Source organism: Haliotis cracherodii, unplaced genomic scaffold, assembly GCF_022045235.1.
Source record: "Haliotis cracherodii isolate W230 unplaced genomic scaffold, xgHalCrac1.p SCAF_18, whole genome shotgun sequence".
NCBI lineage: Eukaryota > Metazoa > Mollusca > Gastropoda > Lepetellida > Haliotidae > Haliotis > Haliotis cracherodii.
In genome coordinates this window covers 7,186,028-7,258,116 of record NW_027266273.1, presented here as the reverse complement: position 1 = coordinate 7,258,116, position 72,089 = coordinate 7,186,028, and the positions used below count along the sequence as shown (strand labels likewise).

At 42.0% G+C, this 72,089-nt stretch overlaps 2 protein-coding genes across 3 annotated transcripts in view; both read left to right on the top strand.

Moving 5' to 3' along the window:
• Positions 1–23,233, top strand: part of LOC139465731 (uncharacterized) — a 31,252-nt gene extending 8,019 nt beyond the window's left edge. Inside the window, exons 2-12 of the mRNA XM_071247557.1 lie at positions 4,303–4,373; positions 4,838–6,883; positions 9,362–9,477; positions 10,408–10,466; positions 11,280–11,455; positions 13,178–13,340; positions 14,515–14,697; positions 15,645–15,723; positions 16,161–16,235; positions 17,173–18,276; positions 19,596–23,233. Coding sequence (XP_071103658.1) covers positions 4,313–4,373; positions 4,838–6,883; positions 9,362–9,477; positions 10,408–10,466; positions 11,280–11,455; positions 13,178–13,340; positions 14,515–14,697; positions 15,645–15,723; positions 16,161–16,235; positions 17,173–18,276; positions 19,596–19,613 — 4,080 coding nt within the window. The 5' untranslated portion in view covers positions 4,303–4,312 and the 3' untranslated portion in view covers positions 19,614–23,233. The remainder of the gene's footprint in view (positions 1–4,302; positions 4,374–4,837; positions 6,884–9,361; positions 9,478–10,407; positions 10,467–11,279; positions 11,456–13,177; positions 13,341–14,514; positions 14,698–15,644; positions 15,724–16,160; positions 16,236–17,172; positions 18,277–19,595) is intronic.
• A 9,970-nt stretch (positions 23,234–33,203) lies between these two features.
• LOC139465729 (mucin-17-like) lies at positions 33,204–66,821 on the top strand. 2 transcript variants are annotated; one of them, XM_071247556.1, is made up of 14 exons: positions 33,204–33,262; positions 41,213–41,282; positions 47,101–47,619; positions 49,828–49,866; positions 50,750–50,865; positions 52,746–52,804; positions 53,225–53,388; positions 54,752–54,917; positions 56,584–56,775; positions 58,539–58,692; positions 59,805–59,961; positions 60,953–61,197; positions 62,039–62,093; positions 62,332–66,821. In XM_071247556.1, exons 2-13 carry the CDS (start codon positions 41,225–41,227, stop codon positions 62,066–62,068), a joined length of 1,899 nt encoding a protein of 632 aa, XP_071103657.1. In that variant the 5' UTR covers positions 33,204–33,262; positions 41,213–41,224; the 3' UTR covers positions 62,069–62,093; positions 62,332–66,821. The 2 variants fall into 2 exon arrangements, with proteins under 2 accessions (XP_071103657.1, XP_071103656.1); XM_071247555.1 differs by having other exon boundaries at positions 47,041–47,619.
• The last annotated feature ends 5,268 nt before the right edge of the window (positions 66,822–72,089 follow it).

Below are 72,089 nucleotides of genomic sequence, written 5' to 3'. Positions count from 1 at the left end.
CATCTAATCGGGGCGAATCGGGATTCAAACCCACAATCATAGGTTTCTGGCGTGCCAAAGGGACGCAACTCTGCACAGCGAATCGCGGCGCCTTAGACGACTGGGCCACCCGTGCCCCCGATTGAGAGAGAGAGCCGTAGGAATGCTCCAACAGGGAGCTACGTACCGCGACGTCGCCAGAAGATTGGGATGCGCGCGCATAACCGCCACCAGGTTAATGCAGAGGTTGCGTCGAACAGGTCGGAGAGCAGACAGGACGAGAACCAGGAGACCACAGGTGACCACGCCTATTGAAGACCGCCACATCCGGTTACTTCACCTTCGGAACCGCTTCGTAACGGCGACTTTAACAGCACGGACGGCACTGGGACACGTGATAAGTCGACAACCGTGTACAGGAGACTGCGGGCACATGGTATCCGAGCACGTCGCCCCTACCGCGGAGCGTTCCTGACACCTCAACACCGACTCAACAGACGGATATGGGCCAGGCGACTTCGACGGTGGCAACGGTGGAACTGGGCACGTGTCATGTTTTCTGACAAAAGCAGATTTTGCATCTTCAGGAACGACGGCCGGCAGCGTGTGTACCGAAGAGTAGGTGAACGTTTGGCACCGAACTGCATCCATCAAGTCAGGCGGAGGTATAATGGTTTGGGGTGGAATCTGCGGTGACGTCAAAACGAGACTCGTCGTTATTCGAGGAAACCTGAATGCGCAGCGTTATCGTGATGACGTCTTACAACCAGTTGTGGTGCCATTCATCCAAAAACAGCCAAATGGTATCATTTTCCAGCACGATAATGCTAGGCCTCACACGGCAAGGCTGACCCAGAACTTCCTAGCAAACGCCAACATTCACGTTTTACCATGGCCGGCATGTTCACCAGACAAGAACCCAATCGAACACATGTGGGACATTCTCGGCCGCAAAGTCAGGAATCGCCCTGTGCCTCTAGTTAACCACCAGTAATTGGAACAATGCCTCCTCCATGAATGGCAACGCATCCCCCCCCCCCCCCCCCCCCCCCCCCCAACGTCATCGGACGTCTGATGTCATCAGCCCGTAGACGTGTACTAGCGTGTATTGACGCTCACGGTGGACATACCCGGTACTAACGTGACTTTGAGACGTGTGTTGTGACATTTTCCACACTTGACTCATCAATTGTGGTCAAATGAAATTTTCATTTTGGACCCCCCGCGTCTTTACATGTCTGTCTTCATGATTGTAAAGGATTGATTAAAGTGAATTTTTGTACACATACTGAGAAATATTACTCACAGGTCATATACCAATTTGAAATGTCTGTATCGTTTAGTTTTTTTGTAATGTCCTTTCAAACACGTGTTATCGTTTCTTTTGGAAATAAGTTTATGATTCTGAATTTTAAAGTAAAACACCTTGAAACAATGTAGATTTTGTTGAATATTAAATGGTCGGTCCCTTATCGGGCGCATATTGAACGTATCGAATAAAATCCAAGGCAGTGGTCTCGAGGTCACGCTTGCCAAATTTCTAGATTGGTACCGGAGTAGAAAGATCCTCGCCTTCTGTAATAATCTGGTCTGTGAACTCCTAGGTATCCGAATAGGTTCGTGAGTGCGGGACCTTGTTCTGAAACCGGTCTTCATAGCCTGAGATTTCTTTAGAATAGAGAGGTGGAGCTCTGAGCCAAGTTGATTGTTTGTTTATTTGCTTGTTGTTTAACGCCGCACTCGGCAATATTCCAGCTATATGACGGCGGTCTGGACCAGACAATCCAGTGATTGACATAATGAGAATCGATCTAGGCAAATGGGAATCGATGACATGCATTAACCAAGCGTACTTGACCACCCTATCCCGTTAGTCGCCTCTTACGACAAGAGTTAGTTGCATCTAACGGCAAGCATGGGTTGCTGAAGACCTAATCTCTACCCGGATCTTCAAGGGTCAAGTTGATAGAAGATTGAAGAAAATGGTGTGTTATGTCCCAGCGTACCTCCTCCAAACCTTCCCAGGAGAGTCCTTAAACAATTGAGGCGCAGCAATGGTCTGGCTCATCACCATCCTTTGGTCTGCTCTTAGATCGCCCTTGTTCTTCTAACTTACGACCGTGGGACTTGCAGCAATGTTAGTTGATGTCGTCCACAATTGGTCGAAAAGTAATTCCTCCTGCACTTCGTCGGTGCGATCGAGCAAACCATGCATAACTTGTCCAACCTGGTCCACCCAGATGGGAACTGGAACACCAGCCATGCACCAACGTTTATGGCATGACCATTTTTTTCGAATCAAAGTCCAACCTAGTCAAGGGAACCAGCATGTACATATTTAGTCATCTGACGAGTGTGTAGAGATAACGAGTTGGGTTTGTAACGCCGCTTTGAACGGTATCCCAGTTATATCAGGAGAGCCAGGAGTGTATGGGGCTGATAAAGCTAGAAACATAATCGGGGCGAACTAGGATTCAAAGGGACGCAACTCTGCACAGAAAGATGCGGCGCTTTAGACGACTTGACTACCCATGACCCCGAAGAGCTTGCGACTCGTAAAATAGGTGAATCCGACAAGGGGCACTCATGAATGATAAAACGTGATCCATAACTTGGCCACGGGAGAGATTGATGTTCCCATACAGCGGTGGTGAGTCCAAAGTCCTCCGCAGGTTTGTGTCTCGCCTGAGATAATATTGTTCCTCAATAGTTTCCCTTCTAGCTGTAATACTGCGGTGAGATCTAAACCAGCAGAAGGTAGAATTCTATTATTTGGATCCGATACTTCCATCACATGTGCCCATGGTCAATGACCATCCGTACGCGTGTACTGAACAAATGGTGATATCCAGTGGCCAAATGGTCCTGGGCCCTATCCAGTGGTGTTCTTAGTACTGACTAATATAATTTGAGAACTTTATCCACTGGTCCGATGGCCGATGGCCGTCCACGACCTAGTCCAGTGGTGACATGTAGTGATCCAAAGGGTTCATCTACGTTAACGTTACCGTCCCTACCGTGACCGTGGTAAACACCGTTATTCGAGAGAGGACAAACCCACAGTCCGAATAATGCCTCTTTTTCAATCTTCTTTGTGGCAAACATTTTCTGTTCTTTTCAACAGTTTGAAGCATAGATATATTTTTCAATCATTTTCGGGGTCAATTTTTCTTTTTCGTTAAAATCCCAGGAATTTATTTTTTTCTCTTTGCTTTTCAAACTGTGGACAAGAGCACACAGTGAAGTGAGTTTTTTTCCGCCTGTCGCATGCACAAAGAGCTTGGAAGGGAGATAATGTTAGTGGCACGGCTAACTATGGATAGTTGACAGCGAAGAGGACTTGTTGACAAGATAAATGGCACTAAATCTAGCATGATGATGTCCACAATGTATTTAAAATATTGCGAAACGCAGAACATAAATGTTTATGCTGATCTCCACTACTAACTAAACAATGTCATATTTTTAACATTGAGTCGGTGCGTGAGTGTGTTGGGGTTTTACGCTGCTTTGAACAGTATTCCAGTTATATCAAGGCGTGTCAGTTTGATGTGGGAGGAAAGGCCGACCTGATGAATGTCTGAGACCTGCATCACTTTGGGCTTTCCTCCCACATCAAGCTGACACGCCGTGATATAACTGGAATACTGTTAAAAGCGGCGTTAAACCCAACTCACTCACTCACCTTCATCAGTCCAATAATTTCTGAGGAGATGTTTTTGCAGTAGTTTGATGCCGCACACAGCAATATTCCAGCTGCTATATGAATGATGGCTGCCCACGAAGATCCGGGGTAGAATAGGTCTTCAGCAACCCATGCTTGCCGTAAAAGGCGACTATGCTTGTCGTAAGAGGCAACTAACGGGATCGCCGCACTCAGCAATATTCCAGCTATATGACAGCGGTCTGTAAGTAATCGAGTCTGGACCAGACAATCTATTGATTGACATAATGAGCATCGATCCACGCAATTGGGATTCGATGATATGCATCAACAAAGTCAGCGAGCCTGAGAGAGACAGATGGAGATGGAGGTTGCGAGAGAACATACTACTCATTTGCATCACCAGTGAGTGAATCAGGCGTTATACATATAACATATCACGACAAGAACACATTTGTCGTTATGTTTGAAACAACACATTAACTTTTATATTTTAATACTACTGATTTTGTTTTCATTGATACTATGATAAAAAAAAAAGCATTGGAGTTATTGTTTACAGTGAGTGCGCGTGTTTTGACCAGCGCCAATGAACTGTAACTGTAATTTCGCCAATACCGGATCTTCTATCTGTTTGAATCCTGTTTGTTGTATTTTAGGAATTCAGGGATGATGGATCTCAAAGTTGTTGGCATTTTACTGCTGGCGTGTACAGTTTCGATTGAATCAGGTATGATACTCAATAGTTACTACGAAAACAAGTGCAAAGAAAAAATATCGCCATATCATTCATACGTTTTACATTCAATTGTCATAGCAACGTGTATGAATTACTTATGTTATGTTATGTTACGTTTAAATACATTCACAATTCACAAGAACCAATGTAAAGTATGCGCATTGTTGCACTGGGTAAACAATGTTTGCATATTAAACATGGTATGTTTCAAGCCACAAAAAACAGTCACATATTCCTTTTAGCGGAGTTATGTATTGTGCTTTTGCATGTGTTTGTGACGGGTGCAATCGATGGGACATGATACGGTCACCTTTTCTGGTATCCTCACTATTTATGGAGTCTGATTTTTATGGATGTGGAAAATGGGTTTTGTGGCTTTTATTGCACAGCGCATTTTGTACCCACTTACTTTTATTGAATACTGCTATCTGACCGTAGTCTATTTCAAATGTCAGCAAATTCTGCGCCTGGCTCCGGAACAAAGTCACCAACTCATGCGCCTGGCTCCGGAACAAAGGCACCAACTCCTGCGCCTGGCTCCGGATCAAAGTCACACACTAATGCACCTGGCCCCGGATCAAAGTCACACACTAATGCACCTGGCTCCGGAACAAAGTCACCAACTCATATGCCTGGCTCCGGATCAAAGTCACCAACTCATGCGCCTGGCTCCGGATCAAAGTCACACACTAATGCACCTGGCCCCGGATCAAAGTCACCAACTCCTGCGCCTGCCTCCGGATCAAAGTCACACACTAATGCACCTGGCCCCGGATCAAAGTCACCAACTCATGCGCCTGGCTCCGGAACAAAGTCACCAACTTCTGCGCCTGGCTCCGGAACAAAGTCACCAACTTCTGCGCCTGGCTCTGGAACAATGTCACCAACTCATGCGCCTGGCTCCGGAACAAAGTCACCAACTCATGCGCCTGGCTCCGGAACAAAGTCACCAACTCCTGCGCCTGGCTCCGGATCAAAGTCACACACTAATGCACCTGGCTCTGGAACAAAGTCACCAACTCTTGCGCCTGGCTCCGGAACAAAGTCACCAACTTCTGCGCCTGGCTCCGGAACAAAGTCACCAACTTCTGCGCCTGGCTCTGGAACAAAGTCACCAACTCATGCGCCTGGCTCCGGAACAAAGTCACCAACTCATGCGCCTGGCTCCGGAACAAAGTCACCAACTCCTGCGCCTGGCTCCGGATCAAAGTCACACACTAATGCACCTGGCTCTGGAACAAAGTCACCAACTCTTGCGCCTGGCTCCGGAACAAAGTCACCAACTTCTGCGCCTGGCTCCGGAACAAAGTCACCAACTTCTGCGCCTGGCTCTGGAACAAAGTCACCAACTCCTGCGCCTGGCTCCGGAACAAAGTCACCAACTCCTGCGCCTGGCTCCGGAACAAAGTCACCAACTCCTGCGCCTGGCTCCGGATCAAAGTCACACACTAATGCACCTGGCCCCGGATCAAAGTCACACACTAATGCACCTGGCTCCGGAACAAAGTCACCAACTCATACGCCTGGCTCCGGATCAAAGTCACCAACTCATGCGCATGGCTCCGGATCAAAGTCACACACTAATGCAGCTGGCCCCGGATCAAAGTCACCAACTCCTGCGCCTGGCTCCGGATCAAAGTCACACACTAATGCACCTGGCCCCGGATCAAAGTCACCAACTCATGCGCCTGGCTCCGGATCAAAGTCACACACTAATGCACCTGGCCCCGGATCAAAGTCACACACTAATGCACCTGGCTCCGGATCAAAGTCACACACTAATGCACCTGGCCCCGGATCAAAGTCACCAACTCATGCGCCTGGCTCCGGATCAAAGTCACCAACTCATGCGCCTGGCTCCGGATCAAAGTCACACACTAATGCACCTGGCCCCGGATCAAAGTCACCAACTCCTGCGCCTGGCTTCGGATCAAAGTCACACACTAATGCACCTGGCCCCGGATCAAAGTCACACACTAATGCACCTGGCTCCGGATCAAAGTCACCAACTCCTGCGCCTGGCTCCGGATCAAAGTCACCAACTCCTGCGCCTGGCTCCGGATCAAAGTCACACACTAATGCACCTGGCCCCGGATCAAAGTCACCAACTCATGCGCCTGGCTCCGGAACAAAGTCACCAACTTCTGCGCCTGGCTCCGGAACAAAGTCACACACAAATGCACCTGGCTCTGGAACAAAGTCAGCAACTCTTGCGCCTGGCTCCGGAACAAAGTCACCAACTCCTGCGCCTGGCTCCGGAACAAAGTCACCAACTTCTGCGCCTGGCTCCAGATCAAAGTCACCAACTCATGCGCCTGGCTCCGGAACAAAGTCACACACTAATGCACCTGGCTCCGGATCAAAGTCGCCAACTCATGCACCTGGCTCCGGATCAAAGTCACCAACTCATGCGCCTGGCTCCGGAACAAAGTCACCAACTTCTGCGCCTGGCTCTGGAACAAAGTCACCAACTCCAGTGCCTTGGATGTCACCCAATAAAGGTACGAAATAGAGTCGAGAGATGTCTCAATACATGTCTCAATGAGGACACTCGCCCTATGTGTTCACAGAGCTTGCCACTGTGCTGTTTTAACTGATACTAAAAAAATCGCAAAGCCATTGTAAGGCTCTATCTTACTTCTGAGATACAATATATCTGTCCATTTTGAAAACGGGGCTCTCCCTAACATTGTAGGATGTAACATTGATTATTTTGCGCCATGTTATTTATGGAGTAGGAATGGAGGTGGGGGTGAAAGGGGTGAGGGGGGTGGGGTGTGTGGTAGTGGTGTGTGGGTGGGGGGTAGGGGTAGGCACAAGCGTCATCTCTGCTTTGTTCCATCTCTGTGGTCCACCATTTGCGCACCGTCTATCTTCAAGTACACACGTGTTTCGCTGAATCTAATCGCTTTCGCTTTGTTTGTTTTCTTTGTCAGCAATCGCGTTCGTTTTGCCGATTTACGCTTCGAATACCATCCATTCTAGCACGCGTTGTACCGGATCTATTTCGCTCCACGCCCTAAGTTCACCCTGGGGACATTTACTACCTGTGGATTACCGCCTCACCACCTCGACTTTCCATGATGCCTCCCAAGAGAAGAGCAGCCATCAACCACAAACTCGTGATTGGAGCCATACAGGCAAGGACAACAGGGAGACAAACCCCAGGAGTACGCACAGTACAGGAGGCAACAGCCGATGGTGAGTCTTCGAATTACGAGCGTCATCCCTCCTTTGTTCCTTCCTTCCACCATTCACGCACCATCTCTCTTCAAGTACCCCACCCCCACCCACCACAGTTTGCCACTCTTTCCTTTTTCAGCCTGTTTTTGTCAATTTCACCTTGAATTCTAATCCCTTCTTTTCTTCAGCGAGCATCTATTTCAAGTACCAGCAGAGCAGATCGTATATATATGTAAATAAACCTATACATATGTAAATAAAATACATATATTGTAAATATATGTTTTTCAGGGTGCTTGTATATAAGTAAATGATTATGTTTAAAGTGTATACATGTGAATACCTTTTACAACAATAAACAATGTCGAGGTGTATGGGGTTCCCGTGGGCTACCCTGCTGGTAACTAATTAACTTACTTCCAAATTAATACTCCTACTTAAGGCTTCCTGCTTCTCATCGGGAACACTGCCTTTCCCGACTTTTCAGCCGTGGAATCGTAAAATAGCTTACGCTGGGCAACCAATTGCCACGTATATTGGCCTTGCGGCGGTAGTCGTCATGTCAGGGGTAGCTGATATTTGGCGGTAGTCCCAACAATGGTTTTACTAGTTACTACTTGGGGCTGGGCAGCGGTAGCTGACTTAAGCCAGCAGCGGTTGCTGCTTTTGGCAGCGTGGTAGTTGCCAAGCAATGGCAGCAGCCTTTAGATATGCTACCGGGGCCGTGCAGCGGTAGCCGCTAATCGCCGTTTGCAACGGTAGCTTTTTCGTATACCCAACTAGCAGTTTAGTAGCCCACTGGTACCTGCACACCCTCGGCCATTTAATCAACTATTATGTTGCGTTTTTATTATAGGCACGGCGGAAATGTTCATTTGTTGAGTTGTGGGACCCATTATTTGTCATGTATACTTCATGGATATTAACGACATGTTTCATGAATACGATTTCCAGCTTATCATATTGTTGTTGATTATCTAAAGAATTAGGTCGTCTTCTAGCAGACCGCCTCAGTTGTCGAGTGGTAAAGCGCCTGCTCGGAGAGCGTTAAGTCGGGGGTTCGATCAACAGCCGCGTCATACCAAAATACGTTGAAAAGACTTTTTGTTACCATGCCTGGCGCTTGGCATTAATGAGATAAAAACAAGGACGGGTCGGCTCGAAGTTGGTATATTGTGACTCATGTGGTATACAGTGGTACCCCTGTTAAACTGTACCTCAGTGGGCGAGTACTATAATATTGGCTTTTGTCGGAACTAATACACACTCACACACACACTTATCTGATCAGACCCGTGAAGATCCTGGGTAGAATCGGTCTTCAGCGGCCCGTGCTTGCCGTAAAAGGCGACTATGTTTGTCGTAAGAGGCGACTAACGGGATCGGGTGGTCAGGATCGCTGACTTGGTTGTCGTATCACAATTTCGTGGATTGATGCTCATGATCTCAATCACTGGATTGTCTGGTCCAGACTCGATTATTTACAGACCGCCGTCATATAGCTGGAATATTGCTGAGTGTGGTGTTAAACAAACAGACAAACAACTAATCTGATAATGATAGAAAGGTGTTCATACGTAATAGTGAGTGAGTGAGTATGGTTTTATGCCGCTTTTAGCAATATTCCAGCAATATCACGGCGGGGGACACCAGAAATGGGTCATAAGTAATAAAGTGTAACGGAACAACATACTGTTTGAAGATTTTATTTTGATTGCCAAATGTGGCTGTTCTTAATGTTTTTCATTGACCACTCAGTTATGTACATGACGCTTTGTCCGATCTTGTTGTTTTAGCACATGCATATTTTGAAGTTGACTTTTCGGTGCGGGTCACGGCTTCTTTCCCTCCGGCTCTGTACAACGAGGATTCACCACAATACAAAAACTTCTCACTAACATACAGAAATAAGGTAAGCCCACCATAACGTATTTATGGGAATAGTAAAAAATAAATCAGATTTTAAATAATTTAACAATACACTCAGGGAAAGGTATCAAAGTAACCTATTTGAGAATTCACATTAACATTATTTTTAATTAAATATATTCACGTATAGGAAGAACCGTTATGTTCCGTCCAATCACTGTCGTTATCAACATGTAAGTCTGATATATAGGTCCCCTGCCACCACTGCTGGGTCGTTCGAGGCGTCTGTAGTGAGTGAGTGAGTTGGGTTTAACGCCACTTTTAACAGTATTCCAGTTATATCGCGGCGTGTCAGCTTAATGAGGGAGGAAAGCCCGAAGTGATGCAGGTCTCAGACGTTAACCACTTCGATGAAACCCACGAGCACGGGTATGGTACTGACAAACCTAGAAACATAATCGGGGTGAACCGGGATTCGAACCCACAATCATAGGTATCTGGCGTGCCAAAGGGACGCAACTCTGCACAGCGAATCGCGGCGCCTTAGACGACTGGGCCACCCGTGCCCCCGAGGCGTCTGTAAATAGTCGAGTCTGGAACAAACAACTTAGTGATTGACATCATGAGCATCGATATACGCAATTGGAATACGATGACATGCATCAGCCAGATCAGAGAGCCTGAACCCCCGAACACTGTGAGCTGAAGACAAATTCTAACCTGGATCTTCACGGGGTGGTTTTGCCGAATGACCATGCATGTGATCATAAAAATACGTTGTTAGTCGAAGCATTACGAATGGCAAATTGAAACGTCCTTATTGGGCTGTGTATGTGGATATGTGTGAAGTGTACCTCTTAACGACTACTGTTTTAAAAAAAATTAGTTTCAAGAGTTATATAACACTAGTTATGTCGATGCCTGCTCTCGCCTGGCTCATTCTCGCCTGGTTAGCCTCCTGTTCATGCTTCAGATAGTGGATGCCTATGTTGGTATACCTGCCTTCAGCCATGTCATCATTAATGGATTTACGTGAGTAATACAAATACATAATCTGGTTTAACGCCGCTTTGAACAGTATTCCAGTTAATATCACGGCGTGTCAGTTTCTTTAGGGAAGAAAGCCCGATGTGATACAAATCTCAGACGTAAACCGTTTTTGTGAAACCAACGAGCACGGGTATGGTGCTGACAAACCTGGAAATACAATCATGGCGAATGGTGAATTCGAAGCCACAACCATAGGTTTCTGACACGTCTGATGGAAACTAAGCTGCATAGCGAACTGCCGAACCTAAACCAAGTGGGTCACCCGTACCCCCTCAATAGTGCACCACAAAAATCCATGACAGTATCAATAACTAAAATGTGATTGTGATGTAAAAGTCGCTTTATTCATACTGGAGTTTGCGGTCATGTGCCTCTTATTACCTCATTTTGTCACGTCATCTGTTTTCTCCGAATGAGTGGGTGAGTTGGGTTTATCGCCGCTTTTAACAGTATTCCAGTTATATCGCGGCATGTCAGCTTAATGTGGGAGGAAAGCCCGAAGTGATGCAGGTCTCAGACGTTTACCACTTCGGTGAAACCCACGAGCATGGGTATGGTGCTGACAAACCTAGAAACATAATTGGGGCGAATCGGGATTCGAACCCACAATCATAGGTTTCTGGCGTGCCCAAGGGACGCAACTCTGCACAACGAATTGCGGCGCTTTAGACGTCTGGGCCACTCGTGCCCCCTGTTTTCTCCGAAGTTTACGTGATTGTATGTATGCATGTTTGATGATTGTTATTTCTTTGTACCGTATTTATGTATGTTTTTTATACACGTTCTGTGATACAGGAATGGATCGATTATCTGCAAGTACACGACTGTTTTCGTCGCCACTGCCAATGTGACGTCCGTCATCGACGGTATCAGTAAAATCTCAAAACCCAAACTCAAACAGACTTCTTTCTTTGGTAATCTCAGCGATAGTAACTACCTAGACAAAACGATGGATGAAGAGTTACAAACAGGTATGAACACAGACGCATTAAATATTCACACCCAAATATGTTTTGTATTTTGGAACGTCTTCGAAATACCTTGTTCATCATTTAGTCAAGTAATGTTTGAAGTTGACTAGTATAATTCAAATTTACTCTCACATCGGTGAAGTTAACAAAATTAAGTCATTTTAAGTTTGTAAACTCTTTGGTTTGCTGTATCTAAGAGGATCTGTGAAGGTAACGTCAAGAATATGAGTTAGGAGTTCCAAACTGTGAACGAATCGTTCCTTGCGCTGTCGACGAATGATATCTACCCCTGAGTGATTTTCCCTGTTGGTCAGCAAAAATGCACTGCAGGAGAGTTTCTGGTCCATTACATGTTACAGTCATCATAATGACAAATTGTTTCGGTGGAAAATTTTCCAAACAGTCCTTTTTTAACAACGAGATTGAGTCCAGTCGTCTTAATGAGCCGATTTAGGCCCCGTGCTAGAATGTGAAGTATCATAAATTGTTGAAGTTGCTGCTAAATATCAGTAAGCGTATGTTGTTTAACGCCACAGCTAGTACTATCCAAACATCACGGCGATCTGGAAATGTTATGTTTGTTGTTTAATGCCACACTCAGAAATATTCCAGCTGTATGACTTCGCTCTGTACATAATCAAATCTGGACCAGACAATCCAGTGATGTACAGCATAAACATCGATCTATGCAATTGGGATACGATGGCATGCATCAACCAGGCCAGCGAGCCTGATCTCGTTAGTCGCCTCCTCTGACCCGGATCTTCACGGGCAGGAACTATAATGAGTCAGAGTAAGACAACAAATGACTAAAAAAAGAGCAACGTCACAAAACCTGGGCACCCGATCAAATCTACACGCCTCTTCGATTACCAATCGGTATCGGGGGCTGGAATCATCTTGTTACTCGTGTCGTAACGGGGTTTCAGGATGTAGATATATGATAGAAGACATTCTTTAGAAATGTTAGTCAGTTAGTTCTTGTCAATACGGAATGAGGGAGTTAATGTTTTCAACCACCTTCAGTCCGCAATGGTACAATCATTTCAAAGTATACTGAAATTAGATCTCGGATAGGTTGAGCAAGAAGTTCATATCAACAGCACCATTCCATGCAGTCGGGGTACGATGACATGCAATCAGCTGAGTTACCCAACCTGACCACCAATCAGTTTTAGTCGCTAAGCTTATGGGGATTACATTTTGTATTCAGTCCCCGAATCCCCGTCGAAATGTTGTCGATATCATATATTAGCATTGTCAGGACATATTTTTGAGTGGTTTAGCTGGGCTTTACGCCGCTTTGAACAGTATTCCAGCATTCACTGTGTCTCAGCCTAATGTTGAAGGAAAACCAGTAGTGATGCAGGTCTCAGACGTTTACCACTTAGGTGAAACAAACGAGAACGGGTATGGTACTGACAAACCCAGAAAGATAATCAGGGCGAACCAGTATTCGAATACCACAATCAAAGGACGCAACTCTGCGCAGCGAATTGCGGCGCCTTACATGACGAGGCCACCCGTGCATCCACATTTTCACTGAACCCATCCAAGAGTTTACGCAGTTTTATGATTCACTGATGAAGGAAAGGTTCTTATACCCACCAGTTCGACCAGTATTTTATTCACAACAGGGGCATGTTTCTATCCAGAAATACTTTACACTTTGTATACAGAAACGTTCTTGTCTTACGCTGAGTAGTATGCATGTTGTTCCAGCTAACGCCACCATGCAAGACATATGTCAAGCTAGACCGTCTGTGTGTAGTGTTGGCTACAACTGCAGTAATGGAGTTTGTATCAGCAGATGCAAAGCCCCACAAATGGATTGTGGAGTCCATGGCGTTTGTCATCTGCAAGCAAGTGGAGATCCAATGTGCAAGTGAGTCGGTGGATGTGCAACTTTCCCGTAACTAAAATTTACTTCGGCCTTAATGTTTTGTTATTCAAAAGAACTATCAAATATTACCACCCAATATCTCCAGGGGTCGCTTTTCGGTAAACCTACACTAACCCCTGGATCACTTCCCGTGGTTCTCGCGATCTCCGCTTTCCTGCCCTTGATTTTCTTTAGCCAATTTGATTTGCTACGCCAATCAGTCTAACGGACCAATCAGAAGACGAGTTATAAACTTGCCTTAATGTTGTGTTAGCGATACCAATGATATGCCGGCCAGTTCCATTGATTGAGTTTGCCGTGGCCTCCCTTATTTAACTGACCTTCATTTTAACAAAACATAGGACATATACGCACCTACGCATACATCTTTTATATTGGACATACCCGTTCTAGTAAAAATTGTTGCCATTCGCGGATCAGGAATACGGAAAGATATACGTATTGTATACTAGCCATAACCAACACAAATGACAATACGATCGATCCGTGAAGATCCGGGTTAGAATAGGTCTTCAGCAACCCATGCTTGTCGCAAGAGGCGACTAACGGGATTGAGTTGTCAGACTCGCTGACTTGGTCGATGCGTGTCATCGGTCCCAATTGCGTGGATCGATGCTCATGTTATCAATCACTAGGTCGTCTGGTCCAGACTCGATTATTTACAGACCGCCGTCATATAGCTGGAATATTGCTGAGTGCGGCGTAAAACAACAACCAACCAACAAAAGAATACAATACGATCACAAACTTGCCTTAAACAAAATGGCTGAAAAGTTGCTGGGGATCGACTGTTCCTTATTTGGGGGATTTCCATTTAGTTGTTAAAAATTAAATGTTCTGAAACAATAATGTCTTTCCAAAACAACCCACTTCCCAAGCCTATAGCCCTCAGTTCCCAGCCCAATTCGTAAATCATATCGGAAAAACACTCTCATGGAATAACTTCCATGGCAGTCGCAATATTGGAATTTGTGTAAATGCTTTAACGAACATTAGTCTACACTGGTATACCGATTTATGCCACAAAGGTAAATCATATTTCTGTTGCGACTAATTACAGTTAAATTGTCCAATTCAAGAAAATTGTTAACATACATATGTAAAAAGAATAATCAAAATATCGATTAGGACATACTATTTCCTTGTTCGAATCCAGGTGCAAGAAACATCCTAAGTTCGTGTACAGTGGAGACAAGTGTGAGGTCAAAGGGGAACAACTGCTCCTGAAGTCTGAATACATTGCAGCCATAGCGGGAGGAGCGGGCGGTGGCCTCGTTCTCCTTCTAGTAATAGCTCTCATCTGCACATGCGTCAGAAAAAAGAAAGCTAAGGACAAAGGGTAAAATGCTTAATCGTAATTGTACACTTACTCGACGCAGCAGCTTAGGACCTAATAGATACATTGTAGTTGATAATTCTACACGTGTATGCAGATTTCATTACATATTTGTCAGATTCCATGAATACACTTCCTGCAGAAAAAGGTAAGACGTAACGTTAAACGGCCTATAATCTGGTATAGTGTTACGTATATCCTGAAAACTTAATGCCCTTTTCGTCATCTGACATCTTGGAAACTACAAGAACTGTGTTGCTAAACCGCTGTGTGAATTATCCCAGGTATGGCGTCTCGAAAAACTGCTCACCGAATTCCCACTCTTGAGCTGAGCTTATCACGATTTTAACACAATAATTCATTTCATAAAAGCTTTATTCTTTAAACAAAACCTACCTACGTTTACACTTCAGCAGAGGATCTGTTTTTCAGTTTTCTGTTTCAGTTTCTGTTTTTCTGACTTTCGACAAGCTCACTGTCGTTTCAGGGAGCCTGATTTGGACCACAGTTCTCTCAATAACTGTATTACATATTAGAGGGGGCACGGGTGGCCCAGTCGTCTAAGGCGCCGCGATTCGCTGTGCAGAGTTGCGTCCCTTGGACACGCCAGAAACCTATGATTGTGGGTTCGAATCCCGGTTCGCCCCGATTATGTTTCTAGGTTTGTCAGCACCATACCCGTGCTCGTGGGTTTCACCGAAGTGGTAAACGTCTGAGACCTGCATCACTTGGGGCTTTCCTCCCACATTAAGCTGACACGCCGTGATATAACTGGAATAATGTTAAAAGCGGCGTTAAACCCAACTCACTCACTCACTCACTCACTCACATATTAGATTATGTATTACAACCAGGATTTGACAATAATCTTTCGTTGTTCCCATATTCAAATTTCCATTTCATGCTTTATATGAACACGCTGTATGTTCGGCAACGTTTTGCTTTTAAAGTGATGGTCCACTGGCTGCTTATGACGAGAGTCCCGGACAGCATTGGCCCTCCAGGATTGGCGACCCTCATCGTCATGGCGTAAACATGGGATTTCATACTTTTCATAAAATAACTGCGGTTATGTCTATATTTTTGTAATCAGTAGGGCATATTAAGTGGTATCCCAATTACACAACAGAGGAACTAGATCATATATACGACTATGATTGACCATGTAAGAAATTCGTAACGCATGAGTGAATTTGGTTTAAGGCCGCTAATAACCCTATTTCAGTTATATCGCGGCGTGTCAGCTTAATGTGGGAGGAATGGCCTGTGATGCATGCCTCAGACGTTTACCACTTCGGTGAAACCCACGAGTATGGGTGTGGCGCTGACAAACCTTGAAACATAATCGGGGCGAACCGGGAATGGAACCCACAATAAAAATTAAGGTTTCTGGCGTGCCCAAAGGACGCAACTCTGCACAACAAATTGCTACTGATATGTTTAATTTCAAAATATTTTCTGTTTAGAATCCATCTTATGAGGAGGTGGAGATGGATAACCTCCCACCTCAACGTGAAAAAAATGGCCGCGACGAGGAACCGGTGAGTCGGCATATTTTGTTGCCGTGGATGACTTATTTCTTAAAAAAATATGAGTCCGTTTTACAGCTTATCCTGGCACGAAACTCTGCGCAGTGACTTGATGCGTCTCAGACCAGTGTAAGACCCGTGTCTTCTAATCCAAGTCATAATGGGAGCGAAACCAATCAGCATCTAATCCAATAAGCCCTATCTCCGTATTGTGATTGAGTTTATTGTCAGAGTGAGTGCGTGAGCATGGTTTTACGCCGCCTCGGCATATACCAGCAATATCACACCAGCAATGGGCTTATCACATTGTTCCCATGTGGGGATCGAACCCGGGCCTTCGGCATGACGAGCTAACATTTTCACCAGAAGACAAGACTGAAGACAAGTGGATTGGACAGAGTAGTGAAATTTACAAGGCCGTCTTATAAAGTCACTTAGCCAGCGCAACGTATTACAACATATATTAATGACAACACGAAATAGTTGAGAGAACAATTCGGGTTGTGTGTCCTTATTGTGTGAGTATACTTATATGCAATGAAACCCTGATAACACTGGGAAAATCTCTACTTAATAGGTTTTCTAGTTAACCATCTACGACTTGCGTTCCAATATTGAATCATCTACCCCACGTTCTGTATACACTGCTACACACACGTACATTAATACGTGTAAAATAAGTAAAATAATAGTCCCGAAGTTAACAATCTTTGCGTCAATCTAATCCTAAATAAACATCAGATAAGTTTCATCATAGCTTCTCCAAAACACACGTTTGTTGTTTATTATCTCGTTACGCTAAGAGCAGCGCATTAGCCAGATGAACTCAATGTCATCTCATTGTGGATTAGGAATTGTGTCACTGTACACTTGTGAATCTCACATCTTTATTTACTTATGTATATATTGGGAGCCAATACCGTTATAAATTGTCTTCAATGTTTTCCAGTACTACGTGTATCAGCCCTCGAACATTACGAAGCCGATGACAAGAGCGAGCGCCGAGTACGCTTCATTCATGGACGAGGGAGGAACTGGTGCAGCTCACGACATCCCCATCAAGAACCGCGCCGATACCAGTTACACCTGTCGTTATGGCCACGATGAGCGCCACAACACAGGTGAAGGCGCAATTCGGGACGCGGGCCACGTTCCAGCTTGTCTTGAGGCCGACATCATTGACGACGTCAGGAGACATGACAGAATGCGACAAGCCCACGGCAGGACCGGTCCTGGAGAGTCACCCGACGCTAATCGAGTATCTGTTGCTGGAATCTATGCTGAGAATACTAAGCATCCACGTGAGAGCATATATATCACCCCAAATACACCCCAAATGCAAATCGAAAATTCGAAACTTGATCGTCGGGAACAAGATGGCTATCCGTCACGTGTCCATCGAGGACAAGATGACGAACAGTCACGTGGTCGGCACCATCACGGGCAAGATGTCCATACTTCGCGTGACCATCTGAGGCGCGTTGACTCTCCGTCACTTGATCGTCGAGAGCAAGAAGGCTTCCAGTCACGTGACCAACGGGGGCAAGACAGCTACATTCCGAGGGACAGAAATCTAGAACGGCTGCATCGTGAAGAGCGATGGCCGGACCGACAACGTGAGAGTCCTGGGAGCTTCAGGGATGACAGACGGAGCCCGAGAGAAGTCGACTATGGACACCAACCGGCACATCCTTCTCCCGTACTTCGGCAGAAGGGGATGGGGGAGATGCGTCATCCCCATAGTTTCATCACGATCCCCGAGCCAGATTACGGCGTCGATCACGGCAGCGTCACGGAACACGACAGACACAGGCCGAGCCAGAGGCGTGACAACGATGCGAGGGAAGGAAGGCAGCTCTACAGAAACGAAAGTCATGGGAACGTCAATGACAGCCCATTTGCCCGAGATTTGCAGCGACGTCGCACAGAGATCAAATCTCAAGGTCAAGGTGTCATGGACAGAATGCATGACACCAGGGACAGACGAGGGCAATGGGAAAACTCGGACCGCCGGAATGAGAACCGCTCCCGTCATCGACGGAGTGACTATGAGGTAGGCCTTTGTTCTGGGCGTAACATGATGTTTATTTATTTATTTTTTATCGTTTAACGCCGCACGCAGTTATATTCCCGCTATTTGACGGCGGTCTGTAAATTATCGAGTCTGGACCAGACAATCCTGTGATTGACATAATTATCATTGGTCTAAGCAATGGGATATGATGACATGCATCAACGTTAACCAAGTCAGCGAGCCTGACCACCCAATCCCGTTCGTCGCCTCTTACGACAAACATAGTCACCTTTTACGGCAAGCATGGGTTGCTGAAGACCAATTACAGGTCGTTATATGTGTGCATGAATATATATACTATTCAAAATAATAAACACACGATATTTTCATTTGACTATAGTTAATCTGCATGGCCATGGCTCTAGTCATATGAAAAAAAACCCAGGTGTTCTTTAACTTCATTTGATTGGTATACATTGGGCATGCTATATTAGGGAAGTCTTTCTGCTGTTTCTTTTTTTTTTTTAAATTTAGAGTAATGTGGGTAAGACTAGTCTGTCTCCCAGACCCAAGAGTGAGTGAGTGAGTGAGTGAGTTGGGTTCAACGCGGCTTTTAACAATTTTCCACTTATATCTCGGCGTGTCAGCTTAATGTGGGAGGAAAGCCCGAAGTCATGCAAGTCTCGGACGTTTACCACTTCGGTGAAACCCACGAGCACGGGTATGGTGCTCACAAACCTAGAAACATAATCGGGGCGAACCGGATTCGAACCCACAATCATAGGTTTCTGGCGTGCCCAAGGGACGCAACTCTGCACAGCGAATCGCGGCGCCTTAGACGACTGGGCCACCCGTGCCCCCGAGGCGTCTGTAAATAGTCGAGTCTGGAACAAACAACTTAGTGATTGACATGAGCATCGAGAGAAAAAAAATCAAGAAATGAACCCCAATCTAAAGAAACACACACTTTTAAGAGATTCCCAAACAGTTAGTCATATAAAGCCGAGGTCTTTCCTTGGAAGAAGTGCAATGTGCTTATGAACCGAAGAGATTGTGAACATCAATTGGCGTTTTCTTGTATCATCCGCAGATTAATTGAGTATTTATACTCCACATACTAGAGGTTAAAGATCTCCTGATTCTTACACATTACTATAGTTAATCTTTTATGGCAAGAAAGATTTACTAAAGTAACCTGAAAGAATGGTCTTTACTTGCTTTGAGAAGTATATATTCATAGCCAATATCATGTCATTCGGGTAATAAAATGATATTTATCTTTCATAGGCTTCATAATTTCTTGTCTTTTACGTGTTGAAATGCAGGAATAATGATATTGTTTTCTTTCTTGTCATCAGATGAACCACCATCTGTAGGACACCAAGTCTGTAACACCACATACCGATGTCATGCATCAGCGACTGTAGTGCTTGAAGGACATGATGGAACGCCCTGATATCACCGGCAAACAACTGTCCTGAGAAACCAAAACACCCTCGTTACCCAGGACAACCACGGCAACCACAACCGGACACCCTGAGCAACCAAAATACCCCGGGCAACCTCGACAAGCCAACCACCTACGACACCGACACCGACACCGACATCCTGTAAGCTCACAACAAAAAACAAAATATATCCTGGACACGTCAACAACAACAACAACAACAACAACAACTCTGACATCCACGACAACAAAACACACTTTAAACACGTCATCCAAGACACCCCGTAATGAACATGAACATGAACATGACACCATGAACACCGAACCCACTGTTGCCCATAACACAGCAATATGTATGTTTGTCTTTTATTGTACGAAAGGTTTTAGACCGTTTGTAAGGTAAAGACAATTTGCCTTCAATGTTTTACACTTAGTCATAATACTCGCCATCATCAGGTACACAATGATGTCTTATGAAGACAAGGGTTAACCTTTTGGAAAGGAAACCTCTATCACTGCATCTCCTATCTTCAAAAGAGTTCGTGTTGTTTGAATATACTCTTGTCTAAAACTACAATTGGGTCAGCTATTTTACGATTTATTTTGTGACATTCGTATATATATATGCCTGAATGATATCATATCTCTGTAGGCCATTGTGAATAGTGAAATGATAGTTTTATAGTTTGCATTGAAATTTATATAATTGTTAAACTGTTTGCAGTGATGAATGTATATGTTGTTTTGTACTTTAATATTTAACCATTAGTATATGGTATGTCAGTTAGTAGTAGGTCGTACGTATTTCATCGTCCTTCTGCAGACACACACAGTTCGTAGCCTTGACAACGCTCTCCGGAGAAATTGTTACTTACAAACCCCGGGTACCCATCCTGTGCCTAACTGGACTCGAACTATATCATGTTTGCAGATAATGCAGTGTATGATTCACAGGAGCGTGAATTTAACCCTGTATTATGAACAGTAATTATAGTTAGTTTTATGTAATGATCAGCAAACAAATGTAATTGAAAATAATCCTTTAGTATTTTCAATTTTCAATTCTAAGACATATTTTCGTAAGTCTCCTAATCTTATTTGCCACATGCATATTCAGCTTCTTATCTGTGTTTTTTCCACAAATATGCACATTGAAACATGTTTTTAACCACTAGTTATAAGTAATGTAAAGTAGCTTGAAAGTGAAAGAGATGTGAAGTCGGCAAGTTGTCAATATAACACACATTGAAACGGCATCACGCCTGCCTTGTCTGTCTGTCACAGCTAATAGAGGGATTCGTGATATACTTACCAACATCATCATCGTCGTCATCGTTATCTTTATCTTCATCATATCTAGTTACTTTAAAGTTGCCTTTGTATATACACGAAACTTTATTTATAGGAAAAATGTTTTCCGATTTAAATTCTGTTTATAAAATATAATGATCATGTCATATGTTTATATACTTATTAACAAAGATTGTTGTGGTTTCAACTGAACGTAATATTCAATGTGTATTGTAGCAAATTCTTTAAGAAGACTTCGAGTGCTTTCATGTTTATTTAGAATTGTATATAGTTGAAGATACCCATGTCAAATATTCAAATACTACTTTACAAACATTAACATTTAATTCAGCTTAACATAATACTCAATTTGATCATCTATATTGCTGAAATACTGTGCTGTGTTGCTGAAATGCTGTACGTTTGAAAAATACTTATGTCAAATATTCAAATACCGTTCTACAACCATTAACATTTAATTCAGCTGAACAAAATACTCAATTTGACAATATGTATTGCTGAAAAGATAACTTCATCTACAAAAGCAGTCGCTTCAATGCTTTTTTTATTTATCAGTGTATACTTTTGAAACTACTTAAGTCAAATATTCAAATACTGTTTTACAAACATTAACATTTAATTCGGCTGAACACAATACTCAATTTGACAGTATATATTGCTGAAAAAATAACTTCATATACAAAAGCAGACGCTTCTATGCTTTTTTATTTAAACTACTTTGAAACTACTTATGTCAAATATTCAATACTGTTTTACAAACATTAACATTTAATTCAGCTTAACATAATACTAAATTTGACAATTTGTCTTGGAGCAAACATCACATCATGTAACATATCATGGTTTTCTTTACTTACGTTAGTATACATTTACGTTAGTATACATAATCATGCCAAATATATACTAAACTCCCCTTTATAGAAACGCAAATGTTGTTTTGGTGACGTTTGATGGATCAACGGAAAGCAGCTGAATTTTCAGATATGACACACGCAACCATAGTTGACACAAGTCGCTAATACGGACATGCCATGTTCCAAGTCAAAGCCATCTGCTGTCAGTATCGTGCGTGCGGGTGGAGAACTGCCTGACGCCTCCTGCCTATGGAGCAATGAGGGTAGGAACCAGCCCTTGGGGAATGGTGGCCCATGTGGCCTCTTGTGCCAGCTTGTGGCAGAGTCTACGGTTTCAGTTGACACTGTCGCTCCCGTCTATCCAGTTCATCCCATAAATGTTCGTCAGGGTTCAAATCTGGTGAAAGAGACAGCATTATCGTTCTGGAAATACGGTGCGGGCGTTCTGCATAATGTGAGTGTCCTGTAGCCACAGACTCTATCCTCGGAGCCGCTGTGTAGTTGAACGTTAACGTGAACCCGGTTCGTCCTGCCATGGTGCAAGATGACCCCACCTCCACCGAATCTGTCGACTGTAGGGAGTTTGGCGCAAAACGTTCACATCGAGAACTATACACCAAACATCTTCCATCTCCACGATAAAGCAAGAAAACGTGACTCGGCGATTAACCCTCTCCTTCACATACGAGGCAGAGTCTTCTCTGCGGACATGACACCACTGACATCCACGACTGATGTTGGACCGCCATAACGACACTTGGAACACACCGTCTGGTTTGCAAACCTGCCTCACGTTGATGGCCTCACCATCTGGGCTGATATCCTTCGCAAAACGGGTATGGCGAGTGCTGTAGAGATCGTTCTGTGATATTGATAACGATTCCAGGGCGTTGTAATGGTCCTTGGTCCTGGACATGCCCTGGCTACGGCGACCGAAGGCGTTGTTTTGTTCTGCACCACACAGCCACGGCATGTGGTTGCTACTGTGCATTCGCCTAGATAAAGAGGACATGTTAACGAAAATTTCTTATGCTCATGTATTATGTTTCTAAAGTGCGTTTTGGCGACTGCAACAATGGCGGTACGTTTGGATATATTTTTCCTGTTTCGCTATGTGTACACGCCTGATATATATGATTTAAATCATTTTGCGTTTCTTTTTTGTGAAGTATAATTTGAAAACATTACTTTTGTTTAAGCTGAACAAAAGACTCAATTTGACAGCTTGCGACAGTATCAGGCATATTGCATATTTACACTTGTATATTCATGTTTATATATTCGGATAACCTGTCTTGTACATGACAGTGATATATAATCAAGGTGCGCCATCACATTAAAATGATTGCAATGACAGTATTTTTTATGAATAAAACGTTTGACTTATTTTATCAGTGCGTTACTTGTCCCTCCGTGGTTCATTTATTCAGTTGGTTTGAAATTGAATGCAATAATCTATACATTTGGCAAAACAATCTACATGACGCAAACCTGTGTTCTTCACGAGTATCTAGTTAAACGCAGATATAACATTACACGCCGATCGACGTATTATACGTGAAAGAACGTGTAATACTTCAAACAACGTATAATACTTCAATCAACGTATAATACTTCAATCAACTTATCACACTTCAATCAACTTATTATACTAAAATCAACGCGTTATACAGTTAACATCAGTCAAGGTATTATACGTCGGTATGTGGTTATCCCCGACCTGATCTGGGTATGTGAACGAGTTTGGCGTAACGTCGCTTTGAACAGTATTCAGTTATATCACGGCGTGTCAGCTTCTTATGGGAGGAAAATCCGAAGTGATACAGGTCTTAGATGTTTACCACAAGCACGAGTATGGTGCTGATATACCATGAATCAAAACGGTGTGATCCCACCATTACATATTTTGGGCACAAGGGACGCAGCTGTGATGCAAGTCGGAGGAAATATAATATAGTAAGCGTTGTTTACCTTCTCTCCAGGTGCATAGTCCGTGCCATGTGCTCTACGGTCTGGCGTCTATGTGCGGTCCAGGTTGATAGTGTAAATAGTGCTTTGCGTGGAAGAGTGAGTGAGTATGGTTTTACGCCGCTTTTAGCAATATTCCAGCAATTTCCAAAAGGTACACGGTCGTGTAAAGATGGGATGTCGCTTTACATTGCTATATGTGGTTATAAACTGAGTGGCAAAACAAAGTATATCGAGTTTGTTTCTTATGTAACTGAAACTTGAAAGAGTGAGTGGGTGAGTATGGTTTTACGCCGCTTTTAGCAATATTCCAGCAATATCACGGCGAGGGACACCACAAATGGGCTTCCCATATTGTATCCATGTCGGGAATCGAACCCGGGTCTTCGGCGTGACGAGCGAACGCTTTAACCACTAGGCCACCATGCCCCTTGCGCGAAAGAGAGCGGAATGTCGGTGATCCGATGCATTGGCCACGTCATACCTAAAGACGTTAAAAGATACTTGTGAATGACGTTCGGCATTAAGGGGCTAAACAAGCACTGGTCTGCTGGAGTCAGTATACTGTGTCTGAGTGGGGGTATTTATTGTACATGTGGCTGCCAACCCCTAATTGGAATTCTGTGAGTATGGTTTAGAGAATGACAAGTTAATGACAAGTTAACGACAGATGAACTGACAGGCGAAGTTGGGTAGCCAAGGGCTCAAGCGTTCCCTCGTCACACCGATGGCCCGGGTGCGAAGTTTATTTCTGGTGCAAAAAGCTTCATTCTGGGCAACAACAAGTACAAGTATCTTTTAACGTCTTTAGTACGACGCGGGCAGGGGATCGAACCACCGACCCCCCGCTCTCTGAGCGGTCTCATAAGCCTGTGAGCTCGGCCCCCTACATAACAGTCATGTATTTATTGACCTGTAGTCTGGTGAGCATGCTCTGTGGGTGGGTGCTGTGTGGAAACTACTCCTTTTCCTTATTCATTTCTGTTCTTTTATTTCGGATCTAATCTGATATTCCATAAAAAATGAGGTGAGATACACAGGCATCTCTAGTTTTTACTTGGGCAATAGCTCTGTATTTAGCTAGCAGTAGTATGGTTGACATTTGTGTGTGCAAACATTTGCACATACTAGAACAAGCAATTGAAATATACTTGGATGTCGGTTTACTATGGAATGTAAATGGGACATCGTCCCACTGTTGTTCATGTCAACGACATTTATTCAGACAGTTTGGATGGGGTTACAATACGACAACGCGACATATGTTGACCTCTGTGTTTTTTGTCTGTTTCTGCGGTGACAATGTGACAACGCGACAATGTCTCTTCTGGGATTCCATACTACAACACTAGAGAGGGGTGTCACCATCTCCTAATACAGTTCTAAACTTCGAATTGAATTTATCCGGAACCCTGCTTAAAGCGTACAACTAACTTAATTCATTTACAGTCCAACTTAAATGATATACGTATAACTGACTGGTGATTTAAAAAAACGTAATTAATTCTCTCGTTCCTTTAGCATAAAGGGACGGTCGGGTAGCCTAGTGGTTCTAAGCGTTCTCTCGTCAGCCGGAAGACCCGAGTTCGATTCCCTACATGGGTACAATGTGTATAGCCGATTCCCGGTGTCCCCCGCCGTGATATTGCTGGCATATTCCTAAATGCTGCGTAAAACCATACCCACTCACTCACTCATTTAGCATAACACAAGAGTGGTTCAAATGAAATATTTGTTAGGATCCATTTTGTGATAAGTTACTTTTAGCAACCGAATGCTGTTGAGTACAAATCTAATCCAGCATGAACATATATCAATGATATGTTTGGTGATCTGAATGATTAACTAAACCATACAAATAACTGATCACCCAGGCTTTGATGGTTACAACAGGTCATTACTAAACCTACGACTTTTTACAAGATAAGCTACTCATTGATATCCAGACCCGTGAAGATCCGGGGTGGAGTAGGTCTTCAGCAACCCATGCTTGCAGTAAAAGGCGACTATGCTTGTCGTAAGGGGCGACTAACGGGATCGGGTAGTCAGGTTCGCCCATGCGTTGATGCATGTCATCGTATCCCAATTGCGTGGATCGATGCTCATGATGTCAATCACTGGATTGTTTGGTACAGACTCGATCATTTACAGACCGCCGTCATATAGCTGGAATATTGCTGAGTGCGGCGTAAAACAAAAGAACCCAACAACATTGATATCCAGTGAAACCTCGTTAATCTGGACGGTATCGGTCCGAGTAATATCTTTGGAATACATCAATATTAGAATTTACAAGTCCTTGCTGGAGAATAAATAATGTTCTTTGTACAAATCACAATGTAGTTGTTTCTGAGAGTATTCTCCGTGGAGTGGGTGGGGGTTCGGCGGGGCGTGGTGAGAGAGTTCCAAGAGTGGCGTGACCTCCAGCAACGTAATATAAGAATCTGGTGACCCCCGCCGTGATATTTCTGGAATGTTGCTAAAAACGGCGTAAAACCATACTCACTCACTCACTAATATCGTCCCGTCGTCTTACCGTTCTTGCAGCTCAACACCAGGATCTTTGTTTTTAAAAAAAAGTGATTAAGTGTGTGAGTCTCGTTTATGACTGCTTTTAACAGTATTCCACTTATATCAACGCGTGTCAGCTTAATGTGGGAGGAAAGCCCAAAGTGATGCAGGTCTCAGACGTTTACCACTTTGGTATGGTGCTGACAAACCTAGAAACATAATCGGGGTGAACTGGGATTCGAACCCACAATCATAGGTTTCTGGCATGCCCAAGGGACGCAACACTGCACAGCGAAACGCAGCACCTCAGACGACTGGGCCACCCGTGCACCCGTTCCAAAAGGACAACGCAATACCTCACACAGCAGATTTTGACCACGTGCAACGTTTTGATTCGCCAGCCATGTTAATCAAATAATCTTGAGATCATCTTGACCAGAACATCCGACACCGTCCCAATCATCCAATGAACGGAATTCAAATGGTTCAAGCACTGAGAGAGGAATGCAGGGCAGTTCCTGATGACGTCATTAGACGCTGAACGAAATCTGCCCGCCGTCGTGTGCACGCCTGTAAGTTTGTGTGTGGAGGACATTCACATTATTGACGCACTGACATTCATTTAGTGACAGTAATGTTCGTGTTGACTCACATCTCGTCCGAAGTGTAATCTGTAAAGTCGCCTTTTTTTACCCCTAGTGACGTGTGGGATCTGTTATAATGACACTGGAGGGTCAAGAGTGTTATCAGAGTTGATATCTCGTACGCGTCAAATGATTATACTTTCGTAATATAACATTTGTATCAACACGTGGTTCATGTTTTTTTCATCATTTTGATAAAGATATGATCGGTATTCTTTCTCGTGAGTTTCAGTTTATAATACCGTCCGTTTCTGTTCTAATTGCAAACACATGATGATCGATATATCTTGCGTGACATAGTTACCCCAACATAGATTTTCGCTCGTTTTAACTATATTTGTGTATTTGTCATGTCAGAAGTCAAAGTGTAAGTGTAAATGTCTGATAATTATAACAATATTATACATTTTCTGCAACTTTTCCATTTCCAGTTGACCAAAAGTGCTCTGTATCATACTCATATTTGTCAAATCTTATAACTGCTGTACTGTTCTCCAATATGACCAACATGTGGATTCAGGGTCAGAATAGACCCCAGCAATCCACTGGTTGTTAAAAGGGATCGTATGATCACAATGGCGTCTCGTTGTGGATAGTCCTTGTATGTGTGATTCAGTAAGGAGACCGCTCTAACTGGTTTCCGACTGCCAGTCATCTATCATTTCCAGACAATCCAGGATCACACTAGGTTTGTCAGAGTCAGTGTGTACATGCCACAGATACGCTGTGAGTTTGCCATCTGTTGTGTTAACCCTCAAGTAACTTACTGACTGACTGACTGACTCGACTCTCTCCCCTTTACCTCGCCCCGCCCCGCCCCGCCCCGCCCCGTTTTATGCTCTCTTTTTCTTTTCAACCTATCTTTTTCTGTCAGTAGGTTAGCCTAGTGGTTCTGGGCTCGATATCCTACGTGAGTAGAAAGTGTGAAGCTCAATTCCGGTTTCCCCTGGGCGCCCTGATATTGCTGGAATATTACTAATTTAATATTAAATATTAAATATTCACTCACTCACTCTCCTTCTTTGGTTTATCTCGTCATTCTTCCCGACTCCCGTGTCTCTTTTTCCACACGCATATACTTACACAGCTCTAGACAAACCGGCTTTACCTGTTTCTACTTGACAATAAGTGCTGATACAACAGGCCACTAAAGTGTGCTGGGTCAACTGTCATCTCAGTCAAGGGTTTCTCCTGGTTTCATGAAGATCCGAGTCTAGTACGCGACAAGGTTTGCTAACGCAAGGAAACACAGAGGTCACAAATAACACACTGACTCTCTACAAATGTTGATATTACAATGTCACAGTTACGTTGAGAGCGGTTATCTTTGTACACGTGCATTCATTTGCGAGTGAATGTTGTTTTACGCCGCAGTAAACACAATTCCAGGCACGCCACGGCGTCCTGTAGCAGCCCAACCAGGGGTTAACAGCATGAGCAACGATACACGCCGACGTGGTAGAGATGACATACACTCGGTCAAATCACATGACCAACAGGACTCGAAGGACATGGGAAATAATGCTCGCGCACATGAATGAGTGAGTGAGTGAGTATGGTTTTACGCCGCTTTAAGCAATATTCCAGCAATATCACGGCGGAGGACTCCAGAAATGAGCTTCACACATTGTACCCATGTCGGGATTCGAACCCGGGTCTTCGGCGTGACGAGCGAACGCTTTAACCACTAGGCTACCCGACCGCCCCTCGCGCACACGAAGTCGCGAGATAGTTCATGTATATAATTGTATCTCAGTGTTTCTGTATTTTGTGTAGTGTCAAGGAACCACTGATCATTGTGTGGTATTGATTGTTTTGTGATGCAACAAGTTTTAATGAAGGGATTTGACATTCAAATGTACAAACAGTAACGGGGGCGGTCGAGTAGCCTAGTTGTTAAAGCGTTCGCTTGTCACGCCGAAGACCCGGGTTCGATTCCCGACATGGGTACAATGTTTGAAGCCCATTTCTGGTGTCCCCCGCCGTGATATTGCTGGAATATTGCTAAAAGCGGCATAAAACCATACTCACTCACTCACAAACCGTAACGTGTGGATTGGTTGATCACTATGTCTTCTCGGTGGGGTATAGTACTTTGATGAGTACCTGGTGGCCTAGAGTTCAATGCATCGTCGTACCGGTTGTAGTTTACACAGTGCTTGTATGATTCTGGGCCCCATTTCACAAAACGATATCTGTCACGTCACGTTAAACACTTACACTTACAGAATAAAAAAGGTTACAGTTATGACACCAGGTGTCCAAATATACAACCTGTGCATCTCATTGCAACCAGAGGAATACTTTCAGTAGTTGGCGTAGCCTAGTGGTTGTACACCCAAGGCCGGGTCTTAGTCCCCACATAAGTACAGACACGTGAAGACCCGGGTTAGAATAGGCCTTCAGCAACCCATGCTTGCGTGGATCGATGCTCATGATATCAATCAGTTGTCTGGTCCAGACTCGAGACTTCGAAAACCTCCTTAACAATGACTGAAACCTACAACCCGGCATAGACCAAGTACTATATTACTGACACACAATGAAAACGCAACTTTAACTGGAAGGATAAGAAAAGTTAACGGTTTTGGCAGTTATTGTAATATTAACTCGCATGACAAGGAATGGTGACTGTGCCATAAAGAATGTTTTTGTTTGATCATCTCATGTCTAAATACAAGAAACATTTACCTTTGTGGCGATTTTGTCAAATATTACAAAAAGTAGAATATGCGTGTTCAAAGTGATGCAGTACATAAACAAATTCTCAAATTGACACAGTTAATACAACGTGTCGGTCAGCAACTAAAAACACACCAATCGGTGTTGCTCTTGACGTACATGTAGTGGTATATTTTTATAAGAACCACTTTATTTCAAAATCACTGTGGTTGATTTTGTGTATTTAATAAACGGGTATTTAAAATGATATCCATTTATATGATCATCAGGTATATCTCATATATTCCAGTGTTTGAACCAGATATGAACACAGCCTCACCCGACTGTCGTCCAACTGCCCAATGAATCACAACCCCGTGTTGCATTATATACTGGTCTAAGAATAGATAGCAAACCTTATCTAAATCGCAGTGTTGAGTTATCACTTACCTTGCCCCACTACAGTGGCAACACCCAGTATTTATCGATTAGTATGTATGCTCGAACTCCCGTTATCTCTTCTCTAAAAAACGCAAAGTAAACAGTCACACGGATAGGATTGTCAATAACATGTTCGGTAAGGCTTATCTCTGACCATACAGCTAGCTGATGTGATTTCTCTTGACAGAAGTTTACTCCGCAATAGATTATTTGTAACTATGGGTTTATATATCAAATCTATATTGATTTTGAATTTAATAATCGAAAATGTTATCGATGCAATCAATCCGCCAGATAAACTTGGCATCAGCTCTAGCCAATTTAAACCATGGCAAGTTTCAAAGAACCTTAATAAACATCTAGAATGATAAAACAACAATGTTTTGATACCCGTATTTCAAAGGATATTTGAACACATCCGAGGTCTAGTGGTAGACCGGAGAGCGGAAGTTTGGGGGTTCGATCCCCGGCCGTGTCATTCCAAAATACGTTTAGAAATGGTATTTGTTGTTAGCCTGCCTGGCGCTCGGCATATCTGTGTCTGAGTGGGGTATTCATGTTAAACTGCGGCATGGTATCTCAGGGGGCTAACACTATAAAATCGGCATCAGTCCGAACCAGCACAAACAGCCCCACACGCACGCACGCACGCACGCACGCACGCACGCACGCACGTGATGCACTAAGTACATATTTTTAGTTTGGCTGCAATTGTGGTCTAATGTTCTGGTGTCAGTTTGAACAAATCTGTTGGGGTCAATTGTCCTTCTCCCATGCATAACGTTTCATCACATACTAATGTATATCGGATACACCGTGAAGATCCGGGTGGAGAATAGGTCTTCAGTAACTCAAGCTTAACATCACAGGTAAGTTTGCTTGTCGTGAGAGGCGACTGACGGGATCGGGTGGTCAGGCTCGCTGATTTGGTTGAAGCATGTCATCGATCCCAATTGCGTAGATCGATGCTCATGATGTCTATAACTGGATTGTCTGGTCTGATATTGTGGAACTAGTATAATCCCGGGGTATTACTCAACATAAAGGAAAAAGACGTTAAAAGATGGTACTTGTTGTTACCCTGTCTGGCACTCGGCATTAAGGGGCTAAATCAAGGATTGGTCGGCTCGGAGTCAGTATACTGTGTCTGAGTGGGGTATTCATGTTAAACCGTGGCACGGTATCTGAGTGAGCTAGCACTATAAATCGGCTTCAGTCCGAACTAGTACAAGCAGCCACACAAACACACACACACGTACATGCACGTCGCTATATAAGTGCAATAATCTTGGACGCGACGTTAAACCCTATTTCACCTCACCTCACCTCACCATAAAGGAATAATGAGTGAGTGAGTATGGTTTTACGCCGCTTTTAGCAATTTCGCAGCAATATCACGGCGGGGGGCACCAGAAATGGGCTACACACATTGTACCCACTTCGGGACGCGAACCCGGGTCTTCGGCGTGACAAGCGAACACTTTAACCACTAGGCTAAAGGAAATGGGGGAACGCATGTGCATTTCAATTTGCACGGAACTCAAGTGGCCGTTGCCGTGATGCGTTTGGGCGATCGGTTTTATTGTCATCTGCTTTGTTTTTTATCATCAAATTACATTTTTCCGGACAATTTTAGAAACTTTGACAAAAATTACCCAGATATTTAGATGACAACTTTTCAAGCAATGTTACATGGGGTGACGTTTCTTTTGCGGTTCAATATATAAGTGTGTTTCAGTTAACCGATGTTCACAATTTTGCTCTGAGAATCGTAGTGTCATTGAAGCAGATTGAAAGCATTCCCGGTATTAAATTGGTATTTCAAGGAGTTGATGATGACAGTAGTGTAACCACCCGAAATGAAATTTGTCAGCTTTGGGCTAAAAACTATGCGGATCAAATGACTCTGATCAATTCAAATAGAATATAAACTTCGTTATGACTATGAAATCGAGTTTCTACCAAAGGAACTAACTAGTGTGTTGACGGTGTACTGTGTGCTGAAACATCCGTTCAAGAAATTACTAGATATGTACAGAAACAGTAGAGGAACAAACGGCCTGGCCCTTACAATACTAATATTGAACATGTTATGTTTGTGGGTGAGCTTCTGGTAAAGAAGTCATCCTTGTTATGTAATGCTATTCTGAGACACGCCTGCAGCTAATAGACACGGGGTAATTATATCTATTTTTAAGGTACTATGTTAGTTATCACTAAGTTAATTTGGGATTAAAAAAATCTCAGAAAATGCTTGTAAAAATAATTATGCTTCTGCCGACACTGGAAATATTAGAGAACCTGCCACTCTACCTGTGCTAAAGGACGTGAACGCTAGATCCATTCGTTCTCGTTCTGCAAGGACACGCTAAATTGACACTTTGCCTTGCCCCGCTATGAGTCAAGATTAAAATCCATTTGAACATGTTTGAGACATTCATGGACGTCGACTTTAGGCAATGGACCCACCAGTACAGAATGCAACAGCATGAGAGGTTGCCTAACATCGGGAGTGGCAGCTGTTACCTCTTGATGGTATCAGAAGACTCACTGGAGGAATGAGAGGGGTAGAATCTGTCACCCAGGCACACGGCGGTTACACTCGTTACTGATTTTCGGGATTGTGATTATCTTTGTTAGATGAACGATTTGGACTATAAGGGTCGTTTGTACCTGATCATGGGTTTTCGCAGATACATATTCTCGTGGTTATTAATTTTGCTCAATTACAGTACTATCGCAACTGTTTTATTCATACATTTAAACTATTGAACATTTGAATCATTTTCTGTGTTTTCATTGGTCAAGAGTATCATCCTACACAAGACATGTAATTCTCCACCATAGCTAAGGCTTGCCGCGAATGATACCTTGTTGTTGATCAGATATGGTCCAAAACCAGGGATGCTTAATTAATTTCTAGGTGTATATATACCACATTCATCCTTGCACAGTCACCATTTATCAGATCAAAACTGTAGAGGAATACCAGCGTTGCTTACATCGAGGTAAATTTCATGTCGATATCTTGCACAAACAAGGAAGTATGTCAAACGTAAAGCACCCGTTTGAGCTTTGTGTTTAATCTAACCGCCACATGACATAGTGTCTTTCAATACCGGTGTCAGAGTGTTTGGTAATCGTAATCTCACAGATCATTCTGGGACCACAGCGTGCACAGGCTCCAGGTAAGAACGTCATGGTATATTGGTGTGTTAATGAAACTAACAACATTGAATGTATATATTTATTCATAATAATGAGATGAAAGAAATCAGAAAACATGTTATGTCTTTCTATATATAAGACTCAATCTCTGAAACAAATGCAGTAAGCGATGACACAGATAATACTGTTGCGTCAATCGTAAGGAGTGAGTGATTGAGTTGTGTTTAACGCCGCTTTTAACAGTATTCCAGTTATATCGCGACATGTCCGCTTAATGAGGGAGGAAAGCCCGAAGTCATGCAGGCCTCAGACGTATACCACTTCGGTGAAACCCACGAGTACGGGTATGGTGCTGACAAACCTAGAAACATAATCGTGGCGAACCGGGATTCGAACCCACAATCATAGGTAAATCGTAAGGAGACCCGTTAAGAATTTCATGTACATATATGTATCAATGATAGAAAATGCAGGTCCAAAATCGTTAAAAAAACATAAGTTTGATCAAAAAATTTAAAATGTCATACGTTTAACTTGGAGAAAGGTGCAGCGCGATTGCTAGATTGTTCCATAGAAAATATCCATTTTTCAAATCGTATCCTGTATGAATTAATGTTTTGACGAAACATGTTTATTTTTGTTCATAAACTGACTCGTATTAAAATACGGAAACCGAAAGCCATTTAGAAGATTAAAGTTATATGTTTTCAGATTTATTTTATTGTAAAACACAAACGCTCTCAGTAATTTTACATGTGAACTCTCACAGTTTAGGGACAGTCATAATACAATGGATGACATTGTAACAACCGAACCAACCTGGTTTGCATAAAATGGGGAATAAACGCCTAACCCGAGGTTGTTTTGATAAATATTTATCAAACTTAATACATAATTAATGCCGCTCCCTTTAAGACAATCCGAATATCACGTTTTCCTAGCATGAGACTGAGATAATACATATAAGGAAAACATAACCATGCGCAGTAGGAATTTTCCCGGGTTATAATCTAATTTAACAACGTTTTTCAACCAATCAGATTGCTTCACACTCTCCCATTCATTTTACATGGACTTGTGTGTAACTTATCAAAATGTTTGTTTATTATCTTTTATTTGTTTCCTCTGCATCTTTACACCCTATTATATTTATATACTACTTGCGGCAACCTGGAGAAACATACAGTGTCTCGGGTAGGTTTAGCTGGTATCGGTGTTTTCACTGACATTGGTCAAAATGACATCAATGTAAAATGTAGACATGTCCCAAAGATAAGAGTATCACGATATCGCTGAAATATTGCCGATGTGACGTTTAACTTTAACTCACTCACAAAGATAAGCGTGAGGTAAGCTTATATAGTACTCTGACGGGCAAAAGCAAGTATGCACTTGAAAATTGGATTTAACCCCAAAAATACAAACGTCATCAAAACGTTACAAGGCTGAAAACGTCCATACACACACCTGTGTCACCCGTGTCATATACATCACCATCGAATAACCATGTCTTGTTTATTTCATATTTAGCCAACACTAAACATGGGTGAACATTTTCTTTTGCGCGGCAGTTAACTTCAGTATTCGAGGGCGATCTTTTTTAATTGATCTTCCCTTCATTAACCCGCCGGGTAAGCTGACCCGGCCCGTCCAAGCATTCACTGATAAGAAATGTGTTGCGCGCGATACAAGCGGTACGGGTTACTATCACACCTATAGACAGTTAACCAGTATAGGTTTCAACTTTATCAGTAACTTTCAAGTTTGTGTATGGGCAGTTTATCCTTTGACTTAAACAATGATATATATCTACTGACATGTATTGTAATAGATGTCCCATGGATGACCACGTCACTTCTTTTATAGTTGTTCACGCAGGTCACCGTGTCCCATTTGTGTATATCGATGCTTTTGATGTCACACACTAGGTTGCAAAATTAGTATGTGATGAAACGTTATGCATGGGATGAGGACAATTGACTCCAACAGATTTGTTCAAACAGATTTGTTCAAACTGACACCAGAACATTAGATCACAAAGCGACAAACCCCTTTCCATAATTATAAGAGTCCATTGTACGATTCTGACTATATCCTCACCATGTGTTTTGGAATCAGTATTAAATAGTGATGATAGCAGATGTTCACGAAAAGGTGCGCGTATCCTGCCCCATCGGTTCAATCGTCACAAACGCATGCAAAGGAAAGTCAACTGTTCACCTGAAAAAATCACGGGAACAAGTCAAGATAGAGAATTGTTGCGGACATCATATCTGTCACTGATGTGTCAAATTTGGAAATCCTCAACATGTTTACCATAAAACTTTGACAGCTTCAGCAAGGCCTTGAAGAATACAATATTTACAGAGACGTTGTACTGGTGAAAACTATGAACAGTTCAAGAAAACTACTGATAGACCTGAATTGAATGTTTTATTTCTAGCAAAAACGTATACTCAAAGAAACGTAACAACCGCCGATTTTATGTAACATATGCAGATTGATCTCTCGTACTGTACTATGAACCGATTGTCTTTCAATTGAATAAATACGACTGTCTGCCTGAATGAATACCTGCTGAGTGCTTTCACAAAACCATAATCCCAGCGGTAACAAAACTAAACATATCTTTAACTCCTAAACACAAAACAGCCGTGCGGCCACTCGGGTCGCTATAAGACAGGGTGCCCTCTACTCGCCGATACCAGGTAGACAGGGAGCCCATAGCAACCAATCCACGCCAACACTGCCACTCCGACCCCACATCTATAACTTACCAGCTATCTCAGCGCTGATAAATGCTCCTACTCGAAAGACAGTTGGCAACTTCAAGCTTGTTACGGGTTACACTGGTTGTCCGACTTGTCATCAGTTACCACACACGTGCATGTCTTCAATTTATCAGCTCATGACATGTAAACGACCAGCTACCAAAAACGGTGGAAGATTTATTGGGAACAATTATTTTTATTATTCTTTTCTTCATTTAGTTGAAGAATATCATTTTTACCTCTTACTTTTGTGTGAGTGAGTTCAGTGAGTGTGGTTTTACGCCGCGTTTAGTAATATTCCAGACTGGGAGATTTGTTAAATGTAGTTAATGATGTGTAATGCCCATAACTAACTCAATTCTGTTATGAAACAAATAATCCAATCACAGTCAGAAGGGTCTTCTACCTTTCAATTGAGTGAAAATTTTTATTTTTTTCTAAGACTTAAGACCGCCTCCGTGGTCTTGTGGTAGCGCGTCTGCCCGGAGAGCGGAAGGTCCGGGGTTCGATCCCCGGCCGCGTCATACCAAAAGACATTAAAAGATTACTTGTTGTTACCCTGTTACCCTGTCTGGCGCTCGGCATTAAGGGGCCAAAACAATGACTGGTCGGCTCGGAGTCAGTATACTGTGTCTGAGTGGGGTATTCATGTTAAACTGCGGCATGGTATCGGTATCGGCATATAAATCGGCATCAGTCACTATATAAGTGCAATAATCCTGGACGCGATGTTAAACCCAATTTCACCTCACCTCACCTCACATCTAAGACTTAAGAAATTTTTCATCTGCATGTTGCGGGCAGTGAGATTCAGTTAACCCAAAGATTTTGGTCAAATAAAAGCGACAAATCCCTATCCATATTTATAAGAAATCTCTCCTAAAATGAAAGTCGATTGTACGATTCCGACTATATCTTGAGCATTTGACAAATCTTAATTATGTGCTTGATTTGCTTTTGATTACTAAAGATGATGATATGAACACATAGATAGCTTGATTTCACGAGACAGATGTTTACATGACATGCAAACACGGAAGCAGCCTGCCTCATCCATACCATGCATTTCATGAATGTCCCCAAAACATTCCCACCTGAAACATGTATCCTAAGCCATTGCGACTTATTGTTGTGTCATGCAATAAAACTAAAAGTCCATGCTCCTAACAAAGTTTAAATCAAAAAGCGACAAACCATTTCAATAATCATAAATCATGAATCACTATCAATTTGTGATGATACCAGGTGTTTGCGAAAAGGTTTTACCAATCCCAAGGCAAGTCAAGTGTTCATTTCAACAAATAAGGGAACATACTGTACAAGAAAATATAGGGAATTTCATCCGACATCATTGTGGCCATTGATGCGTCAAATTTGGAAATGTCCTCCACGGGTCTATAAGCACATTCCATCTATAGGCTCATTCGGCTTCATGGGAAGACATGTACTCAGTGCTGTACAATGCTGAAATAGAAGATCGTATGCCACCAGCCAACTTTATAAGGGTCCTGATGGGTTTTAATGCTTTACTTAAAACACACTTCAAACACTATCGTAAACGTAAAATTCATCTTTTTTATCGTAAATGCTTATCGTAAAATACCACAAAATAACTGCTTAACGTAAATAAATTATTGACTGCTTATCGTAAAATGATTAAAATGGTCAAAAACAGTCTGTCTTCAAGACCCTAATGTTTTGCCACAGTAAGCAGGCTGTGCAACTGACGCAGGTGACCAGTCTAGAATGTTTAGCGATTTGAGATTTTACCTGGTATTAAAAATATGAATTGTCAGGATGAAACGAAAGCAGAATTAAAAGTCCCATGTCACCCCATGGCCGATTTAGGAATGTTTCGCGACGATTTTATTGAAGAAGAAGAAAAATTACTGCTTAATGAAAAAGTACCCTAAATTTTACTGCTTACTGCTTATGGGACCCACCCATCAGGACCTTACTATAACGTATACACCCTCTTCCGGTCTCATGACCTTGAGCTTCAATATCACTCCGAGTCACCGCAGCGTACTGTAAATACAGTCTGAATCATACCAGAAACATATGCGTCAATGCATTTAATGACCTTGACATATGGTAAGTGTAGAAGAAAGCGTTTGTGTATCATTGAGAGCTTGAAAAATGTGTCGTTTTCTCTTGAATCAAAATCAAGTATTCATTTAAGAACTATATAAAGTTTGCTCTACCCCCAGGTGTTGCGTAATAAAGTGCATAAAACAAATATATGTATTATATACTGAACAACAAAAGTTCCTGTGACATTGAATAAGATTTAATGCAAAGTTATGTTTTTTACCAAATCTGAAACAATTTCGGTTTGCAACAGATACAAGACTACCGTAAGTGTTCAAATGGTTTAATTTGACATACTGACTTCAGAAAATGCGTGATTTCATAAAAAAACACGAACATGCCAAAATGTCAATTTACAATTGAAATCAATAGCAAGCAACACATCTTCTTCTCGTGGAATGGAGCAGGTGTCGCACAAAGTCCTGTGGGATATCGGTCCATATCTGCTGGAGCATGTTTCGGAGTTCCTGGAGTGTCTGTGAAACACGTGGTTGACGTCGAAGGCGCAGATCCATGTCATCCCACATGTGCTCGATTGGTGAGAGATCAGGGGAGCGAGCCGGCCAGGGGATGACATTCACGTTGTTTTGTTGAAGAGAATCTTGAACAAGCCGAGCAATAAGAGGCCGAGCGTTATCATATTGAAAGGTAATGCCTGGGCCATGACGACACAAAAACGGTAGAACAACAGGGCCGATGATCTCGTCGCGGTAGCGCTGTCCATTGAGATTTCCCTCTACCACTATCAAACGGGTCCTCTGTCTTGTTGTAATCCCACCTCATACCATAACGCTGCCGCTCCCGAACCGATCTTCTTCCATGACACAATGATTGACGTAAAGTTCACCTCGACGTCTGTACACTCGATTCCGTCCATAGTTGTGGCTGAGGTGAAAACGAACACGTCAGTGAATAGAACTTGTCCCCACCGCATGGCCGTCCAGCGTAGAGGCTGTCTGCACCACTGTAGATGTGCTTGATGGTGGTTTCCTGTCAAAATGGGACGTCTGGCGGGTTTTCTGGCGACAATCCCTGCACATCGGAGGCGACGACGTACGGTTTGTGAAGATATTCGTCGAAGGCCAGGGATGCTTCATGTAGTCACTGTTGCTGGCTAGAATCGATTTCGTAGGTGTGTTGTTCGTATCCAGCTGTCTTGTCGATTATTGGTTACGCGTGGCTTGCCACTCCGAGGATGGTCTCTGACTGCATTCGTCTGTTGCAAACGTTGCCATAAACACCAAATGGTGTTTCTGCGGACATTAAATTGTCTTGCAACATCACCTTGACTCGATCCTGCTTCAAGCATACCAATGGCTCGCAGACGCTCATTTTTGTACAGGCGTGGCATTTCATAATTTTGAAAAATTGCGTAATTTTGTTGTTTTTCTGATTGGTTGTTGTCAGCACGATGCTGAACAATGCATATGGAATCCCGTGGACTAACGCACATGTTTTTATACCCATTTTTGGGTGAAATGCATGGGGCTTGCATTAAAGTCAACTTTTGCATGGAATGCATGCTTTTCTGTAGCAGTTGCGTTTTTGTGACTTGATTCCATACATGTACTAAAATATTGAAAACCAAACTTCACTTGTTTGAAAAATACACTAAAATAGTGGTGTCACAGGAACTTTTGTTGTTGAGTATAGTTAAAGCAAGAGCACGCTGCAATGGGATAAAGCAAACGTTATTGCTTGTCTGTGTGTCATTTAATACAAATGTTTTAATGGATATGCGTTTAATATCCAATCAGTAATAAGCATCCAATCAAAATCCTCCCAAATGGCTAACTGACGAGCTGTTCGATCTAACTGCACCATTATTTCAAGGGATAAAATAATTTTAGATTTTATAAAATAGATGTACAGCTAAAATTGTTCAGGGTTAAGTAAGTCACATTGGATTATCTGTACAGGGTGTGACTATTCGAAATCCCATGCAGCAATAAGTAGAATTCAATTTTTATATTATTATAATCTGGATATTTCAATGACATGACACTAAACATTCCAGAAGTGCATTATCGGACCGAGCTAACCCATGTATGCATAGCCGGAGTTCTGTGTCCCTTGTTCCTGAAAGTTGAGGCGTAATCTGTCGTAAAAGTTGCAAATAACGTTTCCACCACAAATGTTGACACATTGCCGCAACTGCAAGCCATGAAATAGAGTGTCTAGTGGTTGTATTGGGGGATACCGTTCCCGTCAATTGCAGTTAACGTGAATCAACGGTTTGTTGGGAGGTGACCTTACATAGCATTGCCGTGGGACGAATATGGCGGGGGAAGAGCAACAGCCGTTTTGTAGTTTAACTGCAGTACATCGCTAAATAATTTCATACTTTGAAGTTTACACTGTTTCTTTCATGCTGATTGGCTGAATGGGCAGTCACGTGATCTGATATTTGGAGTTCACACACCTGTGAAGTGACAAAAAAGAGTTTCCAGAAGGCCGGTTGCGCCTATATAAGCGCAGGACGAGGGAGATTCGAGGCCTTGTACGATCAGACTTGTTACGTATCTACTTGCCCAGTGCGGGTAGGATACCAACCTGAAAAAGTCGACTCCCTGCCACAGCCTCCAATACTTGGATGCAAGAACTGCACAAACTGACTGCACATTTGATAAGAACAGATCTTACGTAAAATGTTGTAGACCTTTGTTATTGATTATCAACCGAAACAAATTCCGTTGAGAGTAGGGGGTAAAAAAAGTGAAGAACGTTATATGAATGGATCACTGAAAATCTATGGTGACACCAGGTGTTCGCGGAAAGGGTACGTGTGTCCTGCTCTAGCGACAGCAGTCGCAAAATTCTCTGGGGACATTTATTTGCAATTCCCGCAGCTCGTTGGTGATAGTTATTGATGCAAAGATAACCGTCTAAACATTATATTGATACAATGAAATGAACATATACGCCTCCAACACTTGGATTCAAGAAAACCAAGGAACACCAAGGAATTAACTGTGGAAAACGACGATTATACGTGTAGCGTTCTGACCGGCTAATGCATACAACACAAACTGACTGCACATTTGATAAGAACAGATCTTACGTAAAATGTGGTAGACCTTTGTTACACTGCTGTTTGTTGTATTTCAGGAATTCAGGATAATGAAGCTCAAATGTGTTGGCGTTTTACTGCTGGCGTTTACTCTTTTGGTTGAAAAAGGTATGATATTCGCTAGATACTAAGAAAATAAATAGAAAAAGGTAATTGTCATTACAGCCTATATGAATTAGGTATGCATCTAGTTATATCTAAACATGTTTGTAAGAATTACCGGAAAATGTTGGAATTATAAAAATTATGAGACATGATAAAATTGTTGCCAATTTTCATATTTCTTTTTACATTTGCAAATGTTGGACTTCTGACAGGATTGCTAACAGATGTATAGGTAAAATTGGTGAAAAAGGTTGATTTTGTCGAACTTATGAGCAAGTCCCAGACCCAAGATGAGTTTTCACCCTGTGTTTGTACTTGTCTTATCTAGCTACATCATAATATCAGCTTCAGTGAAAGGGTTGCTTATTTTCAACCATTAGAAAAAGGCTTCATGTAAACCTCTAAAATCAGTCTTTTTGGAAACGTTTTGCATTACCTGTGTATTTATTAGTCCCAAGAGTCCAATTGTTAAAATCTCATAACTTTTTTTTATGATTTGTAAAGGTTTTCATACTATCTTAAATTTGGGTTCAGTGTAAATTCAAAAGCCAGACAATAATCAGTCTCGATTATCAACTGAAACAAATTCCGTTGAGAGTAAAGGTCAAAATTGTGAAGAACGTTATATGAATGGATCACTGAAAATCTATGGTGACACCAGGTGTTCGCGGAAAGGGTACGTGTGTCCTGCTCTAGCGACAGCAGCCGCAAAATTCCCTGGGGACATTAATTCCCCGCAGCTGGTTGGTTATAGTTATTGATGTAAATATAACCGTCTAAACATTATATTGATACAACGAAATGAACATATCATCTGTCCGGTGCAGCGTCGTGTCGAAATTCATACAGCTTCTTGCGATTGTCAGATCAGCAGTATTTAACCAAAGACATGTTATTGTGTTTTCATTATGATAATACCTAGGCATGACTCACTTGATAATAATCATATAGATAAAGCAACAAAACCTTTTCGATATCCAGTAGAAATCTCAGCATGAGGAAGAGTCGATTGTACGACTCCGACTATATCATGAACATGTGTTTATGAATCACCATCAAATAGTAATGATACCAGGGAGAGACCTTGACTCTTGTAACCTTGAAAAAACAATTTCTGAGCAAGAGAAGGTACGACGCTCTTTGAAATCGTGGTAGAAAGAGAGCATGCTCCAATGTATCTCAAAAGTTGTGAAATGTAAACACCAAAGTCTGGAACTGCTGGAATATTGCTCGACATACAGGGAAAGTTGACTATTTGAAAGTTGAAGTCATCCCTCTTGTCATACAGTCTTGTAGAGAGTGTTTTGTCACTCTGAATCTTGATGCATATATCTAAAGGTCTATATATCGAGGCGGTCTCATTGCTCTCCTTGGTCTCCTTTATTTCTAGTTCAGATGGGTAAATCAGTGGAAGGGAATTGGCTGTTTGATTGTTATTGAATGATATCAGATCATCGATATACCTGAAGCTTCAGTTAAACGTCTTGGCCAAATAACCTTCTTTTGACTTTGACAATCCGAACAGAAATTCCGATTCATCTGCATAAAGAGTGAGTGAGTGAGTTGGGTTTAACGCCGCTTTTAACAGTATTCCAGTTATATCGCGGCGTGTCAGCTTAATGTGGGAGGAAAGCCCGAAGTGATGCAGGTCTCAGACGTTTACCACTTCAGTGAAACCCACGAGCACGGGTATGGTGCTGACAAACCTAGTAACATAATCGGGGCGAACCGGGATTCGAACCCACGATCATAGGTTTCTGGCGTGCCCAAGGGACGCAACTCTGCACAGCGAATCGCGGCGCCTTAGACGACTGGGCCACCCGTGCCCCCTCTGCATAAAGAAACAAGAAGGGGAGTACAATCGGTGCCCATGGGGATGCCTACTTCTTGCCTAAATGACCTATCTCCAAATCTTACGCAGATGTTATCAGTGAGGAAGTCCATCATTTCACATATTGTTTTCTCAGTAAACGTTTTCCCAAATTGTCCTGAACCTCTGGATATAGATCCGTATCTGTATCTGTGTTCACCACATTTTGTAACAAAAGTCCCATGGATCAAGGAATAACTATTATCCTTAAAGGCCCGAGTATTTCTCCCATGAGAGAAAACTGTAAGCCTAGCCCATGCCTACCAAGCCAAGGGGTGACTGCAACAGAAGCCTCATAGAGATCTCTTATTTGTGGTTGTGTCGGCATGTGCCGTTTGTCATCGAATGGCACTTCTAATGTAAATGTAGTGGAGTAAAGAAATGATAAAACATTCTGCAGGAAATGTTCCTAACAATTGTTGAAAAAAACATTCAAATGATTGTATATTGTCAATAACCACAACATATCTACATTACACTCTAACAATAAACTCTGTGTATGTTTTTTCTTTCACTATAGCAAATCTGCATTAGAATTCCAGTATATTGAATCTATTTAACTTCTGTTACATTCTGATCATTTCTTTTATTTTTATAGCCATCTTGCATGCATTCTGTATATTAATGTGACAAGATTACGGTATAAAATATTATAATGCCTTTTTTAGATAAATGTATAAAATGTATACTAATCATCAATCATTAAATCTTTGCAAAGAATAACGTTCTACACATTCCCCCACTGATGTCAAACATACTCCACTCTGTCAGTCTTAGTCATCCAAAGTCTTGTTTTCTGAAGAACACAGTTGGGCATTATGTCCCCCCGGGCCCACCTGTTGTGTGTCATCCTTCTGTCTTGTCTCAGAGCTGAACATTTTCTGGTTATATATAGTGGATAACTTTGAGTGAGTGAGTGAGTGAGTGAGTGAGTGAGTGAGTGAGTGAGTTTAGTTTCACGCCGCTTTTAACTGTATTCCAGTTATATCCCGGCGTGTCAGCTTAATGTTGGAGGAAAGTCCCATGTGATGCAGGTCTCAGACGTTTTCTCAGTAAACGTTTTCCCAAATTGTCCTGAACCTCTGGATATAGATACGTAACTGTATCTGTGTTCACCACGTTTTGTAACAAAGTTCCATGGATCAAGGAATAACTATTTTCCTTATTTAAAGGCCCGAGTATTTCTCCCATGGGAGAAAACTTTTAGCCTAGACCATGCCTACCAAAATGCCTACAGAAATGCCGATTAATATGCATAAAGAAACAGATCCGTAAGAAGGGGAGCACAACTGGTGCCCATGGGGATGCCTACTTCTTGCCTAAATGTCTTACCCCAAAATTTTACGTTGATGTCCGGCATTTCACATACTGTTTTCTTAGTAAACGCCAGATGGCATTTTTTGCATTTAGTTTTCACAAATTGTCTTGAACCTCTGAATATAGGTACGTAACTGTACCTGTGTTCATCGCGTTTAGTAACAAAAGACACATGGATCAAGGAATGAAGTTATTCCTTAAGTTTGTCAGGTGGGATAGTAGTGTACAAAGTTTAAGAATCAATGTTTTGACAAAATGGAACTTAGTTCTTTTCTGAGATTGCAAAAAGTCAAGCAAATCCCTTAAGTTTTTGAGATTCCACATGGTATTAATTCCACTTGTCTCAGATGTTTTCTATGACTAAAAAGACAGTCCTTTCTTGATTGTATTAATGATTATGGTTAGTCTTTGATACGGGGATTTGGTGGTGCATTTGGTGGACCATAGCTCACTCTTTGTCCGGATATTTATGGAGCTTTGGAATCCAGTACAAAAGAGGAATGTACATGTCTTGAGGTTTTAGAGTAAAGTCAAAAGTTGAAGTACTGATTTATGGTCTTGACAGATTTCATATGTGGCATTATTTGATATGGCATTTATACCAATGTTCTTTCAACAAACAATTAACGTAGTGAAGCTTACATATAATGGTTATGTTGTTTGATGCCTTGTCAGTGGGAATAACTGCAATCATTTCATTTACGGCAAACAGACTTTTGATGACAGCTGTGTGTTATGTTCATTGTTTCGTCAGATTGTTTTTCTTTGTTATTACCCTGTGCACTGGCCGAGATTGAACGATTCCATATATTTGAAAGGGAAGTCAGCAATGGTTCAGGGTCAGTCTTGGCATGTTCGTTGGTGTTAATCATCGCAACCAATGATAGGGAACAGATCCGTGCGTAATTTATACCCGGAAATTTCACGATAATTTGGGAAAGAATGTTTATAAAAATTGCTGAAAAACACCACTATCTCCCAAAATTTGCAAAGAACGACAGAGAAAATGAAGGCTGTATTCGTGAGATGTGTTCTTTACTGTTTTGAACAGGTTGGCATCTTCGTTTCAAAGTGGCAAATCAGTTTATGTTGGTAACGTTTCTTTTGGCCCTCAGTTTAGTTATAAAAATGAAGAAATGATCAGAATGTAACAGAAGTTAAATAGATTCAACATACTGGAATTCTAATGCAGATTTGCTATAGTGAAAGAAAAAACATACACAGAGTTTATTGTTAGAGTGTAATGTAGATATGTTGTGGTTATTGACAATATACAATCATTTGAATGTTTTTTTCAACAATTGTTAGGAACATTTCCTGCAGAATGTTTTATCATTTCTTTACTCCACTACATTTACATTAGAAGTGCCATTCGATGACAAACGGCACATGCCGACACAACCACAAATAAGAGATCTCTATGAGGCTTCTGTTGCAGTCACCCCTTGGCTTGGTAGGCATGGGCTAGGCTTACAGTTTTCTCTCATGGGAGAAATACTCGGGCCTTTAAGGAAAATAGTTATTCCTTGATCCATGGGACTTTTGTTACAAAATGTGGTGAACACAGATACAGATACGGATCTATATCCAGAGGTTCAGGACAATTTGGGAAAACGTTTACTGAGAAAACAATATGTGAAATGATGGACTTCCTCATTGATAACATCTGCGTAAGATTTGGAGATAGGTCATTTAGGCAAGAAGTAGGCATTCCCATGGGCACCGATTGTACTCCCCTTCTTGCGGATCTGTGTCTTTATGCATATGAATCGGAATTTCTGTTCGGATTGGCAAAGTCAAAACAAGCTTAAGGTTATTTGGCCATGACGTTTAACTTAAGCTTCAGGTATATCGTTGATCTGATGTCGTTCAATAATAATCAAATAGCCAATTCCCTTCCACTGATTTACCTACCTGAACTAGAAGTAAAGGAGAACCAGTGAGACCGCATCATCTGTTTTATATTAGATCTTTGCATAAAGATTCAGAGAGACAAAAAAAAGTCTCCACAAGACTGTATGACAAGAGGGACGGATGACTTCAACTTTCAAATAGTCAACTTTCCCTTTATGTCGAGCAATATTCCAGCAGCTCCAGTCTTTGGTGTTTACATTTCACAACTTTTGAGATACAATTGAGCATGCTCTTTCTACCAAGATTTAAAAGAGCGTCATACATACGTCAACATTCAAGGCCTCGGGAAAGCTTTCAAAATTTTTATGGTAGACATGTTGGCGGACATTTCCAAATTTGACGAATCAGTGACAAAAATGATGATCGATACAATTCCCTATTTTGACTTGTACCATATGTTCTCGTGTTTTTCTTCAGGTGAACAACTGACTTGACCTTGCATGTGTTTGTAACGGGTGCCACTGGTGGGGCAGGATACGCTCACCTGGTGTCATTACTATTTGATAGTGATTCATAAACACATGTTCATGATATAGTCAGAATCGTACAATCGACTCTGCTCTATGCAGAAATTTCTATTAGATACAGAAGGGGTTTTCACGCTTTATTAATTTTTATAGATTCCTTATGATTATGGAAAGGGTTTTGTCTCTACTACAGCTAGCCCCACGACGCAACAAAACACTACAGCTAGCCCAACGACGCAACAAAACACTACAGCTAGCCCCACGACGCAACAAAACACTACAGCTAGCCCCACGACGCCACTAAACACTACAGCTAGCCCAACGACGCAACAAAACACTACAGCTAGCCCAACGACGCCACAAAACACTACCGCTAGCTCCACGGCGCCACAAAACACTACAGCTAGCCCCACGACGCCACAAAACACTACCGCTAGCCCCACGACGCCACAAAACACTACCGCTAGCCCCACGACGCCACAAAACACTACAGCTAGCCCCACGACGCCACAAAACACTACCGCTAGCCCAACGACGCCACAAAACACTACAGCTAGCCAAACGACGCCACAAAACACTACCGCTAGCCCAACGACGCCACAAAGCACTACAGCTAGCCCACCGACGCCACAAAGCACTAAAGCTAGCCCAACGACGCCACAAAGCACTACAGCTAGCCCAACGACGCCACAAAGTAATTCAGCTGGACCCACGAAGACACAAAGTACTACAGCTGGTGCCATAAAGACACAAAGTACTTCAGCTGGAAAAGGTAAGCTTTGTTTGTGTTCTGTTGAAAAATATTAATGGACGTGACTGTTACGTCACATTTAATACGTCATAATGGACGTTGTGGCGTCTTTACATGATTACTTGGTTTACAAACTGACGTCGGTGCTTGCGTTGACCTTCATAGAATGATTATGGGGTTTAACGTCGCGTCCAAGATTGAACCCCGGACCGTCCGCTCTCCGGGCGGACGCTCTACCACTAGACCACGGAGGCGGTCTCCAGTGATGGGAATAAAAATAACAAACATCAGCTTTGTTGGGTACAGGGTATTCATTGCCGTGTAACAAGTGGGTGAGGTGAAATGGGATTTAACATCGCGTCGAAGAGTATTGCACCTATACAGCGACGTGCATGCACGTGTGTGTGTGTGGCTATTTGTACTAGTCCGGGCCGATACCGATTAATAGTGATACCATGTCGCAGTTTAACATGAATACCCCACTCAGACACAGTATTCTGACTCCGAGCCGACCAGTCCTTGTTTTGGCCCCTTAATGCCGAGCGCCAGACAGGGAAACAACAAGTACCATCTTTTAACGTCTTTTGGAATGACGTTTAACAGAATGCTCCCGATTTTGAGTTATTTTGCAATTCATCGTTCTCATTTGGAGCCAAACGGACTGTAGTAGGGACCTTCTGGTACTAGGGTGCTTTCTTGGCTGGCTGTATCTGGGATATTAGATATCACAGGCATGATACACCCCAAGTGAAAGCGCCTACAGTTTGGCTTAAATGCGTAAATGTAGGCGCAATGGCGGACAATTATTTAAGGTCAAGGTGGGACCCCCTACGTCCATGTGGTGGAAGGGGAACCGCGTATGGCATTAATCTACGCTATCGTGTTGAGACTAAAGTCTGAGGTCGAAGTAGGCGTGCCGATTTCCAAGATGGCCAGGATGAAGGTGATGGTGAATTTAACTTTGCTGCGAGAACGCGAAGTATTGACGTCTTAAGAAATACTGAAGTGCAAATACACATTTTATCATCACATAAGTTATATTATAGGTTGTACAATAGGCACGTATTTCTTCACTATAGCACACTATTTCACTCTGTTCGCGTGACATAATGGGCACCATGACAGCCATACAGCTACTAACTTTCTCGACCCGTGAAGATCCGGGGTAGAATAGGTCTTCAGCAACCTATGCTTGCCCTAAAAGTAAACTATGCTTGTCGTAAGAGACGACTTGGTTGATGCATGTCATCGTATCTCAATTGCGTGGATCGATGCTCATGATGTTAATCATTGGATTCTCTTGTCTAGGCTCGATTATTTACTGACCGCCTTCATATTGCTGGAATATTGCTGAGTGTGGCGTTAAACAACAAACATTTCCCCCCCAAAAAAAAACAACAAAAAAAAAAAAAAAAACAACTTTCTCGCGGTATATATGATTCCTCAAAGCGTCAGAGGAACAATATATTTTAAGAAATGCCTCAGCCAGTTACAATGACGGAGCGTCGTGATTCATTGACACTGACGTCGTAAGGACCGACATAAAGTGACACGTAGAATTTCCGAAGTGTTGTCACTGAACTTGTGGCATTAAGGTGCTAGTCGCCACTGCTGAACTGGGCGATAATCATCTAAAGGGGATCATAAATATGTGGTGAAACAGTGCTGAAGTCTTAAAAGGAATCGGAATTCCGTGAAAAGTATTAAGATACACCACACCTTGGATGATGCATACAACGTTTCGCTCCATAGGCATTGTAGTTTAAGAAGAGACGTCGAAACAGTATCAGTTAACGGCGTCCGGACAAACTTTGATAATTTTTCACGGAGTATGCCAACCAATAAAGTTTTAAATACTAGTACCCGACCACCGCTCGGATGTACTTTCATCCCAAGCAACGAGCCAAAGGTGTTCAGTTTGTTTGCAAACAAACGTTAATCCAATGCTTCGGATTAGCATTTAAACTACCAAAGTTTGTATGTTTAGAACATGTTTAATGTACAATAAAGGCCGAAGAGGTTATTTAGTTACCGCGTAAAAAAATGATGGAAGTATATATTTAGGTACGAGTACATAAGCAAAATAAATTCAAGGGGGCGGTCCTTCAATCTGGAGCGCCCAAGTACAGTCACATAAAATCCACCCCCACCTCACCCTCTCATTATTGTGGTGTTATGTACAAAAATACGCCTTTCTAAACTGAAAAATATTCAATTTTCTCATTGCAGAATACTCAAATACAGGCTCTAACACCATACCAAATATAGGTAAGTTCATTCTCTTGAATCACCACAGATTATTGGACGTTTCTGAACACTAAAGAGGAGGTATTTCATTAAAAAACCTTAATTATTTATTTTCACTGGAATACCATATCCTGAAATCATTGATACATATGCTCTGACGTTGAAAGGCCGGTACAAAGGTAGCATGATATTACACATAAGATCAGTTTTGTCTGTTTGCCTGTTGGCTAGCGCCGCATTCAGCATTCCAGCTGTATGTCTATGGCATGTACATAATCAAGTCCGGACCAGACAAACCAGTGGTATTATGAACAACGCCCCGCGCCATCCGGGTACGATGACACACAATCCACCAAGTCACCGAGTCTGACAACCCGATCCACAAAGTCGCTATTTTCGGCCAGCATAGGTTGCTTTGGACCAGTTTTAACCCGGAATCCGATTTGATAAGAATATTTCTTGAATGAGGAATTCGTATATCAATACATATATTGGCTAGCCAATAAGGATTATAGCCACTGATGTGAAGGCCAATTTACTCCCAGCCTGGTTCTCTGGGTATGCTGCACTGGAGTTCAGTGTAGCGCCAGCGCAACATACCCAGGGAACCAGGCTGATTTACTCCAAGGTGTCAGTCTGTTCTGATCATGCATTTAAATGCATACATTGTCCCCGTTATGCTGTACTATTTTCTTGCGAGTATCCTAACCAATTCAATTCATCACCAGTTTCCACCCACCTAGATTGTTGCTTGTGCAAAGTATGATTGTTCTCTACACACTGAAGAGTACAATGTGGCCCATTATTAAGAGACTCTTTCGATTGTTCTGTCGTGTTCAAAACATTGCCAACATAATAGTTCATTTTGTATTTCCCTTTAAGCTCGAGCTTTCTTTCTCCACAGAAACAGCACGGTTCAAATTAAAATTTACAGTTAAAGTGAATGCTTCATTCGATGCTGCGCTGGGAAACCCCTCATCTGATTCGTATAAAAACTACAGCAAGGAGTTCAGAGAGAAGGTAATAGTAAGAAATGGAAAGGACTCTGTGTTATATTTGTTTGTATGTCATATATATTGCATTTCCAGGGCCAAAGCATAGGATACACATGAATTCTGTCACGAGTTTCGTAAACTCAGTATGACACAGCAAAGTATGTGAAAAATAAATTACTTTCGAGTTAACAGTGGGTTGTTCTTCTATACATTCTGAGCTAAATGGAAAAGTGTGTGTTTTCTGAGCACAAATGGAAACATCAATCGTTGACATCATCTTCAAATTTTATTATATTTACCTAATCAGTTGTGTTTGTATTATGTCAAAGGTTGTAGGTCGCGTGGAATCGTTTTTACACCTACTAGTAGTATAGAAGTTATCATTTAACTAAAGCATTTGGTAGAGATTTACCAAGGAGCTCAAAGTTATTATGGGAGTAAAAAAATCGCGCACCGTTAATCGGTATCTGCCTCGCCAAACGCCAAACACCTAGATGTTTTGTGGTTTACGTATGACAGCATTTCTTGAAAAGTGGCGATACATTCAGGATATGTAAATGGTGTTTGCCAAATACATTGTCATGCGCAGACAACCGTCGTTAAATGTTATATTTATTATCACATAATTCTGCTTGATTTTACTTCTCAAACTAAGTGTTAGAACCGAAACCAATTCGTGACAAAACCACACACATAACGGTTCATGTGCGAGTTTGAAAGCAGTTCTCGACTAACGGAAAATTGTAAGAAAAAAATGCAAAAACGTAATTAATAGCAAGAAACGAAACACAAACATATTCATAATATTCTGGAGTAGAATATAATGCATAAGAATGTAAATATGTACAGCAGTGGTCAGTGTTACTTGTGTTCTATTAGAACGGCCGTCTTCACAAACAGCTGATCAGCCGCTTGTAAACATTCAGCGTGTGTCATGAATACTATTGGTTTAGGAACTAACAAACAGGCCAAACAACTGTCAATTATCAAATGCCATGATTCTTTTACCAATGTCAAGAGATCACTTCCTGCTATGATGTGGCAGTGCCACTTCCAGGATCCTGACTTTGAGCTACGACCTAAGTAACCTTGAACTTTTACCAGTGGTTATATACGATATATGTGACAATATCAATATCACTCAGCAGAGGTACGGGATCTATTTCACTGACAGATATCTCACTATCAATACTATCCATAGATATATCTGCTTCCACTTTTGGATGTAAAGAAAACACCTTTCTAGTTATGATCGTCATTTCATTAGGGGGGTAACCTAGTGGTTAAAACCAAACTCACTCACTCACTCATTTCATTAGGGCTCCATGTATGTTTGATGTGTTTGATTGATTTATTCATGAAGTTTCAGGCCATTGGCCCATTGAACAACACATATGCACAATAGATCGTAAAAAGTTGTGCATTTGAAGAAACAGTACATATATATGGTTGATTGCACTATTGGAAATTACGTATCATATTATGATAAATTAAATTGGGTCATAATGCTATGTAAGTCGTTACTGCATTGCCAAGTAGTATTTAGAAGCAAAATATACAAAATTTGACAAAGCCACGTTAGTAGATTTACATGATGATGACAGTAATGCAATGCATTTTGATATATAGGACTAACATCATATTGAGTATCTGCATATTTATTTCTAAGCTCCGAATAAGGTAAGCTTCGCATTCTGGAAGAAAAAATCATTCTCTATAATGTTATTTCCAAAACGTAGGCAGTAGGCACAAACTCGATCTTGCTGTTCTATTTCGATGTCGACCAACTCCACTCATGAGATTGTGGCATGAACCTCTGAACTTCGTAAGCGCTTGTCTGAAGATTATTTCATCTATTTGAGAGAGGGCTTGATTGCAGTATATAGTATATGACTTTTGTTCTAGATGACAACAGTGTACATAGAGATACCTTGGTTCGTGTATATTGAAGTCACTGGGTTCTTGTAAGTATCATATCTGATTTCTTAGTCCTTCACTGCGAAGTCTATATCTAATATAGGTACGCCGCACATTCATTCTTCATTCGGTAAAAATACCAAAAACAAAACCATTAACTTTTACTTTTACGTTTTCTTTTACTAATAAATTATCTTTCGTTCGAAGCTCTAGTTTATGTGAAATACGTGTACAACCTTTGGTTTGCTTATTATGAATTGAGATAAAGACAATGGAGTTGGTATTTTGTACTTCAAAACAAGTACCCCACTCGTTGACATGTTTTAATGGTAGTAAATAACACCGTTCAATGAGTAATCATGTAGTTTGGCCTGAGCAGTTTTGAGAACAAACTTTGAAACATGTATTGCCTATGTGTTTTCAGACCAGTGGTTAACTGACACTGGAACTGCATCACTTTTTTACAGCAAAGGGAGCATAGGAGTCCTTCACAATGTCATCATAAAGGCTGGTGTAAATGCGACAGACGTACAGACAGCTTTAAAGGGGCCAGTCAGGAACGCGATGAAACATGTGACCATTTTCAACAATAACGCTTGTATGGAACTCAACGACACTGATATCGACAAAAGTAGGTTTTTACTTCAGTACCATTATATATCCACATCTAACCTACAAGACAGACGTCAACGCGGCCATTTATAGTGACCAGACAATCCAGTGATTGACATTATGAGCATCAATCCACGAAATTGGGATACGATGACATGCATCAATTACTGGATTGTCTGGTCCAGACTCGATTATTTACAGATCGCCATCATATAGCTGGAATATTGCTGAGTGCGGCGTTAAACAACAAACAAACAACATGCATGAACCAAGTCAGCGAGCCTAACCACCACTTGCCGTTAGTCGCCTCTTACGACAAGCATGGTCGCCTTTTACGGCAAGCATGGGTTGCTGAAGACCTGTTCTACCCCGGATCTTCGCGGGTCGGGTGGTACATGTACGGCAGGACATGTTGATCGTTTCGCGAACACCTGGTGTTATTACTGATCTTCAGTGGTCAATTTATATAAGTTTCACAGCTATTTTGCTCTTTAAATCTGTTTGGGCGGATAATTCAGACTGGTTATTCTCTTGCATTGGCAATTTCTATTAAGTATCTAAGAGCTCATTTTCCAAAAAAGATTAAGGTGCATTTTGACAAATTGTGATACAACATGATACATGTATGCACTGATATTTACAAACTTTGAAATTACAAGTCATATTTTTATTTTATACAAATGTTTATAATAGTACAGATTATTTTGTTATAACGATTAGGTCAAGTTTGCCGTGTGGAACCTAAATGTTGTTTTCATAAATTTGGATGTTGTTGGATAAGCATACATTTATAAACGTCAGTAATATAGCACACGGTAATAAGCATACATTTATACACGTCAGTAATATAGCGCACGGTAATAAGCATACATTTATACACGTCAGTAATATAGCGCACGGTGATAAGCATACATTTATAAAAGTCAGTAATATAGCGCACGGTAATAAGCATATATTTATACACGTCAGTAATATAGCACACGGTAATAAGCATACATTTATACACGTCAGTAATATAGCGCACGGTAATAAGCATACATTAATAAACGTCAGTAATATAGCGCACGGTAATAAGCATACATTTATACACGTCAGTAATATAGCGCACGGTGATAAGCATACATTTATAAAAGTCAGTAATATAGCGCACGGTAATAAGCATACATTAATAAACGTCAGTAATATAGCACAAGGTAATAAGCATACATTTATACACGTCAGTAATATAGCACACAGTAATATAAGCATGTCGCCAATATGGATTACAATGAAACAAGTGCTCAACGGTTCATGTGGTGTTTTCTTTGTTAACGGATCTGCTGAATGGCAATGTTACACAGTAGATATCATAGCATCATTCCTGTTTGTGTTGTCTATTTCAGTCGGGAAAACCGTGGAAGATAAATGCAATGCGGAGGAAATGTGCCCCAAGAATTTTATGTGTACAGGAGGCAACACTTCACAACCAATATGTAGATCTCCATGCACACCTGGTTACTGTCAGCACGGCGTGTGTTACGTGGACACAGATGGACATCCTATGTGCAGGTACAGTAGCCCTATAAGAACAGCTATGGGAATTTCGGGTCAGAATAGACCGCAGGTATCTCGTGCTTTTCCAAATAGCTTTGTGACTCGGTTCAGGATCCTCTTCCATCGTTGATCATGCTATCAACCACTGGTTTGCCTGGCCCAGACTCCAATGTTATGGACTGAGGCTGACTGAGGCGTAAAAATATACAAACGCGACAACTAATAGTATCTTTTGACAAAAAACGGCTATGATTATTTTGGAATTTATTCGTTCATTACAGGAAACAAAACGTAATTTCCCAACAACTAAAGTAATTAAAGTTAAACTTGAGTTAGGTACTGCCATTTTTAATTTTCTTGGTGAATTTTGTAGTTATGACCGAATCTGTGAAGAATTTTCTGTAAAATATAAGTCTTGATAACGTCTGAGGATCGCCATTTCTTAATACATGCAACCTTTTGCATGCTAGTATATCTTTGTTTAAGGTTGGCCTTGTCTTCTAAGGTGCCGTATTTCGCTGTGCAAAGCTGTGTCCCTTTGGTTGAATATTTTATTATCTCAGATTTGGTGGGATATTTTCAAATCTCAGATTTCCCTTCACTGTGATTCTTGGTTTGACAGAAATATGGGAAACTTCTCGGACCTGCATTAGATTAATTCAATATAAAGCTTACAGGCCATGATATAACTAAAATTTGGTTCAAGCGACATTAAAACCACACTCAAAATATTAGATTAAATATTGGGAAGGGGCGGGGTGAGGTAGCCTTGTAGTTGAAGCGTTCGCTCGTCACGCCCAGGACCCGGGTTCGATTCCCCTTATGGGTATAATATGTGAAGGCCATTTCTGGTGTACCCCCGCCATGAGATTGTTGGAATATTGCTGAAAGCCACATTCTCACTCACCTACGACCTCGCATTTCATATTGCAATTGAGAGTAGCTCTTTTCAGACCAAGTGGTCAGGCGTTGGAAATGCCCGACGATGCATTCTCTTGTTGAGAATCTTTGGTGCACTGTTGCACTAACAGCAATTACAATCAAGTTTAAAACATATAAACCGCCTCACGGCCTCCCCTCCCCAACATTGAATCGAATTTGATATTATGAAGCAAGTTTTTTAATTAAATTCACTTGGTTACGTTTTGGGAGAACAGCCCATAACCTAATCATCAGCTTCGAATGTTGTAATCATACGGAACCATTATATATATCGGCGACGTCTTTTATAAAAGTAGAATTTAGATGGTGTGCAAAGCTTAAGTGAGAAATAAAAAAAAAACAACGTATTTCGCTTTCGTTCGTTAGATACGTGGGGCACGGGTGGCCCAGTCGTCTAAGGCGCCGCGATTCGCTTTGCAGAGTTACGTCCCCTGGGCACGCCAGAAACCTATGATTGTGGGTTCGAATCCCGGTTCGCCCCGATTATGTTTCTAGGTTCGTCAGCACCATACCCGTGCTCGTGGGTTTCAGCGAAGTGGTAAACGTCTGAGACCTGCATCACTTCGGGCTTTCCTCCCACATTAAGCTGACACGCCGCGATATAACTAGAATACTGTTAAAAGCGGCGTTAAACCCAACTCACTCACTCACTCACTCATTAGATACGTTTTGAAATACTCGACGGGGACTGGTTTAGTAATCTATATTTAGAGTACACGTATATGGCACATGTTTTCAGTTGCGAGATAACGGAACACGTCGTTTACGGCGGTACGAAGTGCGACAAAGAAGTAGAAAGACTGGATATGAAGAAAGGAACCATCGCTGGCATAGCGGGTGGAGTAGGAGGAGGAGTCATCCTGCTGCTCTTCATCGCCCTAGGGTGCATGTGTTATTCAAGAAGGAAGGGCAAGAATCCAGACAAGTATATGTACGTATAATGACGTGGGTTCGAATCCCTGATCATGTTTCTAGGTTTGTCAGCACCATACCCGTTCTCGTGGTTTCACCAACGTGGTGATCTGCATCACTGAATAACGCTGTGATTTAACTGAAATGCTGTTGAAAGCAGAGTTAAACCAAACTCACTCACGAGCAGGTGTCCCCTTATATAGGTCAAATAGTCTACTTTCATAATATGCAATATATTTGACGCGTTTATTCATCATCGAAACCACAGCATTGTTTCGAATCGACTATTTGGTATTCGGGGTTGAGGTTCTCATGTTTTACAAAATACAAATTGAAATATTTCATGTCATGAAAAACAAATGTGTTGTGCTTATAACAATAAATTACACACCGTCTCATTTCGCGAAAAAAACAATTGCGTGTTTTGAAGCAGTTACCATAAAAATACTCTCCAACACAAATCCCAGACCACCCACCACCACCAGAATATTAAATGGCGCTGTTGATTTGACAGTATGTTGGCTGTCTATCAATTATTGAGTCTAGCGCCAACGAATATTACTATTTTGACGATAGGAAACACCTGACAGTGTTGAAAACTGTATCTATGAAACTGCAGCATGAGACGGTATTTAAGTGTGTAACGAAACCGAAATTAGTATTGAGGTGGTGATCTCTGAAAAAGGAGTTCTATGTTACGCCGCTTGTAGTAATATTCCCCAAATATCCCTGTAATATGGCAAAGCGAATACAAGCCTTCGGCGCTTTAACCACTAGTCTACCTCACCACCCCATCGGCCCTCGTAACAAGCTGGGGTAAGCATAGTTTATATCACCAGAAGCGAATAAAAGGACCAATTGCCAGATGATCGCCGCATTCAGATTTCCCTGCATTTACTTCCTGCATTTGTTGCAATTCGCGAAACAATGTTCCGCCAGACCCACCAGATTGTGTATAGTGGCTCGAGTGGCCGGATACGACGCTCATGATGTCCTAATGTAGGTGTAAACACAAATCGCGACAATGCAAGATGATAAGCTGTGTCAGTGTGACCGATACGGTTTTTGCCCTTGTGGCAGGGTGAGCAGAATACGGCACCACTTTCGGTTCAGAACGTCACGGCTGTGTTTGCAAAATAACCACGTTGTCAGTTTGAGAATGTATCCACAATGCGGATTATCTACTATATGGACAGCAAGGATCTGTGTGTCATGGCGTGAGTGAAACTGAGTAATTTACGATGACTTTGTATGATTCACCTGTATTATCCATGATGCCTTTTATTTGCCTTCAGATGACCTCCAACACCACCACGGAACATTTATTGTTCAAAATTAAGAAGGCATATATAAAAGATAGCTACGCGATAAATCGAAAAAAATCCAATGAAGAACGCAGCATGGTTTATTTCACGATAAAACATTGTTCTGTCATGACGTCATTTCTGGAGATTCGAACATGCACACGCAACTCGATTACGTCGTCAATTTGACGACGTTATGTATGAGAGGTACGTGTCTGTTGAATTATTCCCCATAGTTGTAGCTAGCCAACGCAGATAAACGCTATGGCCGAAAGATCGCATAAAAATGTGAAGGCTCTGGCAATCCGTTTTGGGAGAAAAGGTACAGATAATCGACGTGAAAATTGTGACGATAAGGGAAGTACCAAACTATAAACAACTCCCACTCGTTGTTTATTTCTTCGATCTGTTATGAAATTTCAAACGACTTTTTGTGTATTTCCTGCTTTCTTCTCGTTATACGTCATATCAAATATAGGAAACACCAAGAAGAAGATGATATACATCTGGCAGAGCAGTTCGAGCGAGATGTGTTCAGCAATAGTCGGGCCGGTGGATTCAACTATGGTGCAGACATCAAGGACGAGTACCGGTACAGTGGGCGGAATGATGGGAGGGAAGGATATGAGGAGGTACGTGTGTTGGGGATGAGGATGAGATGAAGGGTGTTAGATGGTTGTTGAATGAGGATCACGTAGCAGACGGGACAGGTAGCTGACATGTATTAAGTCTGAAAAAAACCAGTCTGCAGCAATTGTCCAAAAGTAAAATGATGACAAGATTTGATACGATTACGATTAAATAATTGACCTTACGATCAACCATTAAGAAAAGTCGAAACGTAGGATAATTATACACTTGGTGTTGCGGTTATATAGTGAGTAAGTGAGTGAGTGAGTTGGGTTTAACGCCGCTTTTAACAGTATTACAATTATATTACGGCGTGTCAGCTTTATGTGAGAGGAAAGCCCGAAGTGATGTAGGTCTCAGACGTTTCCCAAATCGGTGAAACCCACGAGCACGTGTATGGTGCTGACAAACCTAGAAACATTATCGGGGCGAACAGGGATTCGAACCCACAATCATAGGTTTCTGAAGTGCCCAAGGGACGCAACTCTGCACAACGATTCGCGGCGCCTTAGACGACTGGGCCACCCGTGCTCCCTGCGGTCATATAGGTTGACAAAGCATGTCGCTAGACTAACTGTGCAGACTAGGTCCAGCGAAGATATGTCCAAAAAGAAAAAGACACCCATGTCGGTTTCTTATCATCTACGAAGAGTAAACTTCATGTGTAATTTGGAGAACCAGGTTAAGGAGGACTTCTTATCGCAGATATGCTTAAGATGACAAGACTTTGCATTTGTGCCAACTGAGGCTGGGGTATAGCCTGTGTTACACGGGACAAAGTGTGACCGGTGTTGATGAAAAGGGCAGAAATACTTTCTTCTAATTTTATTGATCAAGTTAACTTTAACACCAGCCTTTGGTGTCTATATTTCACAACTTTTGAGGTACAATCGAACAAGCTCTTTCTACGAAGATTTCAAAAAGCGCCATACGACTCTTGCTAAAAAGTTGTGACAACATTCAGAGTTTTAGTACAGCTTTTATGGTTTCAACAGTAGATATGTAGATGATATTTCCAAATTTGACATTTCGTATGAATATGGAAAGCGTTTTGTCATTTCTTGTTACGACTTTTGTCGAGATGTTTATAAACCTGATTCTCCCTTCATACCAGTGGCTGGCGCAAAAGAACAAATCAGAGCAGGAGTCAAACAGTAGAAGAAGCCGAGTGGACGACTTCCGCGCATCCCGCTACGCCGACAACAGGAGCCGTAACCATGGTGACGTCAGCCGAGGAGACTTTGACCAGATGGAACCCGCCTCCATGTTTGGTATGTTATCAAATTGTTCAGTATGTTTTCAATTAATGGCCACTGAAAGAGAAAAAAATTCCTAGACGCGTTACCATAATAGGAATTAGAATAACAAGCTTCAAGTTTCAACGGCATTACGACTTTCAATGCCATGCGGCGGATACTTTGGCACTTGGCTGTAGTGACTACGTGGACAAGGTCACTCGTGGTTAATAGCCCATCCCACACTATTCACAATGGATCCGACAGGACCCAAAGTCTATACCATCGAGACTATGGTACCTCAGAGAGAAGGATAGGGAACGTCTCACTCTTAGACTGGCTAGTGTTAGGCTAGGTGCTCAGTGGCACAATACAACAACCACTACCACTGTGTTGACCTGGCTCATAATGCTTCTTGTATGCATCTACATGTATTGAGTAAACGTGTATACACCGCAAGTCATCGACTCGACGGTTGTCACTTCCTACCGACACCCGTGAAGATACGGGGTAGAATAGGTCTTCAGCAACCTATGCTTGCCGTAAAAGGCGACTATGCTTGTCGTAAGAGGCGACTAACACGATGGAATGGTCAGGCTCGCTGACTGGGTTAATAATGTATGCCATCGTATCCCAATTGCGTGGATCGATGCTCATGATGTCAATCACTGGATTGTCTGGTCCAGACTCGATAATTTACAGACCGCCGTCATATACCTGGAATACTGCTCAGCGCGGGTTAAACAACAAACAAACAAACAAACACTTCCTATCGAGAACCGCACACCGATACCTCGCATATTTACGTCACATGTGTTTGTAACCAATGCTACCTTCGCATTGTTACATCAACAAGTGTCATTCAGTAATGCATTCGTCATAACGCTGAACTCATTAATATTTCATCAGAGAAGGGGAAACTCTGATTTTTATGTTAGTCAAGTTGGTTTTCTCGGCAAATCCATGCTTTAAATGTCCGTACCGCGAGCTGTAAATTGAAGCCTGCATCAATTAATTGCATTTTCAGGCAGGGATATATCGGGGCGGCAGTCTGGCCTTGGGACCTCCCACTACAGGTTCCCCGAGGATATGTCTCCCGACTATGATCTTGAGGACAAACGCCAGATGAGGCCAAATTCTAGAGACCAAAACAGTGAGCGCCCGTACACCCGCATGCCCACTGGTCAAACATCAAGACCACAGTCCAGTCTGCTGAGTAGCGATTACAGTCAAGGGCGCCCCGTGTACGAATGCATTGATACGGACGAGGCGGTAAGATGCAGCTGGTATATCAGTATATCAGTTATTTTGCGGCTTCGTATGGGAAGAGATGCACTGTGGTGAAACCCGAGGGTATGGTGCTGACAACCCTTGAAACGAACTTGGAGCAAACCTCACCCCCGTGACCTTAGGTTGTGACACACCTAAGGTTCGGACCTGAGGACATTGCAGCACCTTGGGCCCTCGTACCCCGTATAATGATAAGATGGGCTATAGATATATTACTTATGTAGATCATATTCACGATCAGCATACAGATTAAAACAGGTGAGGTGAGGTGAAATGGGGTTTAACGTCGCGTCCAAGATTATTGCACTTATATAGCGACGTGCATGTACGTGTGTGTGTGTGTGTTTGTGTGGCTGCTTGTAATAGTCCGGACTGATGCCGATTTATAGTGCTAGCTCACTGAGATACCATGCCGCAGTTGAACATGAAGACCCCACTCAGACACAGTATACTGACTCCGAGCCGACCAGTCCTTGTTTTAGCCCCTCAATGCCGAGCGCCAGGCAGGGGTAACAACAAGTATCATCTTTTAACGTCTTTTAGTATGACGCGGGCGGACGCTCTACCACTAGACCACGGAGGCGATGCTATTAAAACATGGCGTCTCATCGGGCATTGAGTGTTAATTAAGTGTTCACCTCACCTCACCTCACCTCACCTCACCTCACCTCACCTTACCTCACTTAGTGTTTCTGAACATCTCGGTGATGCGGTCTCAGTATCCTATTCCTACCTTCTGTATGCCATTATTGTGCAATGTTTTATATTCCACTGACGAAATGTGTTCATCCTGTAACTTTAATATGGTGTTTAATTGTTACAGTATTCCATCCAAAGACCAGACTTTCGCTAACAAGACGATCTACAATACACTTACGGTAAAGAAATACCTCGGTAAAAGGAACGTGACATCGTCTGTACGAGTGATTTAACATCAGTGTAGACGTGCACTTTAAGAATTAAAGTTTTATTTCTGATCAGTATGTTAAAAGAACAAATCAGTATGTTCTCTGAAGTCTGTAGATTTTGTTGTATTTTGGTTGTGTTTTTTGTTTGTTTATTGTAATGTGTGTTTTACAATACCATAACTAAATTCTATGGACTGATATTTTTCAGGTCTGAAGAACACCGAATGCAAAGGAAACTTTAACTCTACACAATACTATTTTCCGGACGGCCTCCACCTAATCATTCAACACAGGGGAAAGCAGCACAACATACTTGTACAACAGATTGATCCCCAGCAACCTGTGCTTGGCGTAAGAAGCGGTGGTCATGCTCCATGACACGGCGTTTCATCAAACCCCGACAGCAAGGGACGTTTTTCTATTTGCATCAATCACTGGTTTGTCAGGTCCAAACTCGGTAATTTACTGGTCACCGTCAAATAGCTGGAGTCTAGCGCTAAACAACAAACATTTGAACTGAATGAAGGGCTGTTAGCGGAAACGCAATCGGGCACAGTGTAAGGGAGATAACTCATGACGTTTCAGGCATGTACCGTTACATTCAATGTATCTACGTAAAATCGGTATACAATTTTACAAAAATATATCGATATACAAGAAATTATAACAGCGACGCTCAAAATGTATTCTGCGATCACGAAGAGCTTTCATAATTTATTTCTCTTTATACTGGTATCTGTTCCGGAAATGATAGCTCATACATTAAATCAAAAATTAAACACGTTATTCAAAATAGGATAATTATTTACACAATCGGTATAATATTTCCTTTGATATTAGCTGGAGCGAATGTTCTTTTATAGTGCCTGTTTAATTTTGTTCTTATGTGATTTTAAACTTGTCAGCATGTAACAAACTCCACACAAGTTCCTAGTGGATTTTATTCCTTTGGGTCGCCATCTTGAAATGTCTGTGCCTGATTCAGCAATTTTCCAGCTATTTTCCTGACGGCGGCATGACAAACTTCATCTTGACATGAGAAATATCAGAGTATGGACATCCTAACACATAGTATGTGTCAATTTGTTATGAATATAGATACAGTAAACTACGTTTATAACAAACTAAAACCACTAATTTCTAAGTTTGTTATAAACATATATACAGTCTTTACACGCGGTCTGTAAATAATCGAGTCTTGACCAGACAATCCAGTAATTGACATCATGAGTATCAATCCACGCAACTGGGATACGATGACATGCTTCAACCAAGTCAGTGAGCCTGACCACCCGCTCCTGTTAGTCGCCTCTTACGACAAGCATAGTCGCCATTTACGGCAAGCTTGGGTTGCTGAAGACCTATTCTACTCTGGATGTTCACGGGTCCACACACCAAATGGACAGGCCCTCCACAAAATAGTTGGTTATATCTGTCAGTTCGTTATAAACTTTTTCGTTATAAACGTAGTTTACTGTATTGATTGTGTGTACGTAAATATATAAGGAGCACTAATAACGTTGAATTAATCCGATTAGCAAATTGTTTATCGCATGTGTATATTGTTGAACATTGGCAACATTGATCTGATGTGCTTGTATATTTTGTTCTTACATTACTCCGTTTCAACTCTGATTCAGTGAGACGCCATGTTGGTTTATCCAGATTAGCTATGACGTCCTATCACATCGTGATTGAAAATGGCCCAAATGAGCACAATATCAAATTACAGTGGCTCTGACATCTACCCTTTTTTGCTCTTAAGAGGGTTCGATGTACTATGCCGATCCGTACATTTGTGATACTGTTATGAAATGTATATAATTTTGCAACATTTGTCTAACGACAGGGATGTATAAGACCTGTGTAGCAGACAACAAGGGTTATCCCCCGTTATGATGTTGGATATATCTCGTGTGAACGAAATCAGAAGATACAGAAATGATTGCAAAGTTGATACCAACACCTCCATCCTAGCTTGTCCAGCAGTTCACACAGCTTATTATTGTTTCTAGTTATATTCTTCTTTATCAAAGTATGTTACAACCGCCTCCTTTTCAATGTTTATATATGATGTTTTCCCTACTAGTTTGTTGTACATATAGCAATTGCCTCTTTGTATGTATTATCACATATGTTAGGGTGACGAACAACTGCTAATACCTAAGATTCATGACTTGATGTCATCGATAATCCATTCGATTATGATAAAGGACCTGGACCCATTGTGTCCAAAACAAATGTACCTTTAAATAGTGGTCCAATCAAAATGCACACATGAGCGAGGGAAATTCTGTGCTACGCTTTTGATAAGATGGGAGGTGCTGATGTCACTTCCGAAACGACGATTAGTCGTGAATGGGTCTTGGATCATCACGGAATGGCGATATAATACACTCGTATATACCATGCATGGCTTGAGAGTGATTCTCACCGGCTCACAAACAGAAAAGGAAGCTTTTGTATGCAAATTGGGCGCCGAGGGACTCCGTTGGATATTATAAGAGTGCATCGCATTTCCTAAACATTCCGCTGCTCATTGCTTCACGAAGTCACATCCTTACAATGTGTGAGTGTAGAATGAGTTAGATAGATTTAAGGCACCATAACTGTCAGTATTTTAGTTATATCACGTCGTGATATCTTGATATGGGAGGAAACCCCGAAGTGACGAAGGTCGTAGACATGTACCACTTTGGTAAAAAAGTCATCCTCTATATCTCCAGGTCTCGCATTTTGGTCAACCTACACCAACCCCTAGATCCATTCCCGTGGCTCTCGCCATCTCAAATTACCCGCATTTACTTTCAGTGACATTTTACCAACCAATCAAACGTCGAGATAAGGAAATGTGTAAGGGAGGTCGACATGGGGACATTCTTTCCATCAAAAAGATGTTTGAGTGCTTTCTTTTGGGTGTGAGTTTTTCAATGTCGAATTTCTCGCAAACGTTATCGAAATCAATAGGACTTGCTCTCATGTTGTTGATATCGCCAACCCAGCATTGAGGCTGGCTTGTAACTCGCATTCTGATTGGTCAGTTAGACCGAGTAGCGTAGCCAATCAAATTGGCTGATGAGAGTCAAGGGCGGGTGTTTTGAGATCGCGAGACCCACGGGAATGGGACCTCGGAGATATAGAGGATGGTCAAAACTACGTATACGAGTTTGGCACCGACAAACCAATTATGATAATCAGGGCAAAGTTGGGATCCGAACCCGTCATTTGCACAGAGAATTGCGACCTCTTCGACAAACTGGCCTCCATGCCCTGCTGTAACATAAAAGCAGTATTAACACATATAAAAGTCTAATTTAATCTGTTCATGTATCGAGTATACCAATGTGAGGTGATTAACAGCACATAGAAAGTGCATAGTATCGATCAAAGGTGTTTTCTAGTGATGTCTGCATATACAGAACTGATGCAAATATTATCCAGAGAAAAGTTCTAGTGCCTGTATAATGCCTAATACATATCTAGTAGACAAAGAGAGCATAGCAATAACCTATTATATATACAGGTGACTCAATTAGAAAAAGAAATATAATTTTTTTACAATATATTAACCGTTAACGAAATATTCAACAGAATATTATTATATGAAATTGACATATCAAGGTCTCATATGCATAAACGATGTGTTGATAATTAATTAGTTTGTGTAAATAAGAAGCAATATATGTGTACCTACATATAAATGTATACTAGAAAAAGAGATGAAATGTAAATATCTAGAACTCATATTTGAAGGACTGCGTGTCATATAAGGCATAATACATGTTCTGGCATATAATGAAGTTAAGATATTGTGGAATTATATTAAATTTGGAAAAACACGTGACTGTATAATGTTGCTGAGTGCGATCCAGTTGTTCCAAAGAAGCATCGTTTAAACGATCTTAGTCCATACTTCACAGGTCCCGTATACACAACGTTCCTTCATCACCCGTGAAAACACACGGCCGATATTCAGAATTCAGAATTTTCGGGTTATATTTATTTTTTTCGATAAAATCCCAGCCCTCGCTCGCAAGAATATAAAATGGTCCATCCCTTAATAACTCCAGGAAATCAAATGAGCTCTACTCCGTGCACGAACTGTGTACGAACCCTACATTTGCATGACCGCCTCCGTGGTCTATTGGTAGAGCGTCCGCCCGGAGAGCGGTAGGTCTGGGGTTCGATCCCCGACCGCGTCATACCGAAAGACGTTAAAAGATGGTACTTGTTGTTACCCTGTCTGGGGCTCGGCATTAAGGGGCTAAAACAAGGACTGGTCGGCTCGGAGTCAGTATACTGTGTCTGAGTGGGGTATTCATGTTAAATTGCGGCATGGTATCTCAGTGAGCTAGCACTATAAATCGGCATCAGTCCGGACTAGTACAAGCAGCCACACACACACACACACACATACACGTCGCTATATAAGTGCAATAATCTTGGACGCGACGTTAAACCCAATTTCACCTCACCTCACCTATATTTGCCTAAAAAAGAAGCAATGTGTAGATGATTCGTTAAAACACAGGGTCTGTATTGCAAATGATCTGTATATATTCACGAGCAATGGAAGAATGTAGTGCGTACAGTCCCGTGAGGTGTTGCTAATGTTTAATTATTAGATGAAGAAGGAATCGTTGAATTATAGTTTCAAACAATAATTCATTCTGTTATGTGTATAATCAATGCATACTGTCTGTGCGCGTTCTTTTGTTTTTGTCTTCTATCGTTTATTATACCTGTAGTTAAACGTAGAATATTCGCAATAAAGTTACACATCAAAGTTCTTGGATCCTGAAATCTTTGTCACATATGAGACCCTTGCACAAAACGATCACAAGGATTGTATTATCTTCGCTTAGCGCTTAGTGCAACAAGTTCGCAGTGAATAACTGTTGATTCTACAACCCGTGGATTGACCACAGGAACAGGGATGTCTGAAACCTAAACGCTGATTTTGCTGATGCTAATGCCGTCATGCATAGAGATATGCAATGTATGGAGTAAGAGTTAACTAATGATCGAAACGGAAATTATGATCTGCCTAAGGACATGTCAAATGCCAGACAGGAACGAGACAAGAGTGAAGCATGGAAACGACACAGCTTCCTTCAAGATAGCGACACCTTTCAGCCTGATCCTGATCTCCGAAACATTGCAAATGGTGTCGCAGCAAGTAAATCTGTAAATGCAAACGATGCATGTACTGGATTCTATGACTTACAAGACCACTGCAGACAAACACAAGGAGATCAGTCACTTGGACCCTGTGTTATTATTCCTGGGGTTTTGGGCAGCAGCTGGACGCTCAGCAAAAACTTAAAACATTGGCGAAGTTTGAACTTTACAGTGATCCAAAGGCATTCTTTGATTCTTAAAAGAAGTCATCAAACCTGCATTCATCGCAGCACTAGTGGATGCTGACAACGTTTGGTGTGTACTTAATGGAGTGTCGTCGTGTATCGTATTTATCTTCCCGAGGCAAGCCTATATCAAAGCCTGTGAAAGTGTGTGAAATTGTGAAATTTGTGAGTGAGTATTGTTTAAAGGGCAAGTTCACACGGAAATGAACCATTTTTTCTTGTACTTTTTCCACATTAAAAGTGTTAACATAGAAGTGTCATAGACAAAAATATAAAAACATCATATTTAATTAACATATTTTTTGCACTAAAACGATTTGTATTGTTCACATTTACCAAGTGTTCTATTTCCATAACAAAAACACCATGGCTTATGCCCCTTGCAAAATGACGTCATTGGTGCCAATTGATAAACATTATGACGTCATCATGCTTTGTTAGAGCTGCTTCACGTGGTGTAGGTACAGTTTTGTGATTCTAGCATCTCAGATGCCAGCCAGAATTGTGTTATGCTGAGTCACCCTGTGCCCGAGTGTGTCGTAGACCATGTTGTTTTACCGCAAACTGGTCCTTGATATCTTTTGCGTTGAGAATAGACAGGGACCCAGTTGAATTGGCACCAATTACGTCATAATCTAAGGGGGATAACTCAGGCCTATTTCGCTCGTAAAACGAAGGCCTCATAACGGCATATCACTTTCACACTATTGTGAGCTTCCTACTTTCACTATGAAAAAAATGAGTGTATATTTTCAAACACAGATACTAACTAATTCTAAAATTGCGTTTTGTTTAGAAAAAGAAAGAAAGTGATTTTTGCGTGTACACTTCCCCTTTAACGCCGCTCTGAACCATATTTCAGTTATGGCAGCATGATGTGGTAGGAGGGCGGCAGTGACGTCCAAACCAAGGAATAGAATCAGGACAGAAGGGCAGTTGGAGCTTACATATCTCCAGGAAGGTGGTCTTGCTTTGGTTCCTGAGGCTCTATAGCCTATTTTAAATTGATTAGGCGTAATCTATTAATCTAATATATATTCTCTATATAACGACGTTATAATTTTGATGTGGTTTGTCATCTTCTAAAACGGTGATATATCTTAATGTTTTACTATCCATTGTTGACATATTTTATAACGAAAATATTGTTGCCATCGGTATATTGCTGCAATATTGCCCGATGCGATCTAAACGTTAAATATCTTACTCACTCATTCATTCATTCATTTGTACCCAGGATCATAGGTCTCGGGCACGTCTAGGAGATGCCAACTCTTCACCAGCAAATGGGTGGGTTTGAGCGAGTGAGCGAGTGAGTTTGGTTTAACGCGGCTTTCTTACAGTTATTTGACACAGCATCTCAGTTTGATGCGGAAGGAAAGCCCAAAGTGAAGAATGTGTTAGGTGCCAGGATTCGAACCGACGATTATAAGTTTTCTGCTACGCCTAGGGACACAGGCCCCTGAAGCAAGATAGCGATACAAGTGAAACACCGGCACCATTTATATAAATAGACAAGGTACGTCACTCGCCATCTTGGCCAAAGTTGAAATCGGGAATTCAATGGTATATTAAAAGTAACAAAGGCCAAATTTGGTCCAATTCAGTGTGTATTCATAGGATTAGGAGCCAGTTAAGCCACGAAAAATTCACGAGTGAGTATTGTTTAACGCCGTTCTGAACAGTATTTCAGTTATGGCATGTCAGCTTAATGTTGGAGGAAAGTCGGAAGTGATGTAGGTCCAAAGCAAGAAACATAATCATGCAGTGAGTGAGTGAGTGAGTATGGTTTTACGCCGCTTTTAGCAATATTCCAGCAATATCACGGCGGGGGACACCAGAAATGGGCTTCACACATTGACCCATGTCGGGAATCAAACCCGGGTCTTCGGCGTGACGAGCGAAAGCTTTAACCACTAGGCTACCCCGACCGCCCCCATAATCATGCAGGACGAATGGGGAATTCGAACACACGCTCATAGGATTCTGGCACGTCTGGGGGTGCCATTCTGCACAGAGAATTCATCGATTGAGAGAGTGAGCGAGTTTATTAATAATAATAATAATAATAATAATAATAATAATAATAGACCATTCCTGTGGCACTTTTTGTCCATGCTGAATATCATTCTCAGAGAGCAGTATTACCCCGGTCATTCTCAACTCCATGGGGAGTATATATACTACCTAGGCTGCCTGTGATGTGCTATAAGGTTTACAGACACATTGTCGTATCATCCTACCGGGTACCCATTTACTGCTGGCTGAACTGTGGCATATTTCGAACAAAGTCACTTACCCAAAGAGACAGCCCATGCGTTACGCGTGCGACAGGACCGGAACTCTCAGGAGCCAAGCAGTCGAACACCGTCACCACTCTCCGTGACTAACGTGACCAGTGGTTTTAACGCCGCTTTGACTAAAATTTCAGTTATTTCACAGCGTGTAAGCTTGATGTGGGAAGAACTCCCTAAGTGATGTATGTGTCTATTTCTGTGATTCGAACACGCGATCATATTTTTCTGGTACGTCTAGGAGACGCACAGCGAACTGCGCCGTCTGAAACGACAGGGCCAACCGTGTGTCATTTGAAAACAGACGTCGGAGACCGGAATTAATTTAAATAGAAATGCAAAGTCTGTGTTTCTTGCTGTGACAATACGTTTGCTTTATGAAAACCAACACAGACAATAACGATATGTTAACTAATTTCTAAAGCAACGATGAAAGATTCGTTTTGAATTTGAGAAAAGCAAACCACATTACCATTGTTACTTTGGTTTTAGAGCCATAGGAACTAACAAAAGACAACTGGAGTTTGAAAAGGAGTATAACCATTTGGGCGAATGCGTAGATTAATTTACCTACTACGCATTAATCGTAAAGGGCGACAATGCGACATCATCAAAATGCGTTGTCGCATTATCGTGCATTTTAACGCCTTTTACACGTTTTGATGGGGCGATAATGCGACCACGCGACATATTTTGACCTTGAAAAATAGCGCGTTGTCGCATCGCCGCTCTTTGGTAAAATAAATACAATCAAAGCGCAACAATGAGACAAATTGTCGCATTGTCGCATTGTCGTGCTTTGATTTAGTTTGACACTTTTTGCTTGTTTTTTGAAGGACGACAATGTTCCTTCTAGTATTCCAAACGCATCTGTGACAAATAATATGTCCGATGCATTTCCCTATTTTGACTGGCACCATACATTCCCGTGTTATTGTCAGGTGAACAGTTGAACTTACATTTACATGTGTTTGTGACGAGTGCCACCTGTGGAACAGGATACGCTCACCTTTTCGCTGCCACCTGGCATTTTCACTATTTCATAATGATTCATAAACACATGCTCATGATATAGTCGAGATCATGTAATATAATCCACTGTGTTTCTGGAAGGGAGATTTTTAGAAGGAGTATTGTTGTGTGGCGTCAGGCAATAACCACTTACCTCTTCGGGCATACTGTGTGAGTGGCCTTGTGGCCGCGGTCGAGCAGGCCATACGAAAACCTGATGACATCACTCTTTCAATGATCCATTTGTAAACATTTCACCGCTATTTTGCCTTATCCGCCCAATGCAATGTTTCGGTGAATATTCGAGACTGGTTCTTCTCTGGCGTTGACGTCTTATGTTAAGAGGAGCGGTGGGGTAGGACAGTGGTTAGGGCGTTCGCTCGTCATGCCAAAGACCCGTGTACGTTTCCCCACATAGGGCCCATATCTGGTGTCACCCGCCGTGATATTGCAGGAATATTTCTAAAAGCGCCGTTAAACCGTCGATGGGTGTAAAAGTTCAATGAAAATATATTCATTCTGAAATTAAATAATCACTTAACACATATTCATGAAGCCATCTCGACCTAAAGGTCGTGATTCGCAATGTGCACGTGCACAATTTGGATGATTGCGTGTTTGTTGAAAGCATGATACTCACACACGTGGTTTTGGGATGTGAACAGTACACAATTATTGATTAGCTCTCAGGTATTCATAAAAAACTTTTGTGTAACCATAATTAACGCTAACGCAATGCCACGGCTTGCCAAAAATCAACTCCAGTGCAGTCCAGCAATAGCCAAATTTTCATTCCACGTCACCGTCAGGTACGCCAAGCGTGGTTCAAAAGACAAGACTTTGACAGTATGCTGGTTCAACTGGACAGCTCTGATGGCGGTTCAAGGATCTACAGGGGTTTAGGAGAACGTTTTAGAGACGCTTGTGTTATTCAACGACGTCAATTTGGGAGTGGAAGTGTAACACACCTTCACGTTGCTGCAGCATAATACCCGCCTACATGTTTCACGGATTATAACAGACCTTTGGAGGTGGCACAACACTGCTAACTGCGATAGCCGGCTGTTTCTCCAGACCTCTCCCCCATAGAACATGTCTGAGATGAGATGGAACGCCGTTTACGACAGGACCGGTCTGTAACGATAGCTCATTTGGGCCAAGCTTTGGTTGACATTTGCAGTAACATCTGCCAGGCTGACTTCAATCCTCTTGGGACTTCAATGTGCCGGCGCTGCCCCGTCGGTATCACCCCCCCCCCCCCCCCCCCCCCCCCCTCCGCTACCCGCTCTGTCTCC

Bases quoted from the DNA above. Each gene is read 5' to 3' on its own strand.
- LOC139465729 (XM_071247555.1), top strand. From the start codon at position 41,225: ATGAAGCTCAAATGTGTTGGCGTTTTACTGCTGGCGTTTACTCTTTTG. The intron at 47,620-49,827 runs GTAAGCTTTGTT...TTCTCATTGCAG, and splicing joins AAGTACTTCAGCTGGAAAAG to AATACTCAAATACAGGCTCT. The intron at 49,867-50,749 runs GTAAGTTCATTC...CTTTCTCCACAG, and splicing joins TAACACCATACCAAATATAG to AAACAGCACGGTTCAAATTA.